Consider the following 69,550-nt stretch of genomic DNA (forward strand, 5'->3'; position numbering starts at 1 on the left):
CCTGCGCGCTGCATTCCGACCGGCGCCTTCCGAAAGTCCGCCGTACACGTACTTCTTTCCAGAGCGTATCCATTTCCTGAGACTTTTCGAGAAACTCGTTATTCTTCCTTAGACTGTCCCAGACGGCTTACTGGGCCGCAACTCTATATCAGGCCACCAGCGTTGTTTCCTCATAATTCATAATTGCCGAGGTTTCTCGTGAATAAACATCCGAGGTGCTGATCGATGCCCGGTGAGATCTAAATTCGTGTTTCCGTCAGAAATTCCCCCTGGCTCGTGACCCTAGTTCAAAATAGCCCGCCTCGCTCGAGCCCTGTGACGGATCCTCGATTCTCGATCAAATGGGAACACATGCATGTGCGCTCACACCGGCACCGCGACCGAAGAAAACACTTCGCTCTCGTCTCCCACGGCACGAGACTCGGGCTCCCTCCGATCATCGCAGACGAAGGCGGGCAAGCGAAAAATGAAAGGATGCCCGAGAAAAAAATGAAGAATGTTTTCAACAAAGTAGAATAATGCCCGAAAAAAATGAAGAAATTCCCCTTTTCCTTCATTATTAGCGATGATTGGCATCTGTTCTCCGCTGGCTCGGAATCGCAGCTTACTTCTCAAATCGTAGGGCTATGCAGATGCATGGGTTGCCGCTCGGCGATGCAGGAAGTTTCCGGGGACGTCACGCGGATCGAGGAACACGCATGTGAGAGGTCCAAGACGCGTAGCGTAGCTGAGTATCTTTTGTCTTATCTCACAATGCAAATTTTTTCAAACGGAGAGTAAGCTGAGCGTGAACTTGACACCTCTAACGAGACATCGCTAGACGTTCCGTCGGACTTGCTTCGCTGAGCCGAGTTTCGCATCGAACTTGTTCATTTAGGATTCGACGGAGAGGATCTGCCGCGCCGGAAACAGCGCATTGTTGGGATCTCTAAGGGAACAAGGACGCGTATCCATGTTTTCAATAGGTAAACATCATTCTTAGAGCCATTGAGCCGTCGTGTTGTTCCTCTGGACCTTCAAACAAAGCACGTTATTCGATGGCGAGAGATGTGGATTTAAAGGTCCTAGAGATAATCTCGCATGCTTGTTTCCTCCCCCTCAGCTCCCGACTCGTTTCCCCGGACCCGTGTAAGCAGGTTCTGTAAGTTGTTGTACTTCGAGCTCCCGTCGCTCCCGCCGAGTCCGGGACACGAGCTCCGGAACATTTATATGGGCTCCGTGGGCAGGCAAAAGTTCCCAAAGACGTAGTCGCGGACCCCAATCTCGCTGTCGCTGCTGCTGTCGTCGCCGCATCAGCAGGTGCAGCCTCTGACTTTGCTCGAACATGCTTCCACGACGCACGTCATGGCGTGGGCGTCGTTGCCGGAGCGCACCTGCGCCCACCTGCAACGAGGGCAACAAGAAGCTTATAGCAACAACATTAGCAACATCGACAGCAAATGTCGATGATTAAATCCCACGGCTGAATCTGCGACAGCTTCGATACGTGTTCGATGGTGGTGGTGGCGGAGGCAGCAGCGTCGTCGGCGGCGGCGGAGGCGGCAGCAGCAGCAGCACCGTGGAGGCCCTTTCCACGTGCGAGCGACCCTCTCTCGAAGCCCTAGCGAGCGGCGAGTTAGTTTGTCCGCTGTTAGCGGATTGTTCGCGTCGTCCGCCGTTGTTTGAAAGCCCACCTGATCTAGGGAGCTCTAGGTACGGGACTTTTATACACAACAGCACACAATATTGAATGGAACGTTGAACTGAAACGTGCGTCTCCCGTTCGACGCCTGCAGCGAGTGTTTAGTGTGCAACCCGAGTGGGGCTTGTGTTCGGTCAGTTTTACGTGTGACTTTGCCGTGAACGTCTGCAATCTCGTCGAGGAAGTCGACATCAACAAACACCGAGGCTTTCGGAGGCTCGGAGGGCATCTCGTCGCTTGCTGGATAGAGGACGCGACAGTTTGCATCGGAGCGTAATATTTTTCTCCTGCCAATTGTCAACCCCGGTGCTTGATGACAATGCTTGCGAGTTGCACTTCTGGCCTCAGTGCATCCACTGCCAGAAGAAAAGGCCGACCGAGTTCCAGCTGCAGCAGGAATCAACTTCATTCGATTGCAGCCTAGTGTCAAGTCTACTCGCGTAGTATGTCGTTGGTTGGTGTTCGGCAACGACGACAACAACAGCAGCAGCAGCAAGCACCGTCACTTTTTCTGTTATCTCCACGAGCACCGTCATCACTGCAACGACAGTACCAGCGATAGCAACAATAGCAAGAAAACTCCCCGCTACAACAACGTTCGACGTCACCGTGTTCTTGGATAAATATGAACGTTGTTGCGATTGCAATCGTCATCACTGAGCAGGCTATGGACCAAACTCACGCTCTCTCTGTAGCCAGCTGATAGCTTCATAAAATACCAAAAATGGTAAGTTTGCTCTGAAGTCTCCTCGACAGCACGCGTAGCTCGCCGGGACGCTTCGGCAGCGCGTATTCCCCGATTTCTGGCCTCCGGTCGTTGCCGCGGTCTGGAAGCTCACTCAGTCAATTTCAATGTTGTTTTTCTCTGGATCGCAACGTGACAGAAGTCGGATGACAACTTGTGCACCTGTGCAAACTCTCCGACGCGATAGTGCAAACGCGAAGACGATCTTCGCGAACGAGTGTGTCGAAGAATTCCGCAACGAGTGTCGAGCGAGCGTTCGGGCGAGGAACCGATGAATGAATCAATGCTCGTGCGATTCCAATGCGATACACTAGTTTGTCCGCGCGCTCCCGAGTACAAATTTAGATCAAGGCCCGGGAAGCCCCGGCGCTCCTCGCGGCTCTCCTCCATCGAGATTTCAGGTCGGAATCTCGTTGCTTCGATAGCGATTGAGTTTCGCGGGAGCCGAGGATCCCCGCCGGGATCAGGCGCTCCGCAGATTTCGCGTATTGAGTCGGTTTCTCAGTATCGATTTTCATTCTGCGAGCAGTACCGGAGCGGACGTTTCGCGCGTGCGGTGAAATATTTGAGCGAATGCGATGGATACAGCCGGCTGGGAAGTTGGAATTGCGCGCGCTTCAGGAGACGTCGTGGGTTTCGATCGGGTTGCAATCATTCAGGAGCCGATGAATGGCGGATCGATGATTATGCGTAAGAGCGTGTCGCGCTCGTGGGTGTTCGTGAGATGTAGCAGCTTCATTCTGTTACTCTCTTGCTTGTCGTATCACTCAAAGGAGATCGCTTCGCACCGTTCTCAGCGGATCGGCTGACTGACTGACTGGCCGGCCGGCCGGCGGGCGGTCGGTCAGCAAGGCGGCGGCCAGGCATGCAGGCAGTCAACAGAGATGACGGAGGTGGCGGCGCCTATTCGGCTGACCGCTATCCTCGCCTTGCCCACAGCCGTAGAAAAAGTGTTTCTGTTATATCAACAGCTGATACACGTACGCACGCACGCACGCCGTCAGTCACGTTAAGCAGCGTGCTGTGCGCGTCGTCAACGCCGTACGTTCGCGCATCTTACGGCTACTCCTACTGTCGCTACTACAGCTCGAAGAAGTGCGTGACGGTGCATGTAGCCGCAGTCCTTTTGCGTGGAAGGCGGTGGGTGTCCGTCCGCCGTAGTATTCACTTGGAAAACTCGTCATCGCCGTCATAGGACGGCGTCAGGCGTTCACTCGCTTGTATTGATGGCAGCGACGGTGGCGGCTACGTCGCTCGCCGCCGGCTGCGTAAGCGTTTTACTACGGCGCGCAATCGACAGCGGTACCAGCACCGAGCATCGTGGGCGTCGATTCTGGTTCCATTTTAGGTTGTCGTCCAATTATTCGCCTTCCAACGACGACTTGTGTTTGCGTGCTCGACGCACGGCAAAGTCGGCACCTTGCTCGTCCCGGTCAGGAAACCGACATCGTCGCCAGCGTCCACGCGGACGATGATTTCAACGATGTCGATTAATTACGTGCGTCATCATCATCGTCTTCGTCGTTTATTCGATTCCATTTCTCTTCAGTGGTCGCGACGTATCCCGCCGTTCGCTCACAGTAGAAATTGAGCGGCAACGAGCGAATCGTACGCGAATCCATCGCAGAACGATGGATACGTCCACGTTGGAGAAAGTGCTCCACGTGCAATGATCTCCGAGGGAATCGATAGTACAACAATGCGACCAGCACACTGTCGTTTCGATGGGGTTTTTGACAGCTCAATAAGCAACAGCTGCTCCGTGTCGACATCGATCCGGGACTGCCGACGGACAGCGTTCCCTGCAGATGGCGCGAGAATTCCTTCAGATAGGGTCATTGTTGTTGTCCTCTTCTCGGCACACGCCGCATTCCCCTCCTCCGGCTCCCCGTCACGTTTTTTTCCCCCGTGCCGGTGGCGTAGCTGCGTGTACGGGCCGAATAACGAGCGGGTTCACGTAAGACTAGAATATGCTAATTCGTCGCTATCGTTAGCGAATGGTGACACCACTGTGTTTCCTGTCACCTTCATCTATGAAGATACGAAGGCGGCAACGACGGCTCGAGATCGAGTTACTACCATTCCATTGAGAGACTCATTGTTGTAGCGCAGCACCATTGTTCGACTGCTGCTGCTGCCGCCGCCACCTTCGCTACCACCGCCGTTACCATTGCTGCCACGGTTATACCACCACGCAATACGCGCCAACTCTGTCCCGTTCCTCTTTCCGTTTTCGCTTCGACGTTTTCTCGCTTGTCCCTTACGAGAGTATATATCTAGGATCCGTCCTGGAGCGCTTTTGAGGACGTCGGCGGCGTCGGCGGCCAGCCGACGCGTTGAGAATCGCCGTCGTCTCTGTAATACTACTACGTGCTGAATGGATGTTCTCATTTGTCGTTTAGCCATGCCAGGCTGGCGAGGCAACGAAGCGCCAACTTGTAGCCGCGCGGCGAGAGCCTGTATGCCGTGAAATGTAGCCCAGTACACGAATTACTACCCAGGACGGCAGAATTGCCTGAGACGGGCCTTGAGAGACTTTCAACGCCGGCCGGAGTGCGGACCCTCGGTGCTCGATCTCGATATTCTCGAGACTGCCGATCTCTTGGCTCGACTCTCCAGCTCATACGGCAGAGTGGGATCCCGCGCAATTCGTCTCTCGAGCAGATATTGGCTGATTTTCGACTAGAGGCCTGGATGAATGAGAAATATTCGCATGGAAGGCCTGGGAGCCGGGAAGGCGGTCGATCACGGGGCTCTTTGTGCATATTCAGAGTTTTCTCTCTTGTTGTGAGAGAGCATCGATACGATCTCAGGTGAATTGAATGCGTAAATCGCAATCTTCTGTAGTACACACAAACACACTTGAATTCACTGGGATAATGAATGAGTCGACCAGTCGTCGAGCTTACTCAACTGTGGGATTACTTCGTGATGAATATATATTCCGTTCTGATGATAACGTATGGGGCTTTGTTCCTCACGTTGCGCTCGGTGGTCGCGGCATCTTCTACCGTTTACAACGACCCTTGCTCGATGCAGTGTTCACAGAGACGGATCGTTCAGCTCCAACGGACGGACGGACGGACGGACTGACTGAGAATCGATGAAACACCGAGGATCGACGATTGAAGTGCGAATCGACTTCGTCCGTTGGAAACTTCGTGGAGCTCCAGGCTCCCCTCCAGATTCTGTTTCGCTCTCGGACTCGATTTGAAATCGATCAGCGGAATGGCATTCACGTAAAAACACTTGACAATGCGGACGATTTCCTTGGGATTTCCATGTGGAACAGCATTGCGTCCCTCGGCATAGATAGCGAGCCGCTTGATCGACTACTGGGAGTACGAAGGCGAGTACGAAGCTCATAAGAAGTCCGTTGCAAGCTCGGACGCCGCGCCCGCCAACCAGCCAGCGAGCTCGACGATCTTGGATTGGTATTTTGTTTTGGCAAATTTCGAGCGGATTCCGTCCGTTGCCAGCCGATGCGTCGTCGTTGCTGTCAATTGTTCTCTTTCTCGTTCCGCTCTTTACAGAAGTTGTATCCGTTGTTTTATTCGGTCGAAAGCGAACGGTTGAACGCCCGAATGAGAGCCAACGGACGAGAGCGCCGCGCTGCTCGATCGTCGTCGACGTGTGCCCATATTTGACAATGGCATTAAAATACGCGGCCTGCCAGCATTGCAGACCGAGTACTGTGGCAGCGGGCCCCGTCGACGGAACGAGAGGAAAACGGAAAGAGAGAAGCTCAACGGTCCGATAACGAACTCTTCTCCATCATCGCCCGTGAGAGCCGCCGCCTGCGCGAGAATCGAACCGTTATCGATTATGCAGTGAAATCATCCCTGGTCGGCGAATCACGTTCTGGTTCGACGAATAACGTTACCCACCTGTTCAGAAAACTAGCGACGAACCCCGCCGGCCGGCCGGCGCGGCGAGACAGATTCGACGAGCGATGGAATTTCTGCGGGAAACCCGCAGGAAGCCTCTCAAGAATCATCGCAAGCTCCGAAATCCCGAGTGCGTCAGTCGGGGGAAATTCGAACGTCCTGAATAGGTACGAAAAGTTCTCGAGACAGAAAAAAAAATATAAGAGATGGAATCACAAATCCGAAAAGAGCATTCAAAATCGTTTCTCGATCGCAATAACTTCCCGTCGATTGAATGTATCGGTGAGCGAATGAACAGGCGAAAAGATCATGGATAAAACGGATGTCGTTTCGGTATCGCCAGTAATGTCCCATTCGACAGTCGCGTTAGAGACAGCGCAGGAGAGAGAGAGAGCGCGACTTGCTCTTTTATTCTTTTCGAATCCGATTGGCGACTCGAAAGACAAACAGACTCGTGGACGGACGGACGGACCGATGGATGGAAGGAAGGATCGACCGGCTGGCTAGCTGGCTGGCTCATCGCCGCCGCCGCCACCACCGTCGATATCATAAACATTACTTATCGCTAGCAGTGTTGGCGCGAGTGAGTGCCGTTGACTCTGATGCGAAATTTCTGCGATTGGACAATGATAAGGGAAAAATCCTCCGTTATCTTGTAATAGGTGTATTCTGCGTCGGGTACGATGAGTCTCTTGGTCGTGGCGCTGGCTGGCTGACTGGCTGACCGTTCGTTCGACCGATGGACCTGACGGTGCTGGCGGTAGTGCCGACGCCTCCTTCTACGTGAAGTAGTGGTGAGGCTTTGTACGGCCGAGAACAGTGGCAATGGCAGCAGTGGCATCGACGTCGACTACATGGCCCCAGAAAAAAACCGGCAGAAACGTTGAATATTGAGGGAAGCAAAACGACGACGACGACGACGTCAAAGACCCTCTCAAGCTTCAGCTGCAGCACTGCATTAACCCGTAGGTTGAGAATCGAAGCCATGAAGAGATTCAAAAGCGGTGGATTGAAGTGCCTTGAGGTGCCCCTGCTATATCGCCTCAAGGGCCTCTGGGGTAGTCAATAAGAAAAGACAGCTCCGAGCAGGAGTAGCATCAGCACCACACAACCAGAAAGGTCTTTCGTTCGCTCGTTGGGTCGGTCGCTGGGTCGCTCGGTCTAATGTTGTATTCCCGACTTAGGGGTTATCTGCTTCACGTGTGCCCCTCGTCCAAGAAGGCATTGGCGGCGGCAGCAGCAGCAGCAGCGACAACCGAGCGAGTGAGCGGGCGGGCGGGCAGGCAGGCAGCGAGTGAGCCGAACCGTTCGTAGGGAGTACTCCGATTGCTTCTACGCTCAAGACACAAATCACATCGAGTCGACTCGGAGCGACCCGACGACCTCCGTTACTCATTAAAAATTCGAGCAGCCGCCATAGGGAGCGCTCGTAAGATGCGTTGTCAATTTTTTTGCCGCTCTTCGCCCGCTCTCTCTGTTCTTGAGCGATTCTCGATGGAACGCAGCATCTGCAGTTATTATCTAATAATTCGGAGTACTTGGAGATTATCCGCAAGATCGTCGAACCGGCCGTGGAGATCATCTTTTTCAATGCACGCTTCTCTTCCAAGAAATTCGTCAGCTTAAAGCCGTTCTGCTAGAGAGGTACGAGTTCAGAGTGGAATGTTGCTGCGGCAGAAACTCGTTGCTTCCGGAAACGTGTGACGTTCGGTAAATGGACTGACTTCGAGTTTGCGCTCCGATGTTTACGCTAGTCAACTGAAAGTTCGTGTGAACACAATAGTACTGGGACTCATGGAAAATGAGATCTGCCCCGCTGACAACCTCTCGAGCTTCCACGGAACCAGTATTGGATTCCCTCGGTGTCCGATTACTGGAAATGAGGGATATTATCGATCTGGCAAACAAAGGAAGGAGATATTTCCTTGGAAAAACCGTTCGGAAATCCATGCGCCAGCGTCTCGGATATCGATGGGGCCAGTCAGCTTGATTCGCGAAAACTACGCTCCCTACTGAGCGGTCTTGATTGAGGAACGGTTCAAACTCGCTACAGAATGGTCGCTTTACGCTGTAGTCATTGTGAAAGCGGTCGATCGATGCATTCCCGAAGAACCATGGATGGACGTGTCTCTTTTTTCTTCTCTCTCTGTTGGCTCAGTCGAAAAACCACCACCACCACTAGCGCCGGAGATCGTCGAGTTTCAACTCGGGGGCTTCTGTCTCACTCACCGCTGGCTCGTTTGATGGGTCTCGGAATGTGGCTGGGCGAGCTCACGGCTCATGAGGGCAGTGGACGTCGACGCTAGTTCTGAATGCTCGGGTTGCCAGGGACTGTCGGGCTCTTCCTCGAATCCATCGGACGATCGTCATGGACCAGGGAAACTGAAGCGAATCTGAGAGGTATTAGCGTCTTTGCGCTCTCGGGGTCTGTGGTCGCCATACTGACTCTTGAGAGCCTTGGAATTTCATCCGTTCCAAAGAAACCGAGCGCTCGACACATCAAGAGGAGCGTCGGGTTTCATGCGCATCTTGTACGGAAGCGTTTTCCTTCTGCTCGCACTATGTACGTCTATCCAAAGAATTCGGTGGAGCCTACCGATGACTGATTGATCCTAGTGTTGGAGCCGGTCACCGAATTCCTCGACGGAATATTCAACACAGCAGCTGACCGCTCGCTCCCTGTGATTTTTCCCCGACACAACGACCTTTTACTCTATCTTCACCTTTTGGTACGAGCTTTCGGAGATCGTCTATTTAGCTTCATGGAGCTCAAGCCTAACTCCATCGGTTCCGAGCTGCTCGGTGACTCGTTAGGGCGTCGGCATCCTCTCGCGATATTGTGATCCACATTCAAGAAAAAAAACAGATGTAGGCGAGCGGGCACTTTGAGACGAATCGTGTACAGACCGTCGAACTAGTGTGCGTGAGCGTACGCGCTTGATTTCCGCTACGAAAGCAGTGATGGCGCATTCTTGGAAGAAGTTCTTGTGGCCTTACTATGGGCCGTTGGTTTTCTAGCCGAGCCAGCAACGTCCCAAGCCAGTAACCAGCGACAGGCGAAGCGGGCTTCTGCTGCAGGCAGTGGGTTCTCCAACGCTTTTTCTTTTTTTTCGATGAGCTGCTCTTCGACGTCGACGGCGATGATGATGGTTGGTATGCTAGCTGTTCATTTCGGTATCCAACACGGCAGCACAGCGTCTGGATCATTGGCTGCCTTTCTCTTCGTCGTTTTTTTCTGGCTGATGCGCTCGCTCGTCGACTCGCTCATTGGCCCGTTCTCTTGACCGCTATAGGCGGACAACTATTTGCCTGTAGTTTCAATTATGACACAAATCAAGGCGAGCGAAGGCTTTCAATGAACAAAATCGTAATATCAGAATTATTAATCGGGCTATGATTAAAAATCGGTCAATCATACGGCATCGTTCGGAGGGGACAAATTTTCCACCGGGAGGAAGCATGAATGGATGTTTTTGAGTCGAACTACAAGAATGGTTGATGACGAGAAGCAGGGATTCCCCGACGGATTTATTTGTGCGGCTGGATTCGATCGCTGGAGTGAATAACAGGAAATTCGTTCGAAAGCGTCGACGGAGACGCTCGGAAAACTCCTGTACGCGATTTCTAATCTACGCTCGTCGGCGCGCGATCGGGGACGGGACCACGCCGGCTAAATCGGGAAGGATCACCTGAGCGAATTTCTAAACATCTGTGAGTCAGTGGAGCCTCGGATTGGCTGTAGGATCGGAGGATCACGAATCGGCCGGTAATCAGCGAGGTGTCATTCGGAATACCTCTCTCGACAATGTATCGTGCCCGTTCGCTCGTCATCGGGGGTGTCGGGAGACATTCGGACCCGGTCGTTCTCTTCCCACGAAAAACGAGAACGACCTAGCCCTAAGTACCGGAATGAAGTGCCAGTCGATTGATGAGGTCGTCGTCGCCGTCACCGCTGGCATCCTGCGCTGGCTGCGTGAGTCAGCTGGAGCCCATGCTTTCAACGGCACACGAATTGTTCATCGAAGGCGCCGTGCGCCGTTCATAAGATAGTTAGAGGTCCAGCTCGGCCTGGCCAGGTCTGGTCAGCCAATGGCGGTAGCTGTTAAAATCTGGCACGTTTCCATCCAGAACGACATTCTGCGAGCTAGTAGTCCTTTCTACCGTGGCCGCTACCGCTGCTCCCGGTGCCGCTGGCGGTCTTCAATTGGCGTGTGTTAGTTGTGATGGTCTCCGTCGCCGTTTTCGTGAAGGCAGGCTTACCGATACCGCTTACCCGTTTGTCCATAATTTTGACTCGGACTGACCAAAGTAAACGAGATAGCGGCGCCGAGCTGTCGAAGAAGAAGACTATGAACGCGTCGAAATGCCGGAATGGGGTTTTCTCCGAAATCACAAACGAACTTTTCATGCTGATAACGTGTTGAGAGGAAACTTCATCGTGTCTATCGGCCGGTAGCACCGGCGTAGCGGTGTGAATTGGCAGTGGACCATGGCATTTGATTTCGGCTCGAGGTTGGAGATCCGCTCTCACACGCGAGCAGCGAATATCAACTACATCTACTACGTCGGATGTCGTAGTCACTTCTACGCGCTGTCGCGACTCTCGGAAGCAGGCAATGTCATTACCACGGTAATCATCGATTGAGTTGCGGATCCGTGAGACTCCTCTACCAGCGCTCTCCGTCGGTTCCTGTCACGCAGCTCAGAGCTCCCTCAAAATCTGAACGAAGTATGATCGACTCGGTCAGAAGGACGTCGATCGCGAGCGAGCGCATCACTTTCCAAGCTGCGGATTGATGGGTGGCGCCAAGTTGGCTGAAAGCGCGCGCGAGTCGATCGCTGCCTGTTAGGACAGCGGCCGGCTTAGGGTCGGACTCTGTCTGACTGAGAGGGCGGCGTGTTTTTCTCTGGTGATATTCAAAATCGAGTCGGAGGCATACAGAGACTCTACATCTTCATTCAGCTCAATGAAGATTCCGAATCATTCTGTCGGGCGACGATGTTGCCCATCAGCCAGCGGAGTCCGATGGTGATCCGCATGGGTCGAACGCGGCAGTCCTCATGCCCATATCCTGCATGAATGACCATAGATCCTCAACGACGGCGGCGGCAGGCGGTAGCGGCGATTCTAGAAGAGAAGTTTATCGACGATGATCAAATGAATAGATGGAGAGTAAAGGCTACGATGAAGCCATTGCCGCCGAAGATGCCAACGTCATAACTCTCGAGCAGCGAAAAAGCTGATCTCAGAATCACGACCATGACAACGACGACCACGACGACGTTGTAGAAAACGGCCTCCTATTTTTCTTCTTCTTTCTCTATCTCTCTTCTCTCATCTATCTCGGAGAGTTCGGAGCAGGTGTCTAGATTCGTGTTGGTTGGAGACGCGAACGCCTTTCGAAAACCGGTTTCTTTCACGGGTTGCTTCTCCTTCTATTTCGCCTTCTTCTGTTCGAATGTCGACGACGACGACGACGACATCACCACCAGTGGCAGAAGCAGCAGTGGCAGAAGCAACGAGACAGTCTACTAGCCATATAGCCGTTAGCAGAGCGGCAAACGAGCAACAACCGAGCGGGCGAGCGACCGAACGAACGAACGAAAGGACGACCGACCGACCGACTGACTTTGATTCGCTAATGCCCACCAGTCGTTTTCATCATCGTCGTCGTCGTCTCGGTCGGCTCTCGCTTCTGACGGTGTTTCTGCGGCTTCGGCGGTGGTGGCATCATCGTCTTCATCGAAGTCACCTAGAGCAGCAAGCCAGAAACAAACTAACAAACCAATCAAGCAAGCAACAAAAACAAACCAGCCGGCCATTCGGTCCGTCGACCGGACGGTCACTTCGACCGACTGTCCGTCCCATCCGCCACCCTGCGCTTCGTCCGGCGGCCTAGCGAGCGAACGTACGTCCTATGAGCGACCGAGCCCAATAAATGTGGAGCGGCGCACCCAGACTGCTGTTGACAGCTTTCCGCAGCGCTTCAGAAGATTACGATGATCTCGTCCGGCGCCGACAATCATCAAAATCATCACGAAAGCAATCCGTCAGCCCTCGTTTGCAATCTATTGATGTCTATGCACAGAATCAGATGTTCCGAGGCGCTGGGAGATTGCCCCGATCTCCGCGCGGATCTTGCGGATTCAAGCTCGTGCTCTCGGCGGCCACGTGTAGATCGTTGTCCGGCGTCCACAAGCTCACGATCAGAATCAGTGATCAGTCAGGAGGACTCTGTTTTTTTTAACTGCGAGAACTCATTTATCGATTCATTCAAGTCCATGATTGGAGTCGTCTATCCGTCATCTTGGACGCCTAGCGAGCTTCCGGAGCATAGAACGATTTCGAGAATCATGTACTTCATCGAGCCAGATGCGATTGATCGCTCTCGAGCCTCCGCGATATAAATACATCATTATCAGCCTACGGTATCACTGCGGAGCGAGACCCGCGGACAGACAGCTCTCGAGATGTCTTCCGGAACAAAGTTCCACAATACGAGGATATTCATTCCGTGCTCCTCGGTCCTTATCAGTAGAACGACTTATCCACTGATGGTTGTCCCAAACACGGTGACAATTCAATTGGATCTGTGTAATTTTTTTCCCGCCTGGGCATGCCATAAATTGATCCAATAAATTATGCATCTGGTCGGCGGAGACTTGGACATGCCGACCCCAATGGTATCGGCTCGTGTGTCGATCCCTCGCTTGATATATTCGCCTTGAAGTGGCTCGAACACCCGAACGAAAACGAGAACAGGATCGTATCGGAAAGGAGCGATCGCCGTCTTCCTACCGTGGAACTTTCTCTGCGCGTGCGGTTTCCTCTGCAGAGCGCAGATAACCTTTGGATATAACGCAACCTCCAGCAGGCTACGGTAGCGGCCCCGAACATCATAAGGAATCCATCGACGTGCTTCCTTCTCCGGACGAAGTCTCGTCGAACGATCGGCGACCTGCTAATTCGACCTCGTAGAATGATCGACGCCGAATCATCGAGTTAGTTCCGTCGAACGTTGGCCAATGTCTTCATTCCGCTCGCTCACGTGAGCCGCGGCGGCGCCAGACGTAACAAAAAAATAATCGTCGAGCGAGCGTAAGCTCCATGATCTCTCACACGCGCATTCAGTCACTCAAGGAAAGAACCGACCTAGTCACCGTTCATACTGTTCTCGATCGACGTGACGCTCGTAGATCCGCCGTTCTCCCATAAGTCGAACGGGACATTAGTGGTCGGTTGCCGCAGGCGATCCGGAGGTGATTGCGAGAGAAATGCAACCGTTGAGAACGGAGGAATTCGAGACGGCTTGGAAAATTTCGCTCGTACATTGGATGGCCGGTCGGGACGGTGTCGACGTCCGTTGTTCACTCAGGGCGTCATTGACACCCATCTGTATCAGCGACTTAATTCGCGTTTACAGCGTTTGAGAAGCTAGCAAGAACTAGCTCACTCTTTACGGAGTGCTCCGGCTGGTTGACGATTGTCAACAATCATGACAGACGCGATCCACGGAAGCCTAATCCCTCGAAACTTTTCCCTTTGTTGCAATCGCCGCGGATCTTTGTGCCGATTGAAATGTATTCGAAACAAATCGCTGCGATCAGCGTCCCGAGAGCTTAAAGATGCCTTGCATTTTCTTCTTCTTGGATCGTATCGTGTATCTGGTTTTTGACCTTTCGACCATAGATCCGCCCGTACAGCTCCGCGGAGCGTTCCTGTCGGTGGGGTCCGAATCGAAACCTCACGGAATTATATTTTTGGAGAAATTAGCACTGCAGGGGAATCATGATAATTGCTGACCGAAAAAAGAAAAACAGAAGTTCCGGCAGAGCCTTAGAGCTTGTTGCCGACCCACGGAACTACGTCAATAGATGCTCTCTTCCTCCGATGACATGGACGTATGTCGGGGATACGGCTTCCTCCAGCATAAATCTCGAGGGACGGTTTTTTCCTCGAGTCCATTCGTGTGAGCTCACGGTGTGCTTCGACGCTGAGAGCATTGCGTCCGAGCTCGAATGGACGAGTGACACTAGCAGCTTATCGAGAGGCCAGGTTATGTCATGCCCAAAGCGATAAATGCCACCGGGCGCGCTCTTGAAAGTCGAGTGGCATTGCTCCGTCGCTGGCTCGTGTTATTCCGCCGCTGATACTCAGCGAATTTTCAGTAGTGAAGTCGGTTGAAAACCGGACGTTACGCACCACCCCTCTTCGACTCCTCGAATTCTCAGAATGTCTGACGCATCTCGTCGGTAACACCCGAAGACAAGTGCGTCGAATTCAAGCGTGAGTCACCAAATGCTGCTGCTCAATAATTGTAAGAAGAGTTTTAGTGCTGCCTTCGGAACCGAGGCGTCGAGAGAAACTGCAAGGGCGGCGAAGACGTTTCCGAGCGAGCAGCTATGAGTATGATAGTTTGGTTGGAGGTCGAGTTTCGTATGCTGAGTGATTATGAGTGTCGGTCGCGCGCTCCGTCGCTCGACCTCTGCTGAGGTTTGAAGTTTTCATTCGAACTTGCGGAATCCGATCCCCTGAAGGGAAGACCCCCGCCCCGATGGCTGACTGGGAGCTAGAGCCCTTAGAGCGTTCCGGGGGTCGGAACCTCGTGTCCATCGAGCAGCTCGGGGGGTTTCCGACGCAGGGCTGCCAAAGTACCGCCGAGACGATGCAAAACGAGTTCCCCCGATTGTGTCCCCCGCATGAAGGCCGACGAGAAAGCGTCGGGAGCGCGAAGCTCCTCAGCGACTGAAATTAACCGCCATATTTATTTCAGTTAACGACACAGGCTCCCCATCAGGTTGTTCAGACGCCGACCCTGTACGCTTCTTCACCGACGGCATCAGTGGAGGAGAAGTCGGTGAGTATCTGTCGAGTTTAATTCCTGATGAAAACAAACCGCTCCAGTCGGTACTCTCGGAGCTCTAACGAGCACCATCCCCAAAGATTGAACTCCGGACGCGATACACTCGGGGTTACGGATCCGAGCAGATGAAAATGACTTAAGATCAACGGACCCTAATGGGGATTCTTCCGAGAGCGACAATACGGCTTGATGCTCGATGATTTGTCATGCGCTGAAAATCATCGACGCCGCCGCACCGTCGTCATAGTCGTGGTCGAAATGCGATTCTCTCGGTTTATAACCGTAGAGTTTTGGTGCTTTGAAGATAATCTCTGTCAGTCAGCTCGCGGATCCCAATATTGCAGTTGAACTGTGCCCTCAGCGGTGTCGGGCTCTTTGATCCGTACTGATTCTTCTCGTGAACATTTTAGTACTCCTTCGGCTAGTACTCTCTCGAGAGATAGCAGCAGCTAGTGACGACAGTGTGAACGTCTCGGAAGAAGCGTCGCTTTGAGTAGGTCGCATCCCTGGCTCCCGTTCCGGATTCTGCGGATGCCTCAGTGATCCAAGCGCGAGAGTTCTCCCCAGTGAATGAAATTTTCCCCAATCGGCACCACCATCAATTCAATGAAACGTTATCCCTTTTCCTATAAAGTCATCCTCCTCTACCTTGTCTTGTTTACGGATGGTGTGCCGCTCTTGTTTGTGTGTCCTCTTTCGTCGTATTGGAGAATGCTGAGAAGAAGGAGGGAGAAGCCTGGAGGAATTGCGCCCGCAGGAGCTTTCGGAACGCGGGAAAATTCCACATGCAATTCAGATGAATATCTTTTCACAGGTCTGCATGCTTCCGAAAAAGCGAAAATTTCCATCGCCGAAAGGGGGGGACGATGTCGGAAGCCTGAACGTCGTGAGCGGACTCGGTGATCCGGGTCTCGAGATGATGGGAGTCGATGAGGTCACCGAAACAACCGAAGTGAATTTAGCTGATTGGCGAGGTCATCGAGTGCTCGTGAAGAAAGACGATACCCTACGATATTTCCCAGCCACGATTAAGAACGTCACGAATACGCCTTCCGATCTCATTGTACAGGTATGTTCTAAGAAGTATGCGCGGGCGGGCTGGCTGGTTGGCCAGCTCGAGTGGCGCTACTCATTGATAGATAAATCGTCGAGTTTATACTAGAAATTTATGGAAAGCCCAAGGCCGCCCGGTCGAGCTGCCATGGCAGCGGCTGCCGCATCTATCAGCTGGTCGGCGGGACTGCGTGACTAGACCTCGGGCCGCAAGCCGGTCCGAATGTCGGACCTGCAGACGCTTCTGGCTGCTGGAAAACTCGAATGTATCCACGTATCATCATCTATCTTGTTCCCCATGGAGGATCCCGCCGTTGAGCGAGACTCATGTGCCGTGCATTGATGTATCGCTCCGTCGCAAGCTCAGATATTCTGGTTTCTCTGTCTGCTCGCTCTCGGTGAACCTTCGATAGCAGTCTATGCATGCACATATAAGTAGTGTGCATGTAGAGTGCCGCGAGCAGACGATGTACACGATCCGCCGATGTCACCTGTCGTCGGCTGGCTTACGTACTTGTCACAGAAGCGACGAGATTCTCGCTGGATGCTCTACCCTGGCTGTACGATATCGATTCCTATGAGTCGTTACGATTTTTTAGTTCGTAATTCCGATCGTGGGTGGCTCATGGAGGGAAGTCAGTGCGGCGGCTCGTCGGTTCGGCCGGAGGAACGGACGCTGAGCCGGTCGATCTACATACGAGAGCGTCTTCTGACCTCGGCTCATACGAAATGTTGTTTCTCCGAGTCGCGTAAACTATTTATGAGCGACTTGAGTATCTGGCCGCTCGGCCGGTTTTCCTCCCCGATCGACGTAACAGAGAACCGGACGTTTCCGACCGCTACCGATTCTAGACGGTGATGCTCTGGTTCGAGGTTGGGCATCCGGGGTTTTTCGTAGCTCTCAACGGATGTCGATGAGTCCATCGAATGTCCGCGGAGGGAGCTCCGAATTCTCTTATACCCATACATGCATCCGATGATTTTCGCGCGTAAGAACCCCTCGAGCGGACAATGGAAACACGTCGACGGTACGAATTACGATTACGAGTCGCGTACGCTCAGGACGACGGGGAGCCTCATCGGGAAACTATCTAGGGTCGGTAACTGGCCTCAGTACTCGGACCGAATGGAGTGAAGTCTTATAAGCCGATCGCGAAGACACGCTCCGTGCATACTCTGTTGTTTGCGGATTACTGGGTGAAATTGCTACAGCTAGATTGTTCATGTGCTTCATTCACGTGACATTCACAAACCCACTCTAGCGTTGCATAAAACCACGAACGAGTAAGTAAGTACGCGCCGTACGCGCACCTGTATTCAAGCAGAGTTTACTCCGATTTCAGTTGGATAGCGAAGACCGACGTGATATGGTGGTCCTCAACGTGTTCTCAACGACAGCGTGTCCTATCATTTCCGACCATAGTCCTTCACCAATTCATTTATCCGTGATCGGAACTCCAGTTTGTGTTAGACTGTCGACCGAGCAAGCATTTTACGTCGAAGGAATCCTCCAGGCTGTGCGCTCGAAGCCAACGCAGTACGCCGTGAAGGTGCCCTCGGAACTCGTTCAGATGTACACCGGGATCCAGCCAGGGTAAGGTCAACATTCCACAATTTCCTGGTCCTTTCGTGATGATTCTTCATCGAACTCGGTGGAATATGTCTCGAGGGAAATTTGTCATGATAATTTCTAGGAAGGATCGAAAAAAATATATCGAGTTCAAACAGATATCACAGACTGTGGCTAAGTTTCGTTTTTCTTTTTTTCTGTGATTCCAGGAGCGTCACAACGACCGAGGAGGGAGGAAGCATTGTGTGGGTTTCGCGGGCCGTAATTCGACTTCGTCAGCCCCCTTGGTGGGAAGACAGTGCAGCCTCGACTCCCGTCAGCGTGATCATAAGCCCTACCCCGAAAACGCCGGATCAGCACACACCGCGCACCCCTTCAACGCCCCAGGGTCTGTCGGGTGGATGTGGCGGTCAAACGCAGACTCCTACCGGAAGCTCGACCCCGCATTCAAATTCTCATAGTCCAGCAGGCTTTCTGGACGATGACATTTCAAATGTTCGATCGCCAAAAATCGCGCTTCTCCAGCCCTCGATGCAGCCGGTGAGTGATCGTCAAGAGCAACAACAGGGATTCGGGTAGCGGTGTGCGTGATCTTCGAATGTAGGAGAACGTTTCCAAAATCGTGACCGGAATCGTGCCGTCGTCGACAGTGCATCGGCACGTCACAGCTGCGTGCCGGCAAGCTTCATTCTCGATTCGCAGCTAATTCGATTCAAGGACTCCTTGCTCTCTGGCCTTGATAAGTAGAGCTGGTCACTCACTATGTCTGTGAGAGTTTCGCCGCCGTCGCTGCCGACGTCGAGAGCGGCCCTGTCTGAGTGAGGATGGGTGAAGGGTTGCCGCTGCTGCTGCTGCCGCCGCCTCTGCTGCCGTAGGAACTGATGACGTTCTTGAGTCTACACCGTGCTAACGAAGACCAGCCTTACCAGCAGCATGTCTGCTACGTCTACCACGATCTACCGATGCGAGTAGCGGGCGCTAGTATTTTACGGAGAGCTGGCAAGATGAATGAGATGCGTCTCCTTGGGCTGGCGGCTTGGTTCGCTCGTTCGGTCTCTCCGTTGGTAGTTTGTGAACTCGTTCGCCTTAATTTCTTGCCTCTTGCCCGCATCCGCTGGTCGACGGCCGCTTACTCCGTTCGGCTGCCGTGAACTGTAGCATCGACCAGACGGTGGCGGCGGCGGCGCATCAAGGGCTCATTACTACTACCCAACTACTCCCTCACCGACAGCAAGACCAACTTGATAGATTCGTGGTCGTTCGGGCTCGGTGTCCCTCATTAGCTCAGGCTTCGACTGCAGCTTTTAGCGCAAACTCATTGCAGGGGCTGCTCCCTCGTACGGAGCAGCTCGAGAGGAAAAATTATTGTCGATGTAAGCCCCGTGAAAGTCTTCCGAGACATTCGTTCTGATCCCGGATCGGGGAAAGTCGAAGCTCCGAATTCGTTCATGGGCATTTCCCCGCAGGCTGTGAAGGATCGGCCTATGGGATCCTTAAGTCTTTATCTTCCTTCTCTTGTAACTGAGCGTATTCCACTGATACGCAGTGGTTTCAGGCGAGTGCTGCAGCGGCTGCGATGAGCTCTCTGGGTGGACAGAGTTGTTCCTCACCTACGCCACCCCATGGAGCGGGAAGCAGCAGCAACGGTGGATCTCCGCTTGTAAATTCGGGAGGACCGACATACGATGACGATATGGTCGCAGTGGATCTCAGCAAACCTGCAGCAACGTCCTCAATGTCGTCATCGCTGACGAGTCCCCCTCCGTTGATGAGTACGCTCAACAGCCTCAGTGGGAACAACCTCAACAACAATAACAACAACAACAACACGACTAACAACAACAATCTCTACAAACTGCCGGCTGTGGGCAGCCCGCAGTCCATCATTCAGCCCGCATTCTCTATGGCCGCGCAGAATCTTCTGCCCTCTTCGCAGCCAGAAGTGAGTATTTTATATCTTGCGACTCTTCCTTGTCCCCGGGGCTCAGATCAGAGTCCCCGTCGGAGGAGCTTCCTTTTCGATTCGCTGTCTCCGACGATCCACACGTCGTCTCAGTCTTCGATCCATCGAGGGTGGTTCCTGAGAGCTGGGCGATCTGCCGGAATTTTCCCCGTACATTTTCCCGCACTGAACGGGAAATTAGCGGCGCAAATTTCCATTTGTCATGCTCCGAGTCGAATGCCACAGAATCGCTCAGACAGATTGCTTTACGCTCGATGTGTTCGGTAATAAAGCGTTTCGTCGTCAGTGGGTTTTCTAACCTTCTTCTCGACTAGAACGCGAACCTAGTCGACAGTGAATAGCAGAGCACTGACTGACAGAAAGGCAAGCAAGCGGACGAGCGAGTGATTGAGCCAGATAAATAGAATTCCTAAGCTAGCTAAGTGGTGTTTCTGAAGTTTATCTGGTTAGGTATTTCAAATAGCAACGGTGCGTTCGGCGGCATTCCAACAAGAACTTTTGCGAGCAATATCGACACGACAGAGACCTTGAACTGCAGTAACGATAATGGTTCGTCCGCCCGCCACCTCGCTAGACAGTCAATCAGTCAGTCAGTCAACGAGTCATGCCGCTTCGCTACGGCTGCTGCTTACGGCGCCTACGGAACGCACAACTACTCGCGCCACGTCTTTTCTCAATGGAGAATTTTCTGTTACGCTTCTAATAACACACTGCAGCAGTGTATTTTGCCATTGACTGGTGCCCGCGCAACTAAGTGACTGCTCGCCTGCACGCCCGCCCGCCTTCTTGCCTGAATGAAAGACTGAATCTCTGGACTGCCAGCCACACACGACCGACTGGCTATCTAGATTGGCGTGACGCCTCCTCACGACACTCGACGACTTCCGATTGCAGAATCGTCAAGGGCTGCCGTTGACCACCCGAAAATACGGATAGCCATCAATGCTAAGCGCGCTAATTCGTCCATTCAAATGTTTTCGTAGCGATGATTGTAACGCGCTCGCCGCTCATTCCCCGATTCTAGCGAATTTCTATAATGCAATATCGGTTAGTCGAGGAGAATTCAGCTGTCGTGCGTGGGAACCTCTCGTTGTGCCTTCGCACAAACGATTTCGAGTTTCGTCGACGCGCCGGCCGCTTCGATTTTTTCCGGGAGAGCTGTGCTCCACGAAGGAGCGGTTTTGCGAGGTAGTTCTTTTAAAATTTCAGCAGACGTAGTCGCGGTGAACAGTTGCGAGGGATAGGTAGCCGCTCGTTCCGGTCGCACTCCAGCGTCCGATGTTTCGCGTGACTGAGAACGAGATTCTTACTGTAGCTCGTACAATTTTCTGAATTTTGCATCGATCGGCCTACACGGAAAAATTCTCTCGCATCGGTCTAGACCAGTACAGTCTTCTTCAGTCGACAGTAAAAATCCTAGATGTCCGTGGAAGTCACGAAGATATGCTCCGGGAGAAAAATAACACCTTCAGCGTATTCTGAGCCGGCCGAAGGAACCACATCCTGCGGTACGGGCACGGTTGAGGGTGGGAGGCAGACCGATGAGGCGCTTCAAAAAGAGAACATACTGCTTCCGAAAACGATAAATGTTTGCAGAATGTTGTAGATTGAATCGCCGTTGCGGAGCGGGAAAAGTCATTAAGGACGCCACGTAGTATAGTAGGTAATAGTGGTGATCGTCGTCGTCGTCTTCGTAGTAGAAGATTACGCGCGTCACCTTGGTCAGCGGCAGCATGCGGAAAGTCAAGGTTGTCTCGAAACGGCGGGTATGGATCACCGACTTGAATGTTCCGTTGTTGATGCTGTTCGAAAGAGTCTTTCAAAATTCAATTACGACTTCCAATTGGCGCTTCCTGCGGCAATCGCCATAGTAGCGCTTAACGAGCACGATGACTCGCGGGATTCCGCATCGGTCGATCGAGCGAGCGTACATGTGTGTAGAACGTGATTATCCATGATTCCGGATCATTCCAGATTATCTGATACATTTGAATCTCTTTCCAGGAGCACAAGTTCAAGAAGGGTGATATTGTTCATGCTCCGAACGGCATCCGAAAAAAGTTCAATGGAAAGCAATGGAGACGATTGTGCAGTCGAGACGGCTGCACTAAAGAATCTCAACGGAGAGGTTACTGTTCGAGACATCTCTCGCTTAAAGGTGAGAACCTAATCGAGGCCGTCGATCGGTCGACGTATCAATTCGGCGGGAGGGCTGCTTCGAGGTGGGCACCAGTCCATCGATGGGGTCCATGTTGTGATTCGCTCCGATCCGGATCTCTTCTCCGCCGGGAGGGCGGCTCTCCCGAGAGATATCATTTCTTTTTTCTCTGGGATGCCCTTGGCCCTCTCAGATGTATTTGCATGCTGTGGAATGCACTCCGGCCCGAGACCGGCAGCCGCAACTCTGATGTGGAGTGATTGACGCTCTGGAATTCGATAGTCGTCCTCGGAGCAGTTGCCGTACAATTTATCAGTCGACGAGCCGGCCAACGCGAAGAGACACTTGTTCGGAGCTCGTTGCTACGTTGGTTGCAACCTTGAGTTTAGAGCTTGTTTTGGTGAAACCAGCAGCAGGCTCGCACCGTCCGCCGCGGACGGACACTTTCGTGTCATCATCAGGCCGGGTAGAATCGTCCGACAGCAGGCTTTGTGTTCGATTTGCTAACCGATCGGTCTCGTTGAGAAACTCTGCCGCCGAAGTCGTTAGACAAATGGTTAAACAGCTAGTGGGCTCGGAGGTCTCGACTCCATTCGAGCGCGTGGGCCGCTCGCTGAGTAGGGTTCGCACCTCGATGGACCGACTCCGTCGACGTCATCGTCGGCGAAGACAGCACCAATCTCGGCGAGGGCGATAACAAAAGCAAATTTCTCCTTCGAAATGACGGGATGTCATTCTAGTACGCGTATGACGTCAGTTGAACTTTCCGTGTGGAGTACATTGGCATTAGACTCCGTCCGGACCGTCATCAGAGCCGGCAGGCTGCGCTTAGGCTGAGCGAGGATCCGATCTGGAGAAAAATGAGCGAGTCTCGAGACGAGAAGGAGAAAAGCACGCTCACGTTTCATGGGAACTTGGACGAATGTCTCCAATCTTGGCCCAACGGCGCTCAGCTCTCGCGCGTCTGTATGGTGATGCGGTTTGTGCTGAGCATTGCCCTCCACCTACCGGAGCGGTGTTCAGCTCGTCCCGAGAAGGTCGCTTCTGCTCTCCTAGTCCATGACGTCTCACGTGCGTAGGCTACCGGCAAAACAACACCCATGTTATCGTTGCTATGATTATTTTAGTCGAGAATGTTCTTCCGTGCGAAAGTCGTATTCAGGTTTCTCACTGACGTACGATCGAATCCAATTCCTGGACCTGAGCAACTGCATGGAATTGCTTGAAGTTACATGTCGTAGGAAGGAATTCGGCAGATCATGGCACGCTAGCAGAACACGCTTGGTACTTGATACAAGTCCAAATGCGAGGGTATATCGAGCCAATTAGAGAGATTCATAATTGTCAAGAATCCATTCTGACGCTCCTCGTAATCGCGAGCCTCTGAAGAAAGCCTTGATGAAAGGGGGGCAAAGGAGGGACTTCCACCAGATTTCCGTCTACGAAAGTCTCTGGTCAGCGTTCTCGCGCTCCTCGGCGATGAGCTCGTGACAGACGATGAAGTTCTGGAAGCTGACGTTTCTCTCACGTTCCAGGCAAAAGTGGCGAACACCATTCGCTTGGTAGCGATGGTTGTGGGGGAAGTGTCGCCGAAGAGCAGATGGACTATGCCTTTGATGCCCAAGGAGTGCGACAACAACATCACTCGTCGAGTGAGTATCACAGTGCAGGTGTACTTCCATCAGAGTCTACGTCGTGAGCTCAGCCAACGCGGTTGTCAGTCAATGTTGCCGCCGCTAATACTTGTTCTCCGTAATAACTCTATGCGTACCTCGAATCGAGACCGACGGAAAAAATTGTTCCGTCCATCTGAGTGGTCCTCTTTACGGAGCGCACTTAAAACTCGGCTTCCATCCGACTCATTCAACGCGCAGCTGTGCGAGCTCCTCGGTCCTTCTTTGCATTTTCGAGTCGTTCAACGTTATCAGCACACCCTGTAGTCGCTACGACGGGTAACAGGATCGCGGATGGCGCATCCTTCCTGCGGAAGGAAATTGTGTGATCAGATCCATTCCGGGAACATTTAAGCCGTTCCGAATACACATCGCCAAGAATCTGCGGAAGACCTGATGTCAAGAAGGCCACGAATGATCGGAGAGCTCTTCCATCGGCATTAGAATATGCATCACTCTTTTCGGCCGAAAGAGTCCGATTCTGCGTTCGCAGAATGCGTAGCCTTTAAGGTCTGGTTCCGTGTGTTGAATTTTCTCAGTAACCCGATCGTGGTCTGTAGTCCCAGAACGCTGTGTCCCCAGAACAGCGCCAGTACCGGTTTATCTTAGGGCAGCTGACTCAAACAAAAGTTCCGGTTAGAGCACACGAAACGTCGACTCCACGGGCTTTTTTCTCGAATCTAGGCTTCTCCTCTCATTATACATACATATTCCGTTTTCTCTTGGGATTTCCTCGATGTGTTCCTCTGAACACGTCCGGTGATATTTACGGTTCTTGCCTCGAAACGTTCGAGAGAATAATCAATAGGGTCTTGCACGCCGCTTGGAGGGATGGACGCTTCGAGGAACACGAGTCGGTGGAACGATCTCAGAAAATGATTGTTTTTGTAATCTCGCCCAAAACTGGGGAAAACATCATCCCTTCCCGAAAATCCAGCGTGCATAATAAGAGAGAAGACATTAGCTTACGGTTATACAACATTTACGCTGCTTGAGTCCTATTGATCGTACCCGGATATTCTCCCGTTCCACCGCTCGGGATCGGAGAACCTGGGTTGTGGTTTGGATTCCATGCTGGAATTTTCGCGTTTCTCATAGCCTCGTTTCTTTCCAGGTGGAAGTCCTTATCAACTGGTTCCATCGATAGCCACAACTCCCAACGAAAATAACAATCACATACCCGTCTACCCATGGACTTCGTTGGTTCCGTTCCTCGGTGAGTTAGTTGCATCAGTAGGTACCGGAATCGAGCCCCGCTTCGATTAGCGTCTCTCTCATAAGGAAAATCCATGCACGAACAGCGCTAGCGGGCGATTTCGTTTCAAAGAGTCGAGCGAAGTCAAAAGCCTCAGAACAACTCGTCGGTCCCAGTAGACATGTGATTTTCCATCAATATCCCGAAAGTGAGATTAGAGGACTCCTCGAGTTCGAATTCAAAGCTGGTCTTACAACATATGCGAACGAGAAAGAATCAAAGTATGTGGCCCTCCTCGACGGGGCACAGCTAGCTATTGGGCCTTTGCGTAACGACAATGTCTTTTTCGTTTCTTTGCCAACGCCTGACGCCGAACCACGTTCCATCCAACGTGACTCGATACGGCGTAGGTCTCCGTATGCTGGTCTCGAGCGTGGGAGACACGGCCACGTTGGGGAGCCTGTTGTCCGTAGAAATGCCATCATGCATGTTTATGCACTCATTTTTACTCATGCAGTCGGGGCCGGAATTCATGGCATAGATGTCTGAAGTTCGGTCGAGTTCGCGAACATTCCCGCGTTTCGTTTTTCTCTTTCGCCCACCCTGGAGCGGCGTTTCTCAATTTCCCTCAATTTCAGGAGCAGCGAGCGGAGGGGGTAGTTCGGGCATGAACTTCTCTAGGAATTATTCCACACCCTACGATACTCAGATGGAGGAAGGTGGCAGCGAAAACGACCAGGAAGATCTGGATGAAGTATTTGTGAGCGATAATGGACCCGCCAGTGCTGAAGACAAACTTGGGGTACCCGGAGTCGTCCTTAGTGGCGTGAGCGGAGGCGCACGGAAGAAGAGCGGGAGCACTTCGAGCAAGGATGGGCGGGATAGCAGCGGCGCCTTGACAGGCAGCCACATCCGACGTCCGATGAACGCGTTCATGATCTTCAGCAAACGTCACCGAGCGCTCGTTCATCAGCGTCATCCTAACCAGGACAACCGGACGGTATCGAAAATCCTCGGAGAGTGGTGGTACGCCCTGAAGCCACATGAGAAGCAACAGTATCACGACATGGCATTCAAGGTCAAGGAGGAACACTTCAAGAAGCATCCCGAATGGAAATGGTGCAGTCGCGAGCGCAAGAAAAGCGAAAACGCGCCGGGTGGCTCGGGAAGACGAGAAGATGGCGACGACAATAGCGATCAAGAAGAACAGCCTGGAGCTCTCAGTTGTGGAAATCTCCTTGGCCTGCCGCACGGCACTTCACCTTCGACCTCAATGTGAGTTGTTTTTCTCGTCTTCATCAATTTCGTTATCCCTTTCGGTTCGGAATATCCATTTACCGGAGTTCGTTTCGCGACATAACAGCGATGGAATGTCGGAGAAAATTCAAACGGAATCGAGTACTGATCCCCTCTCTCCTTCTAGTTCCAGTCCGTTGCCTCATTCGCCTTTGACGTATCGCGAACCTCCTCAATCGGCACCACCCTTCGAAGTTTCCCTCATGGAAGAGAAGGTGCAGGCCCTCTCGGTGCACACGCCGTTATCCCCTTCGGTCAACAGGGCATCTGCGCTTGGTCTTTTGGAGCCGCCATCGGTTATTGTTAGCACTCCGTTCGTTTTGGCTCCAACTCCAGCGCAGTTGGGACTTGCGCCTGGTCAGAAGAAACTTCACCATCCGCACATGCCGCCCGAAATTTCGGCTCCCATCCCTGGTACGAGGAATGACGGTAGTCCTTCTGCCTTCCAAATGCCCAAAAGTAAGTTATAATAAAAGCATTCGAATTGAATATCCAGACTTCCCTCTGGGAGACAAACGTCTTTCAAGGGAGCTCCGAGGACGGAGGCGTAATTTTGAATTCTTTCCCTGCAGAACACGAGCTCGCGGCTCCCCTAAGCGCTCCGGTCGTGATTAATGGCGCCTCCTCGAACGGTGTTAACCAAGGGAGTGAACCCAGCACCAGCGGTTGCTCCAGCGCGGCACAAACACCGAAGCTGGAAGGGAATACCTTTTTCGGGCCCTCGTTCAGTGTCCAGGTACCATATGAATTCCTCGCTTAACTTGAACTTTTTTCCCGGTCGGGGATTGTCCCATCGAATTTCGTTCATCCATACAGTCATGTACTCGACCCATGACTGATCCTCGATCTCTTTCGATAGGAGGCCGCAGCTGCCGCGTCGAGCGGGTCCGTAGGCGACGCGTGCGATACCAGCGGTGGTGATTCTCCGGGAGTCACCCCAATGACTCCGAGGACTCCTGAGAATTCTTTCCCCCTCCGGAGAGTATTGGAACAGAGGCGTCAGCTTGTTATGCAGCTATTCCACGACGAAGGTAGGTTTCGGATCTGAATGGGTCAGACCTTTCCAAGAATGGGAGAACCTTTCTGGACCGAATATGATAATCATCGAACCGCATGTTACCAATATGATTGAATCTCGGGATAGGATCTGACCGACTTCCTCTAAATTCAGGTTGGTTCCCGACGGCGCCTGCTACGGCTGCCTTCCAACAAAAGCACAAAGACGTGTTCCCTAATAAGCAGACGCTGCAGCTCAAAATTCGCGAGGTGCGCCAGAAGCAGAAGGCGAGCTCGCCTCATCCGACCCAACAGCAGCAAACACCCCAACAACAGCAGCAACAACACCAGCAGCAACAACAACAGCAACAGCAGCTGCAAGCTCAACAGGCAGGGATGGTTTCCCAGGGGGGACACCAGGAAAACCTAGTTGAGTGAAAAGAGACCCACATTATGTAAATGCATTAGTTGTTCCCAAAAATTCTCGGACTACCATAACTACTTGTTGATCGGGTTTGTCTACGACATTTGTACAAAAGTCAACAACAGAATATTTTCTTACGGTATTCATCGTGGTCCGATAGTCGCGGTAGAAGAGAGTGGCGAAAGGAGGTATGCGTTGACGCCGGTTTTCCACCACCGCTTAAACTCCCGTGATTCATCTATTGGACGAGTCAGTCGGCTCGATTTCAAACTCAACATCGCGCTATCAAGATATTCGTTGCGGGCTCATCTTGTTATTTCTCGAGACTGGAGATTGTTATCGAGGGAATCAATTGTCTAGCCATAGCAGCTGAATCTTCTTCCAGAAAGGACAAGTATCGTTGCAATATAGGTCCCGAAGTGTTTGGAAGTCGTACGCCTCGCCCAAGTGTTAAACAATGGCGAACTACGCAGCAAGTCATCGTGCATGCCTTCACGCGATGTATCGACGTCACGCTAGGGTACGATATAGGGTACGATCGATACAGACGGATTTGGAAGACGCAGGAGAAAATTCGGATGTAATTCACACACATTCATTCCCCCCCTCTCCGGGTGTAGGACAGTGAGGTGTGGTTAAGGGTCACTCAGGTCCCCGTGGTCGTTCTCACGTTGTTGGGCTTATTCGCAGTTTCTGTTCCAAAAAATCTCGATCAAACCTCGGATCGTGAATTAATCGGTGGTTCCAAGTCAGTTTCTGAAAATAATCGAGTCATGATCGCAGCACGTGGACTCGACCATTCTCCCTTCATCCATGTGAAGTCGGTGCGAGTCGTTGTTCATCATTGTTGTTCGAAATCGTTTCCTCGATGCGATCGACAGATGAATCTCTGGCTGTCATTGGATGCGGCTTCAACGGATTGAAATCCTGATCTATGGAAATTTCTCTTCCAATCCGACTCAGAATTCTTCGCTTACTTGCTTTCCGCTGCCATCGAAGCGAGCAAAAGAAGGAATCTTTCAAGAGAGCCACCCTCCGAACGATTCGATGAGCTACCCACCACAACCACCACTCAGCGAAATCCCACATATCAGACGACCCGGTCCGAATTCATTATGGCCAGTGTTCGCGTGTAGCGTTGTCCAGGAACTTTGGGAATAGCTTTCATTCTCGACGCGATTCTTCGCCAGAACGGTCGGTATTATTCTCAATGGCGTTCTACTCATGTTAGCACGATAAGTTTGTTGCCTGCCGGCGCGTGCAAGTCTTCTGAAGTACAACAAAATGCGTGAGAACAGAAGCAAGTCCAAACATGTTCGGAACACGGAAGTTAGCAGTTATTGTTCCGCGTCACCAGCGGCCGGAGACTTCCCTCGGTTCATAGGAGCATTGATGCCGGACGACGTTGGCGTAGGTTTACCTAGTTGAGGTTCTGCCACGAAAAAAAATTGTTCGTCGTTTGTATAATGTTACAGTAGACGAATGACGGTTTCTAGGGTGCGACGAAGGAGAAATTCCAAGACGGAATCAGCTTAGCGATGTACATAACTACTTATAGAAAGACATTTTCAATGACGCCAGGAAATACATTATTGAGGTCATCGAGACGCTCATCGGATGCTGTGTGCGAAAAGTAGGAAATGTTGTTGAGATCGCAGAGCGATCCCTGCTCCTGACGAGAACGGTTTCGGATTCAGATCTAGAGGAGCGAGCGAGAGTTTTCGAGAACGAAAATGAGGATCAAGCTTATTTTGGAATCGCTTGCCGTGAAATATCCAACCGTCAGGTCTCGATCAGACTCCGACGGATACGGAATGTCCGGGAGGAGAGTTTCCGGACGAGATGTCTTGATGACTTTGAAGAAGATTGCCTTTAGGTATGTTCTAGGACATTGAAGAGATCGCGACCGCGACGAATCGCCGTGTAGATAAGCGACAAATGCTTGGAAGTTCAGCGGGAATGTTCCCGATGGAAGTTTGCGAGAGATGCCACTCTTTCAGAGCAATCATTCAAAGATCAGTTGTTGTTCGACGTGCGTGCACCACTGAGGTATTTTTTCTGTGACCAATTTTTGTTGTACAAAGTATTTCGAAAGAAAATGTGACAGAATCGAGGAGAAGAGTCTGTTAGATAGATATCGAGCTAGTTGGCCGGCAGCGGCCTCTATCGTTCGTTCATGAATACATATGATGTGCCGGACGCTATGATATTGTTGTTCGATGCCTTTGTGGAATAGATCGTTATTAGGAAGGATATACCTTAGCATTTGTTATGTGACAAAAACGGCTAGATCCGACAACCTGATAAAGATCCGTAAATATATATATATATACATCTACATGACGATATGTATTTGTCATTAGACTTCTAGATTCGGGTTCGGACCATGTTGAACTGTGGGAAGATGAGTTTCGAAGAAACGAAAACCATCGCTCTCTTTTAGCGCGCTATACGACGAGATGCTTGAGGAAACAATCCTGTTCAGAGGAGACGGTTACGTAAGTCTTGTGTAAACAAATGGAATGATTATTCAATGTCATCAGAGCGGCGCGCGAAAGTAATTCCTCCGTCAGAACACAAGGATAAGACGCTTAGGAAGAGGTGCAAAACGATAATAAAGAAAGGACAGTCGTGAATCGACAGGTCCTCTCAGTGTCTCAGATGTCTCCGTCGTCCATTGATCCCCTAGCTCAGGGGTGCCCAGAAGAGGGTCCCGGGACCCGTGGCCCATTGAGGCTTCCGGATCACGCCCCCAGAGGTCCCGAAAGTCGGTGGAGATGAGTCTGATAAGATGTTATGATCCCATGGGAAAATATATTCGATATAGCTCGCAAAAACTTCGACCAGCCATACTGCGACAGAATTTCTTGCTATGCTGAGTGAGAGGGCTCATTCAACGAAACACAGGGAAATATTCTCCCTCTGGCCGAGCCAACGACTAGTAAGCACTTTCGGAATGACGTCGCAAGGGGTCCTCGGCACTGACGAGAACTTCGGAGAGGGTCCCGCGCTAGAAAGAATCCGGGCGCCGCTCCCTCAGTTTCTGAGTCGAAGTTCATTCAAAAAGCTCGGCAGACCATCAATATTCCCTGAAAGGAGCACAAGCAGGGGCTCCTAGAGTACGGTGCCTGAGAATAGATACAAACATTACTTCTGCTGGAACTCGAAACTTCAAGCGTTTCAACAAAGACTGGCCTTGCTGCTGCATGGTGTGGGATTATTCGACCTCTCATCGGGGGCTCGAAAAGGCGATGGAGATCTAAAATGATTCGAAATTCCGATCTCGCAGAAGCCATGGAGCCAGCACTCCTTCCACCGCAACATGCATGATTTTCCCTCAATCCACGAAGTCACAGTCAAGGAAAGCCCGAATGCAGAAAGCCTGGAGGTAAAATATGGGAATATTCAAGGACAATCCGTTCTTCACTATGAAGCCCCGGACTCTTCGGCTCCTCTCGGATCGCAATTAATGATCACCGGAGTGAAACTCACATCCCGAGGAGCTCGTCACGTTCACCTCTCCTGCTCATGCCCACTACTCAGTGATTGTGGGGAGTTCCAGGACGCTCTCATTGCTTATCTACCGCTACGGACCTCAAAACATTCCTCCCCTTCAGGTTGCGTTGTCAGTTTCCACTCGGGGACTCCGCCCTGAGTTCACGACCCGGCAATGCAGATTAGGCGACCCGAGAGTCTGCGATCTCCGTGAAGTGGAAAGTCGAACGAAAATCGATGACGATCGCGATCGGCAGTATGCACCGCGCCGAGACCGCTTTCTCGATGAATTCCGACTTCCATCTCCAAACCAATCTGACGTTGTCCTCGATGGAGAGCTCGCTTCCTATACCATTTTTCCCGGAGTCTGCGGAGAACCTCCAGAAATGAATACATCAGCGAGAGCCAAGCCCCGACGATCGTCTGCGCTGAGTTTTCACCGTGAGAGGATGACCAACATGGCCCATGTTGAGCTGAGAGTTCAAGCATTTCGTCATTTTCGCCTACATTCGACGTTCTCGCGCGCCCCTTGACTGATTCCGCGTATTTTAGTTCCAATATGCCAAGAATGCCCTCTTGGTCTTGATCAACATGGATTTCCAAGGAAGATGCCGAGAACTTCGAGCCTTGAGCTCTAAGCTGCTTATTCGAATACACGGCTTGGTCGATATACGCGTGCTTTTGGAAGAATCATGAGGTTCGAGAACGTGCTCACGCGACTTCCCCGAACGAGAGTTCCCCCGCGGGAGGCGGTTATTAGTCCCTCACAACTGGATTGAGCTCTTAGTGTAGGATAACCAGAATCGGAGCGAATAGGGGTCATTATGAGGGTAGTTCACCGGTCTTCCCCGCCTGTTTTTAGAGCCTTCCTCGGTGTTTTCTCAGACTTTTACTCGAATTTGTGGTGCCTTCACTTCGCAGCTCTAGATGAGGTAGTATGTACAATTTCGACGAGCCGTCCTCTGCGCTACAGCAACAGATTACCCAGTGGATGCGGCCGCCGGCGGCCGAGTGCGGAGGGAGGCTTCAAGATGGCATCGCGAATCGCGACCTGACGAGAACGCGAATGAGTAGCGAATTTAAGGGTCGAACGGAGGTCTCCACACTTTTTCGGGCTGTTCCACACAGCCAAGGTTTAACGTCCCGGGTACTGTTATTCACATTGCTTCCGAGGACGGATCCATAGGGCAAATGTACCCAGGAGGATCAAGGCCGAGTACCTGCATATTCTTCCGGCAGCAGGGATCGAACCCACACCGCCTCCCGCGCGAGCGGCGTCGTTGCGGCTATGCACGTGAACGGAGGTCTCCAGAGAACCCTCTGGGGACCTCCGTACAGGGGGGGATCCCTCCAACAAGCAAAGATCACTATCATTATCGAGCTGGGTCTATGTCTATTCAAACGTAGACAACCTGCTCCCGACTCGACTCATGGAGTCAACTCGTCCAGCTAACTTCCTCTCAGGGGCATTCTGTGGTCTAGCTCTTCTGGGCATTCAGAGATCTTCTCTCGAGTCGAATTCGAGTTCGCGGTCTATGACCGGAGGGCTCGTTTCGGAGGCGCACTGAGAGCCCAGACAGGGCCCTGTTGCGGAGGGTGTATCCGTTTTTCGAAGCACGTGTTGGATCGCGGAACAAAACAAGAGAACCTGCGTTCGTTCGGAGGATCCATTCGATAGCCTTAGAGGACTCACTGGACTCGAAATAGTTAGTTGGTTGTGTGTCTGGACAGTGATTGCCGTACACGGTCAGTCATGACCGCTGTGGCGAGAGTGGATCGTCCCAAGACGAGGAAGGGCTCCAGGATTGTCAAAGCTCGCGAACCCCTGACCATCGAGAATCCGAAGAAGACATCCTTTGTGAAGGCCGCGAATATCAATCAGAGGACTGCACAAATTTTGAAGGATCTCTACACACTCAAGAAGACGGAATCTGTCTTCTACCAGAAGAAGAATGACATCAGACCATTCGAGGATGTCTCCCACCTCGAGAAGCTTATGGCCAAGAAAGACACTTCACTGTTCGCCTTCGGTAGTCACAACAAGAAACGCCCGCAGAATATTGTGCTAGGACGAACCTTCGATAGAATGGTTTCTGACCAATTTGAGTTCGGTGTCGAGAATTACAAAGCACTCGACGAATTCAAAGTTGCCAAGATCGGTATAATGGTGAAACCCGTTCTCATATTCGCCGGGGAGGCCTGGCAGCAAACTAACGAAATGAAGCGGCTGAAGAACTTCCTGATCGACTTCTTCAGAGGAGAACCCAGGGAATATTTGGGAGTGTCGGGCCTGGAGCATGCAATCTCGTTCACCGCCATGGGCTCGTCAACTATTCTCCTGCGCAGTTATAAGGTAGGTTACGACTACTACCCCGTTTGAGTCAAGGCCTAGAATTTCGATGAAGCTCTCGCCTGGGATCTTCGGAACTGGGATCGGGCACGATGAGTTCGCTCCTGATACGACCATCGTCTATCTCCTTCTGTAGATTCACTTGAAAAGGAGCGGCCAAAAGACGCCCCGCGCCGAAGTTGAGGAAATCGGCCCTCGGATGGACCTCAAACTCAGACGACATAAAATAGCTTCCGACGACCTCTTCAAGCAGGTGAGGGATCGTCATCTTTGTCATGGATGAAGTCCTCGTGGGATTATAATATTTGAGGACGGGTGAATTTCCGTGGCTGCTTCTGAAATAATTCCATCTTCCAGGCACTGCGGCAACCCAAGGGTCTCAAGGTGAAGAAGAAGAAGAACTTGGAGCAGGATGATCTCGGAACATCGCTTGGACGGGTTCACATGGAGAGGCAGGACTTTGGCAGACTACAAACGCGAAAGATGAAGGGTCTGAAGAAGAAGAAAGGACAGGCTGCCAGCGGTGGTGGTGAAGAAAGCGGTGGCGATGCTGCCGAGGCCGAGCCTATGGAAGCTGACGAAGTGTAAATAAAATAATTCTCGTTCACCGTATAGAGAGTGCTTATCGATCGAAACAAGGGGGGAATCAGGTGCAGAGCTTCTGATGAAAAACTCGATGCGACCGTAAGGGCTTCGAGGAAGTCTTCGACCGCGGAATCCACGAGGGATCCCCGTCATCGTGACTGCGTATGAATTCTCGCGGTAGGTCGGGTCTTCGGATCAGAATACTTATTGGAATGAGAAAGCAAGGTCGAGTCAAGGACTTGACTCGCATGCACATTTAGAGGTATCGAGTGAGATCTCCAATGCATGGTTCATCTGAGCAATTCACCATTTTACATGAGCATCTCTCTCCCCTTCCCCGCTCCGAGTCCAGATCTGTGATCGATTCGATACTTTCCGGATTACCCGCTCAATAAAAGATTTTCTCGAATCGTCACGTAACTGATCTATTATGGCATCGTATGCTATCGTACTACTCTATGAAAACAAGCCGCACTTTTGGAAATGACCGCAGAGGTCATCTGATTTATTCGAATCCATTGATCGGTTAGTAAAATCCTCAGGATATTGATGTATATGTTTGTATATCTAGCCTATCGTTAGTACTCGTGGGTTTTCTGTGGGGTCACCGATATTGTCGGTAGAGGTTTCTATTTTTGGTTGGTTTTCCATTGAAGAATTTCTTCGTTCACCAGTTAGACCACCGCAAGCCGGACGGTAGCAATAATGATATAGTGTACAGGGCGGCTCATGAGAAAATTGTATGTTGTAATGTGATGAGAAGGGTACCAGATCTTCGGGTGCCCCCGCCAGCGAGAATGAACTCAGCAAGCTCTCATTTTTTCGCCTATGAATTTCTGCAGAGAAGGAGTGATTGACTCCCTCTCCGCTCGGGGGGAAGAAGTACGAATAATGGTCAATATATCAGAATAAGTAGATACGACAAGATTAGACCTGAGCATTACGAATGGTTTCTCTCGAAGTCTAAGTATCGTAAGTCTAATCTAAGGGTTAAGATTTGCCATATGCTCCAGCTTACAAAGATTCTGTGATTACAAAGATTGGGTTCATGTTTAAGCAATAATTCTGATGATTCGCGGTTCACATGTTGCATTCTGGTTTTCGCCGAATCGTTTTCTATTTTGGTTTTTCGCGCGGTTGATGGAGTATGAGGGATTTCGTGCTCGTCATCCACCCCCACTCCGGAGCGGATGGAATCGTATATTATTATGAGATGTATTTAGAGTAGACGATAGACTTAAGCGCGTTCACCACGGATCCTACGGGCGAGTTGGATATCCTTGGGCATAATTGTGACACGCTTGGCGTGGATGGCGCACAAGTTTGTGTCTTCGAAGAGACCGACCAGGTAGGCCTCGGAAGCTTCTTGCAGAGCACCGATGGCAGCGCTCTGGAAACGGAGATCGGTTTTGAAATCCTGCGCGATCTCACGGACGAGACGCTGGAAGGGGAGCTTGCGGATCAGGAGCTCAGTGGATTTCTGGTAACGACGGATCTCACGAAGAGCGACGGTTCCTGAAATTTTCAATACGTCAGATAGTTTCCCATCCTCGGCGCAAAAGATAAGAGAGAGCACCCACGAGAATGCACGTTGCGGTAACACGTCTTAGCGGAACCCTTTCCGCGGATCAACAATGCGCAGTTGAAACCGAACCGCTGTTGACACCGTGTAATGAGTTCATCTATCGAAACTATGACCATAGCGATGTCGATACCGACGAGAGGAGCTGGTGGGATTCGGTATCGATTGCAAGATAACAGAGACGAGCTACTTTGAATTGTTGATGAAACGATTTCTGTCTTACCTGGCCTGTATCTGTGGGGCTTCTTGACACCTCCGGTGGAAGGCGCCGATTTCCTGGCAGCCTTGGTGGCAAGCTGCTTACGGGGAGCTTTTCCTCCGGTAGACTTACGGGCAGTTTGCTTTGTACGAGCCATTGCTCACTCGATAGCTTGATTGCTTAAAAAACTGCAAGTTCGAACAGAGCGGATTCAGTTTTCGATTTTGGCCCTTTTCGAACCCGGGGGCTTAGTTTTCGGAACGGAATGGGAAAACGAACAGGATTTGTCTTGCTCCTCCATCTTGGCGAACCTTTCGCTCGAGTTCAACAACCCCTCAGTGCCTCTATGGCACAACGGGAAATCCGACCTGCCTTCCCCCTGTTCGACACGTTTCCCGGATCTGAATGGACCTCCATCAGAGGAGAATTCGACGAAGGCTGGAAGTCCATCCCAAAGTGGATCTCAAGGCTACCAAATACGAGTCTTCGGACAGTAAGCAAAGAGCTGAAGCGTTGCTACACGCCAAGCAGAAATGAGGCCAACGTCTGAGCCAACATCACACGGACAACGGGCGAAGTCGGGAGCTACCTTATGGTATCAAAATCAGCCTTCACGCTCTCGAATCCTTCCCGGAAACGCTCTCGAGCGGAAGTGGAGCTCATCTCCAGGGATCAATTGAATAAGTTTGGACATTTTGCCGCGTTTTCTCTGAAATGCTTACCGTAGTAGGCACACCACACACAGACTCCTGTACCGTTCGCTGCAGAATGATGCGATGCGCGCGCACGTTGAAAAAGACGAAGTTAATGCTCTGCTACTACCGCCGCCGCGACTGCTCCTCGCCGCCGTGGTCGCCGCTGCCGCCGCCAACCTCATGGCGAGCCCCGAGTTAGTAGCCGTCGTCGTCGTCGACTCGCGTCTCGTCAAGAGACAGGAGGCTAGCCCAGAGGAGGAGGAGGGAGTAGCCGAGTATTGAACTGAACCACAGCGGAGAGACACCACACTCGTCGCAGACGGTGTCCCTTACAGATGCTAGAGTGACTCTAGCTCTAGAGCCTCGTGGAGAGAACGCGGAGAACTTTTGGCGCGCGATTCGAATTTCGCGCGAGCGCACTCCAGGACCGAAATTCCGGACGAAGCTTGCAAATATTGTGAGCTCGACTTATCGTCTTGCCATGAGATCACGCGGGTGGTAAGAGTTGCCCTCCTTCCGAGGATACTTATCGTGTTGCCTTTGACTTCACGATGAGCCTCTCCCGCGACCTGAGCACGTCCCTGGAAGACGCTTGAGCATCTTTCTCAAGATCCGACCCGAGTCTCACCTTCCTGCCGTTCCGCTCCGCTCATGATCGGAATCATGTTAGGGAATCCCTTCTTAGGAGGAAACGAGGGGATAATGAAGGGAAATTCCCTTTCAGAACGATTCCTGCAGAATTAACTCAGAAGCTCATTGTTTGCTCATTGCAATTGCTCATCTCTCATTTCCGGCGTCGCCTGTCGACTTGGTCGGTAATCATTCGACTTCTCAGCTTCTCAGCCCAGAAGCCCAGTTTAATGAAAGAGCATCGGACTGGTCTGTGAAGTGGAGTCGGTGCAGCGAGCACAAAAAAACGGAAGGAACACAAATGGGATCAGTGAGTCGATCCCGCCGCATCTGCTGTAGGTCATGGGGAACATTCTTCAGACTGCGTCGTTACGGCCGGCAGTCCTCAGGTCCACACGGCGTTCTAGAAGAAGGACATTTTTGCGTCGCTGAGATCACCCGATCGCACCATAAAAAGCGTTCCCTTGCACTCGGGACTCCACCGGAACCGCGCAAGTGACAGCGCCTTGGAGGAGGCTGCTGGGAAAGCGCGCCAGGGAACTTTGCGATAATGGCAATCTCGAGAATGTCCTCTGAAGCCACCCGAATCTGATGGTAGTCCGCGCCGCGGGCACAGCGACCATCGGTGATAACACAGCACTGAGGTTGTGCATACCCATCGACTCGAACAGCGATTCCCGCTCCCTTTTCAGGGCGGGGCGCCCTTCCGAAGTTCTCGACTGTGCTAGGGATCCATCACTGATGTCATTCGAGAAGTACTAGTCGGTGGCTTCGCCAGACAAGGAATATTTTCCAGTTTTCCATAGAAGGGGCACTCTCACTCAGTCAGTCAGCACAGTAAGCGATTCTGACGCGTTCAAGCTGGTCGATATTCTCGCAAGCTATGTCGAATGCATGTTTTTCTCCGAAGGACCATAACATGAATTATTATTATTGTCACCTGTCAGAATTTGTGATTCCAAGCTTTTTGTGCCCTAGTCAGGAGCTGGCACTGATCGAGAGTAGAGGTTCAGACCGCACGAGAAGAATTGATGAAATACACAGGGATTGATGGTAGGATACAGGATAGCGGACCGTAGTTTATTCTTAGTCTACAAGTTCTTATATACGTATTTCTGGAGTAAGGGTTTTAGGAGAGTACCTATGCTTGAGGTTGACCGTATCTATCGAGTTCTGAGATGTGGGGTGCTAATGATTCTAGGAAGCGGATTCGGAGTGCGTATACGAAGCGGGAGATGTGGACGAGGGATTAGATGTACTCGGGGTTCTTAGAAGACGAGGGTCCGGATGAGACGAGGATCCGGATGAGACGAGGATCCGGAGTTACGAATAGACGAGGATAGATGCTTCTTTGATTAATGAGGGTGAAGTGTCGATTGATGTGGGGTCGAACTGAGACGGGGACTGAGATTCACCATCTTCACTGTCGTTCATTTCAACATCACCGACCTTCGGGACTCCCGAGAACGGCAGCCCCCCATTAGGACCCCTTTTTCTGGAACCCTGATCTGGAACAAAGAGGCTCCCCGAACAAGTTTTCAAATTCGGGGAGCCACTTACGTCTAGTCAAATCACGGAAAATCTATCGTGAGGGCCGCAAACGTTTTCGTCGCTCGCTTCGTTCAAGGCATGGGAATGTGCGACGACCTCGCTCCGCAGACGATGGAGAAATTATGTTCATCGAGCTCGTCGAACGATGCTTCCAATACGTGCCCAACCTGATCTGTCGCGGCACTATTATCGATTCTTCCCCGAATTTTCGCTTTCGTTGCTATTCAGTTTCTCGCACTGATTGAAGGAGCGTAAATCCTTATCGCCCATTTTTCTGTACGTAGGCATTGGCGCACTCTTATACAGGGGGAATTCTTTACGACATCGATTCTCCTCCTCTTTTCTGTCGATAGCAATGCGTTCGCCAGTGTCCGCTCATCGCTCCTGCATTGCCGGGGGTAAGACCCTTGGTCTTGCGGATTCCCTCTCGTTCGAAATGCGACGGTTCTCTCCAGCATGCTCTTCCCGGTGTCGGAGAGTCTGGGACTCCTCGACTGACTCGATGTCCAGCATCTTCCACAAATCGTGAACTTCCTAACATAGAGCGGAATACAATACATATCGTAAAATCCTCGAATCATACATCGCGTTCAGCAGAGATCATCATCATCATCAACGTCTGACAAGCATTCGTCTGCTGCTGACCGAAGTAGCCCTTCCGCGTACTTCATACTTCGTTCTGTTGGCTTCCAACGCTCTCGTCGACGATCCTGACGGGACGAGCTCGAACTGCAGACCCTCTGACTCGAAGAAAACTCAAATTATAACCGAGCGCGAAGCAAGAGACATACCGGGTTCACTAGCCGATTCAGCGCGCGTTTCTGTTCGCGGGAAACTGAACGGAGAATGGATTGGAACTGTCGCATACTTGCTTTTCGACTCACTCTGGCCCGCAGTATGAGCCTGGTCCACGACGGGTTCCTGAGCCCGTATCCGATCAGTGGAGAGAGCCCGGCTCTCGCGTTCTCCCAGGCGGGATTTCGAACTCGCGCGCCGTTCACAAAGGTTGCATGCGTTCATCTTGTGCTTGTAAGGTGCTCTTGGCTTGCCCGATCCTGGAGGAGTAGTAGAGAGCGCCAGTGGTGTGTCCTGTAACGGAGTGGGTGACCGTGTGGTTGGCGAATTAAGCATGTGGACTTTTAAACTTCTCATCTAGGGTACGTCTACGTATATTGTATCGCTAGGTGTCGATCCGACGATACTGACTGCGGATCCGCGCACTGTATCCTCTCCAGAGTTCTCGCGAGTGCTCTCGCCTCGGCGGCGAGTAATGCATCAACTTGGGTCTCCAAGGAGGTAACCTTCGCTGCGCTCCGACTAGAGCTGGCCGACCGGAAACTCTCTTCAATGTCAATATGTCGCGGTCTGGAAAGAAATCGTCTCCCGTACAAATACAGCAACGTGCTAAAGAGTTCTCTCAAAATCGTTCCCGACAGAATACGAGACGATCTCAGTCCCTATCGGGCAGGAGGAGGGAGCTGAGAGCCCCGGAGAGCGCGTAGCCCCCGTTTCGGTTCGCGGTCTGACGCAAACGGTGACGTTCGGGATCTCTGGCCTCGATTCCCGCGGGAATCCATGTGATGACCACTTGGCAAGGCAGCGACCGAGCTGCTCCGCGCACTGTTTCTACCGCGGATATCCTCGGTGAGATGGATCATCGGTACCCCTGTCTGCTGGCTGGCTGGCTCGTTTTCTTTCTTTCTCTCGCACTCTCTCTCTCTCTCTCTCAGTCTCGGCAGGAAAGTCCACGAACAGTCGCAACACGATTCAGAATTTGAGAAGTGTCAGTCGGAGAAGCTTCCGCCGTCCGCTCCTTTCGCTGCTCGCCTGACTCTGGTCACGTACGCCGGGCAGCCTCTCGGAGCGATCGGGCCAGCCACCGCTCAGGAGTCGGCGCCAGAATATGCTCGAGACGTAACCGTGAAATTTTGCGTCCGCCGCCTGATCGGAACGCTTGGAGCGTTGACTCTTTGACAGCTCCGGTGACTAGGTAGTCGCGAGATGGGAATAGAAACCGGAAGCCCATTCGCGGATGATTGGACTCGATCACGATGAATATCCAGGGATAGTGTCAATACATGTCCTATGTATGTCCTTTTTGGACCAAGGAGAACTGATTGCGAATTTCGCCAGCTGATCAGCCGATCGGTGACCGCCTGACCGATTTCCAGTGTCTTTCGTCTCAATTGACGTTAAGAGAGAGAACGACTGGTCTCGTTAGACACTAAACCAGGACCTGAGAAGATGAGCACGATGGACCCAGCCCTCTTGCAGGCGAGGTCGGAAGCTCTTTCCGGATACAATCGCAGGCCAGAATGCATGGGCCTTTGAGGAGAGGCGCGGAGTTGAGCAAAATCGCGAGTCGCTCCGCAGCACGCAGAACGGATTGCGTAACTCGCCGGCTCCGAGGGGTAGCTGCCCGTCGGTGCTCGATCCATGACGGTGTTCCGGGAAGATACGGAGTCTTCGACAGAAACCTGTGCACGATTTAGGGAGGCGAGATTCTCGCCCGAATCGCGCTTTCAAGCTCCCAGCAATTACGGGCTTTGGAGACGACGCCCCGGGGTACGCCGAACTTCTACGAACACTGACGGCTCTTTCCCGAACGTGAGGGCATCATTGTGAGACATTGCCACAACGCCGACTCCCATCTGAATGGGTGCTGAGTGGGTGGTGGGAGGATAGTTCCTCATTTCGGTCCCGGAAAGAATTCTCAGCCCGGTACGCGACCGGGATACTCATGACTTGACTTATACGTATGACGATGCGTGGCCAGATTAGCGGACTATTACGATCAGGGGAAATCGGGAGTGCGGTCCCATAAGTAGGTCTCACGAGTAAGTTTCGCCTGGCGGTCGGCGGCGGGGTCCCATGAGGGTTCGGGACACGGATTTTCAGTCGAGAACGATCCCACCAGCTCGGTCGCTATTTGAAACGCATTGCGGAGGCACGTCGCTGCTTCTCTCGCTCGCTCTCCTCGGAGCCCTCGAAATGGTGAAAATTCGATTTTCCGATGCAGTATCGCTGCAGCGGTGCGCGAGGTGTCGCGTCGCTGGTGCCGGGGATCGTATTACGACAAAGGTCTAGACAAGAGGGTCTATTTTTATCTGAGGTTTTGAATGATCACCGAACGTGCACTGAGGCAATCTGTTACCTCATGGAGCACAGCGATCAGGGGAAGTTTCCGCTTAGGCGATTCATTGAACGAGTCGTTTTTCCCTCTTGTTCCGTTCCGTACCCCTCTGAGGAATCCAATTTAGAACAGAGGAACAACATCAGACGGGCGGATTGGCCGACGGGCTCAGTGGCGGCATGCCTGCGTATTGTCTTATGTTTTTATGCCTAGCGTCCAATTCCTTCGTGAGCGGGATTTCGGAGATCTCAAACCCGCTGCGCGAGCGGGCGGTTGGCGTCCGACCCACTGAGCGACGAGGGAGGTGCAGCGAAGGAAGTCAACCTTACTTCTCCTTCCGGGCTCCCCCTCCGTTGCGCTACTCCCAGTCTTGGAGCAGCTTTCTCAACTTTGAACAAGGGAGCCGGAAAGAAGGGAGAAAACTTTTTGTGCGGCCGCAATTTCTCTGAACGGAACGCCAACTTTGCTCGGGATAATCCCCGTCGCATTCCGTCGGTCTCGACGTCGTCCACGCCATCGGCTCTCCATTGGTCCTATGCCCGGAATGTATTTCATGGAGAATGGCTCCAATCCGAAGCGATTCGGCTAAACACTCGGAGCCTTCATCGACTGATCGTACTCGGGGCTGGAGGAATCGGTAGAAGTTCCCGATGCGGCAAGTTATGCTGGCTCGGTATGGCGCCTCCGTCGTCGGGAGGATGACGGAAGCGTTTGTATTGAGGAGCGCCGTCCCGAGCTCCGGTCGGGGGAAGTTTTTCATTATCCTCGTATTGACACCATCCCTCGATCGGAGGGGAGACGCCGGAGAATCGGATGATTTTGGGAAGAGAAAGGAAAAGAAACCTTGACTCGTAGTAGACGAGGCCCGAAATGTTAGGAAAGATAAAAGAGCTAGGAATCCACGCACCGCATACATTGCGATCCGCCAGTGTGGAGAGGCGCTAACTTCCAAACGCCGACTCCGACTTCGTAAGTCTCCTCAGTGGGACGAACGCTTCTTGGGAAGAGGCTCCGACTCTCTCCCGGAACCCCGCATCAAAACTGTGGATTTGGTTCGCGCCGTTCTCGGCGCGCTATCGGACTTCTCTATAGAGGAAAGCCCGCGACGGATATTGCTGGAATGAGGTCGAACCTTTATCGCAAGAATGAGGAACCGTCGACGAAATCGTACGCCGTCTTCATCTTACGGCCGGACTCGATTCAATTAAAATGAGTTGTGCGCGATCGAGGGAGGATAGTTCTTCAGCGATCGTCAAGGAGCATTCAGTTTCTCTCTCCCGGACGTTCATCGCTCCAGATCTCTCTCGAATTCCCGTTGATCTGTGGAAAAGGTCCGAGGACTCGGGTTTGCAAGGAGAGGGCTAGCTTAGCACGCTGGAGATTGAGACTGATCGGCGAGGGGCAACAGAGATCCGCGAGACCTACTCCGCTCAAAATCAAGACCGGGGCGTTTTTCAGTGGCGCCCGCATGACGTTGAACAACGCGCGACATGGAAACGATGCGAGGCTCTCTTCGAGAGCTGCGAATGCGCTTGAAACGCAATGGAGTCCTTAAATTTCGAGTGGGTCCTCATGAAAGAAGTGAGCTCTTCAAAGACGATGAGTCAGTGGTCAACAGAGTCGTACACGATGACGCGTGTTGTTCACAAATGGAATAACGTGGACATCGGAAAATCGCCATTTAGATCGTGATGAGACTTCGAGAATCACATTGGCTCACCCCCGGTTCCCGCTTACACGAATTTCTTTTGTATGGCCATTCTATCGGATTTCGTCAGATTTGACTGGCTCCTCCGAGCCGAGGCCCAATTCTCGCAAATAAGCCGATCGAGCTCCGAGTCTCTTGCATCGGGGCTCAATCCGCGGGACGGATGGAACATGATTCAATGCTAGCCTCCTTAACAAGGCGGCCACTACGTATCGCGTATCCCATCATCGAATTTGTCTTTTCGTCTGAAGACGCTCAAAAGCGACCAGTCGCAATTTGAAATATTTTCGCGGCAGTGCAATCATCGTCTTCGGAAGGAAGGGAAATTGTTTCTCCCCCGCGCATTCGATTCTCCCCGTCCCTCTGGCAGGGGACATCCAGTGAAAGTCCAAGGATCCGAATTCGGGTCGGCGACGGCTCGACCTCACGAATTCGTCAGATTCGGACTGACGAAACTCGCGTTTCCCCCGAGCTATTGCGGTGACTCCACGCTTCGGCAACGCACGTGTTCCCTGTCAAGCGGCGAGTCCTCGGCCAGATATAGACGGAAAAACCCTCCCCGACGGTAGATCCATGACTCCTCTCCCAAGTGGCCGACGAGCCGGCAAATCAGTCAGTTCGCTCGTTTTTTCCGTCCGCCAGCCGGTGAAATCGAGCAATTGGATCGAAAGTGTTTGAACGCAGTGGACAGACGTGAGCCGGTACGCTGCTAAGTGAGTTTTGTTGCAGATGTGACGCGGTGTATCTCGAAAAAAGTCGGCGTCGAGGTCGGGATGAAGATCGCATTTCTGAAGGCCGCTGTTCCACTACTAGCGGCAATCCTCGGATTCTCAGCCGCTCAGCATGATGAGCCAGGTGAGTGGACTAAATTTCCGAACCAATCAACTTCCCATCACCCGTTCCGCCTTTCCGGTTGAATTCCTTGAGTCCAGAGAGATTCAGAGATAGAGCGCGACCCCCGCCAGACGAAATCAGCTGATTGTTCGAATGCGATTCCCGCATGTCCAGGAGACGATGAGCGGTCTCGCGAACGTGTTTGTTTAGGCGGTTCGCGGCCTGCCTGTTCGCTAGTGCGTTTCGACGACGAGACGGAATTCGAGTGACACAAAATCACTGCGATGGTATGAATTCCGCTTTTAAAAGAAGCGTTGGATGTTGCGATCCGTGCTGTCTCGTGAGTTCGCTGATCGGATGCTTTGGAGGCGAGGGAGAAGTCTCGCGGATGCCTCGGGCTTATCTCGAGGGAGCATGCTGGGCTCTTTTGAAGTCATTGAGGTCAGCTGACGGGTAGGCACCGTACTTTCTCGCCATTTTCAGTGTAAGTAAGTGACTTCGCCATTAAGTTCGTCCCGTCTTGAGCCTCCCTCCTTCATAGAGGATTCCTCTCGCGAGTGTTTCAAACGCATTTCTTTTCGGGAGCCGCGGAACTCGAGGCCTTGTTCGCGCTTATTTCTGATGACAGAGGAGGCCGAGTTCGTCTTCTCTTTGAAATATAATCATATAAGGAGGCTTTCCGTTTTCCGACTGAGCTCGTCAACGGAGACGACGACATAGCTCTTTATTTGCGTAGCCGTAGGACCCAAAGGAACCGTCTTGCTCGAGGACAACTCTCGGAGTTTCTACTAACTGAGAGGGAGCAGGAATGCTCTGACGTTTCTCTCGCGTGTCAGAGATGCTCCGTGAGACCCGGCATAGGTCACGACTTCATACTCGCCCGTTTTCCACGCCGTGTCGTCCGGAGTGCTGATATCGAAGAATCATGAGGATCGTAGTCTCTGTCGATGGCAATTCATGAGTTTGAAACTAATATTTATTTGACTGCGATGCCAAGACATCCCTCTCGATTCGTTCCTCGGAGAGAACTCTGGCCGTGTCGGTGTCTTTTGGAAAAACGCCGACTCGGAGTCAAGCGAGGGAAGAAGTTTGGAGGAGCCGCACTCTCTGGACAGACTGGGGGACACCTATTCCGGGACTCCCTAGGCCGGACCGCCGGTTCCTGCCATCTGACCCTTGATCCGGGTGGCGGGAGAGTAGCTCTCCATTCTTTTCGGCCAGCACGAAAAGAGATTCAACCCCCCCATGGAGTTGTTTTCAAATTCTTCGAAGAGCTTCTTGGAGTGAGGAATCCTCCGTTCGCAGCGCGAGCTAATTTGACCGGGGTCGTCAAACTCACTCTGATACGCACAAGGGGGTGGAGACCTTCGACGCGTTGTATACTTTCGGCTGAGAGATTTTTTTTCTTCGATCGGCGACTGCTCGCCGCTCGAGGCAAGAAGGAAAAGAGAATGTGCTCCGATCCCTGTATCGGCGCGCGAAACTTCCTCTGGGAGGTTCTCTGCTTGGAAATCGGTTGCTCGAGTGAAGGCCGGCGCAGACTTCTCATCCCGGAAACTCGCTCGGACCATGCAGCGATCCCGAGAGGTACCATGGAGAGTGCGAATTTGGAGTGTCTCACGATCCGAGCCCGAATAATGCTCTTGGCAGGAATTTCCTCCGAAGGCTTGCGCGGGATACCTTCAATGCTGAGCTCGTTGTACGTACAAAATTGGAGGAGCCGGAGCTGCGGGAACCGGAACTTGCCCCCGCTGTTGGAGCAGCCCTCCGTGGGAAACGTCTTGTCGCTTACCATCATTTGCAGCGACAGGCTGTGACAAATCGCTCCGCTTGCCAAGCTCGGGATCGGTATGCCGATGCCTCACTCGCTCTATGAGCAGGATGCCCCCCCCCCTCCAAAGGAGTAGGAGAGCAATGGAGCCACAGAGAATAGATATCGACTTTGATTGCTAAGCGGCCGAGATCTGATCCTGAACTGGCTCCAGATGTCGTGTATTTTGATTAGCGTGAGCGAAACCCCGAGAACTAAGACTCCCATTCTGTGAGCTGCTTGACAACCGAGCGATCATTCGGATGGTCGAGACGAGACCGAACGCGATACCACCGGGGACGGCAAGATGGACCGGGGAAATTCCCATTATTGTAGACATGCAAAGATTATTACTCTAATTTAGATATACCCATCCCGTAGAAGTAGCGGTGCCCTCCACGGGATGTCGAAAATTCGACCACGCCACGAGACATATTTGGTCCCCAGGTCGATCGCTTCATTGACTGCGTGACGGTCAAGTATCCGGACTTTTTTGGAAACGTGTTTATGCTGGTCATAGGTCTATTGCGTCTTGTAAAATAGTAATCACATAGTTTCAATGGTCAATCACGCACCTTAAATGGCATATACGTACGTTTTTAAGCCATCAATAGTGATCGTCCGGGAGAGACATACCTCGTTCAGTGTTTTCGACGCAGTGTCGCCCGTCTAAAATAAGAAACAGGAATGTTCTCATGGAAAGACTCCCGGAGAACTGTGTCGAGGAGAGAGGCTGTTGCATGAAGCGGGTCCTGACTTGAAATCCGGGAAAAGAATCGATGACGATACCGGGGCGCCTGAGGTTCGCCCTCTCGAGCGGTTTAGCCAAAACTAGTCTGCTCTATCGAAGCTTCGGGGCCATCATTGGGGATCGCAATCTCCCTGAAACTCCGAGAAAGGAGAACGGAAGATGGGGGTCAGAGATCTTGTCGACTGATAGTTTCAACTTTAAAAGGCCGGATTGATTGTCCGGCCCCGGATGTAGGCTCGGAATCGCTCCAAGACTTCATGACACAGGCCAACACCAAGTGCTGGACGTCTTGCGGGACCGAAAAGCGAAGCGAGCGAGGAATGTACCTCTGCGGAAGCGACGTTTTTCGGGAAAGTTCCATTTCAAAACGGAACGTATTCACTCTCCACGCTCACTCCGAGTATTAGGGTCACATTCATTGTCAACCACTGTGGCCGACGACCGCAAATGATGAAGAAGGATAAAAAAAGTCACCGCAAGAGGGGAGACGTCAGCTACGCCATGGAGTTGGCTACGTGCTCTCGAGCGTATTCGAAACACGCGACCTGCAGCCGCTCAAGGGCTCCGCGCGCATTGAGAGACAAATGTCTCGCAGGTGTCGGGTGTCGAAAACTTGACGTCTGTCTGCCTCATCGTACGTTAGGCAGTCTGTCATCCGCTCAGCTGTTAAGGTCTCCCGATTAGGGCTCTGTTCCGCGATAGATCGAATGATCTGTGTGATTGGTTCGCCGAATATTCGTGAACAATCTCGAGGAGAGATGTCAGCAGAGCAATCCGGACTTTCGGGCCGGCACCCTGGAATCTCCACTGCATCGGGCTACAATAGAAGCGAATCTCTCTCCTCCGGCATACGACCATGACGGTCGCACGAGCGGAGGAGATAAGTTCGGGATTCAGGATCCGAAGGTTTCAATGCGTTCAGAATCGGAGAAATCAAAATCATAGGGTAAGGGAACCCATTCCGATGCGTTTCTCGAGCGTCTCTGTGCGCTGACAACACACTCTCCCTCCGTGAGGTCGACGATCAGACTCTTCGCTTCAATAGGCCCCGTAGCAGCTCAATCCTCCTCGACATTGACCCAGAACAGACCTTGGGATCGGGAAGCGCATTTCCAGCGAAAACACCGAGAATCGGATTGATCAGATGAAGATCGACCTGTTCGCTCCATCGATTGATCTCTGTGAGGCCGAAGCTCCTCGATCTCTCGTGAGCCCACGATCGCGCGCTCGATAACGACGGCGCCAGCGATCGCGATTCTTATCAAGAGCATGATCTGGCTGCGCTTTGCTTGCGCTGTTCCTGATTCCGTTACGACGGCTGTTGTCAACGGGAAGGGTCAATGTGTGAGCGGTCGGCTGTTATGCTTTTGATGATGGATCCGATGTTTGACGCCGTCGGGTCCACACAACGGGAGAAAGTTGCGAAGAATCTCTCGAAGCCACAATCGTCATCTTCAGAGGCGAATGATCTGTGGATGTGTCCACGACTCGATATGCGCATCATGGTGCCAATTATTCGGAGATCTTTCTCTCCAGATCTTTCTGGATGCACCGAGAGCTTCGTCTGAAAACTCCCGCAGACTAGACATCCTCTCTGTGGATTCATTCATGATGCTCGCGTCATATATGTTGCTACAACTATGCTCTTGTCAATATGACTGTATTGCATATGCTACACGGACCTGATATAATACGCAGGCTGACCATTTTACGGAAAACGGTCTCGCGACGAGCCCCTCCTCTGAGTGAGAAGCGAATGAAGGCGTTCACCCAAGGCATAGAACCGGATCATTGTGTTTCCTTCTAGCATGGAGGTAGACTTAGGGCTCGACTTTCGTCGCGAATCGGGACCGCGATTTTTTGTCGCGTTGCGGAACGTTCCCCCACAGAAAGTCTGTTGGAGCCTGAAAATTCCGCGAATTTCCGGCTGAAAAGCCGCGACGGAAGCCAAGCTCTGGGTAGAGTCCATGCCGACGCAGTTTTTGAGTGTATGGAGCTCGCCGGCAGTCGCACCATATTTCTGAACGGGGAACGGGAATACTCAAGAGGAGTTTATTTTTCAGCGTTCCTGATCGCTGGTGTCTCGTCGGGCCTCGTCCGACTTCCTACCGATGGAGATCCGGTCCGCTATCCCGGAAAGCACAACGAAGAGGTGGTCAAGATATTTAATTCGACAACGGGCGCGGTCATCACTGTCGATACGGTGTATAAAGATGACGGTCTCTGGGTATATTGGAGCTCGTTACGAAGCATTCAGAGAGGAAAACTAGTCGAAGAAGGTGGCCAATCGGTGATAGTCGACGCCACAGTTCTTGTACATAGCTATCTCGAGTCGGTGGAGGGCTTGCGCATCGACTGGATCAACGACAACCTCTATTGGGTTGAATCAAAGAAGCGACATATTGAAGTTGCGCGACTCGATGGCTCCATGAGGAGCTCACTTCTGGGACCGCTCGGCAAACCTCGCGGTCTCGCGCTCGATCCCCGATCCGATGTGCTGTTCTGGTCCGACTGGAACGACCGTCAGCCTTGCATCGAGCGGAGTTCACTCGCTGGGAAGAAGCGGAAGATCATCGTCAACGTTACCGATTACAACGGTGGCCTTCCCAACGGTCTGACGCTAGACCTCGCCACCAAACGCGTCTTCTGGATCGATGCGTTGTCTAAAGCCGTGAGTTCCTGGATAACGTGGAGATATTACGAATGGGGGAATTCCAATCATTTGAAAACGACTAAGCTTTGAAATCATATGGTCCTTCGCTTCCACAGATCCATTCCGCGTCGTACGAAGGTACGGATCATTCGATGGTCCTTTCCATAAGGGAAAACGCGGTGCGGCCGTTTTCCATAGACATTCTGCACAAACCCCCGGACGAACAGGTCATCATCTGGACCGACTTCAGCACCCACAAAGCGTTCCGCGGATCGAAGGAAATTTTCTCGTCGAGGACGGATCGCATTTTCCACGCTACGGTCGTGCATCGGAGTAAGAAACCCAACGGTGAGTGTGGAATTTCATTTCTTGCTCAGTGAGTCATTCCGGGGTCCCGAAACTTGGACCCGCCACGATTTCAAAGGAATCGGAAGTAGTATGAGACTGGTGCTCCATACGATGCTCCGCCGTCCGCCAGCCGTGTCGTGTTCCATTGATTACGAACAGCCCGAGAGATGAAGCTGATTAACGCTGTCTCTGTTTGTCTCCGCAGATGTGGTAAAGGGTCCGTGTCGTAAGAACAACGGCGATTGCAGTCATCTTTGCTCGACGTCGTGCCTTTGTCCATATGGCACGATCCACGATCCTTCCAATGCACGCTCGTGCATTCCACACAAAGACACGTTCCTTTACGCCACCGAAGTCAAGTCACAGGCTCTGCGCGTTTATATCAGCGACAATAAAATGCAGAAATTCGTTTTTCCGCCGCTGCGTCTCAACGTTTCCTCTACCCAAGTGGTTTTCGACGCCACCCACGATCGCCTCTATTGGTTCGAGACGCACCTCGTCATGGTTCACTACTACAAAAACCAATCGACGGAGAAGTTCCTGAATTTCGGTACCAGATACCGAATAAAAGCTCTGACCATAGATCGTCATACTATCTACATCGCTTTCCAAGTGCTGGTCAACGGTCAGCACCGACAGGAAGTGGTCGCCTGTAACATTCTGAATAAAATGTGTGCATGCGTCGTCGGCAATCGGAACGGTGAAGTCGTTGCCCTGGCCGTCGACCGTGACAAACTATTCTGGGTGGAACGCGATCGATACGCATATGAGTACGACCGGATCTCGGTGAAACAGTCCGTGCTCAACGGTTCCAATGAGATAACATTGCACGCAGGCAACATCATCAGGAACAACCAGCCTGTCCGTAAGTGCTGGGACCCCTCATGCTATGATTCCGAACTCCTCATCTTATGCCGATCCCTCGCGTGCCGGGTATGATTCCATGGGTCACAGTTATAAATTCCTTCATTCCGTATCCGCAGGTATGAAAGTCATGGAGAACGAAGTGTGCTTCACGGAAGCGGTGAACTCAACGATTTTCTGTGTGACGCAAAACGTTCCGTACGTGACAAACGACACCTCTCATCTCAAGGAACGCTCGACAGTCGGCGATCCCAAGGACAGTATCGAATTCGCGGTCACCAGCGATCGCAAATCAATTTCTTACGCGCGCAAATTCCTCATCCATCTCGCTGGCGAGTCCGAGCCACGTAACGTGACCGACCAGGTCGTCGCGATGGACTATTTCTCCAAAGAAGCCCACGGATCCCACCGGTCCCGCCCGGACGATTGTGCGTGCCCACGAGGGGTCTGCCTCGGAGGACGCTGTGCTCCGTCCGGGGGCTCGGATACTCTCTTATACTTTTTACTGTCGCACAAGGTAGCTGGATTCCCGCTGACGCAGAACCTATCTCTGGCTCCGATGGTGATTCACTCAGAACTGAGCGACCGAAATGTCGGTGAGTATTCCGTGACGGGTCCCGAAGAGGGGCCCGGGGTTACAACCCACCTATTCGATCGATAGGTGGCATGTGAGCTCACGTTCCCCACGCTTTTCTTCCAGACGCCCTCCACGTGACCAACAACGGTCACGTGTTCGTGACGATCGGTCCCGATCTCTTCGAGTCCCGGCTTGACGGCTTGAGCTTGAAACACATCCTACGACTTCAGCCACCCGTCGTCGGAAAAGTGAGCGCCATAGCCTCGGACCTTCTCGCTGGTCGTTTGTACTTCTCCACTTGCTGCGCGGTGTTCTCGACGAAGCTCGACGGCACCGATTTGCAAGTAGTCGTCAACGGGACCTACCGCGTGATGGGACTCGCGGTCCACCCGGTCAAGAAGCTGCTGTTCTGGAGCGACGCCGGTGGATATTCTCCGAAGATCGAGAGGGTCAGCCTCAAAGATCCAAAAAACACACGCCGAACCATCGTCACTGAGGATCTCATCAGACTGAACGGCATAACGATCGAAGGCGATCATCTCTATTGGTGTGACAGCGGGACCGGAATGATCGGACGCTCGGATCTCGAAGGCCGACGTCGCGCGATCATCGTGCAGAGGTCGGCGCTCTGGCATCTCTCGCCCATGGCCGTCGCTGTTTATCATTCCGTAGTGTTTTGGATAGACAGCACGTACTCTGGAGGAGCTCTCATGTTCCTCCAGAGGGGTGGGGGGCCAGCACCCTCGACCTGGAGTCGATATCTCGGTCCCAATGTTTCACACCTCCAACTCTATGATAAAAGCGTTCTGCAAGGTTACAATAACAGTGCGGCTCTAGAGGGCAACAAGGAACGCTTGAGCGTGTTCGATCTTGTTGTTTCGTGTCAGAACTTCTGTCTGAACGGTGGCACCTGCGAGCTGCCGCCGAGCGACGCTCCGTTCATCGTGGGCGCAGGACCGCAGTGCAAATGTCCTGCAAACTACACCGGCCTGCGATGCCAATATCTCGCATCGTATCACTACGATGGGCCCGATCTACCTGAACTACGGCGAGACGAAGGAAGTGAGTATCCGGATGGGAGTCGACAATCTCCACCATCGGCATCCCGAGCCGTTCGTATTGACTAGAGCGAATCACTTGTCTCGTGCTGCTCGCTCTCCTACCGAGTTGCATGATCAGTTTGGAAGAAAAACTAAATATCGTCTTCTGTTCTCTAAACCCACAGTTGACCTCAAAGTAATCCTTCTCCCGATATCAGTGGGTGTCGTCCTTATTCCGTTCTTGTGTCTGTTGTCTTGGTGGCGGACACGAAGAGTGTGGCGGGACGCTATGCAATCTCGGTGTTCCCTGTCATCGAATAGAGACCACAACCTCGAGGCTCTTCCAATCGACACGCAATACGAAACATCCTTTGCCCAAGACGCGGATAACATCGTAAGTGCCAATCTTCGCTTTCGCAATGATGAAGCACTGAGATTACCGAGTTTAATCACCTGATCGGTGTACGATAGCTTGCTTCGCTTCGTCTGAGTCCGAGACTGATGACTCTGGTAGAGAGTGAGAACACACACTGATGTTGCGCTCCTTCCGGAATCAGATGTTCTTAGAGAGCTTATTGAAGTAGAAAGAAAAGTATGAGAGACTTGAGGTGGGTGATTCGGAACTTCAATTAACCGGTGTGACTGTTTCTCTGCACGCTGCACAGAGCTGGGACGGTAAGTCTGGTGTAGAGGAGATTTCATGCACTTGGACCTCACCTTCAAGCTTAAGATTTAGTTCCACGACTGTGTCTCTCGACGAACTCCTCCTCCCCCCACCCCCCGTCCCTCTTTCTTCTAGCGAGCCCGATCTCGATCATAGCTGTCTCCGATTCTTACCTCAGGCAGCCTAGAATCAAATCTCGCGAAGTCTCGAAATCAGATAATTCCTCCTCTGAATCGCGGGGACTTCTCTGATCTTGACACAGGCACCGACGTGAGTACTTGGCTCACGATGGATTCTAATAGCACGTCTTTATTTTTTCAGTTGTTGATGCCGACTAGCTGTCGTTACAAGGCAAAATGTATTTATCCTCACTGCCTTACGCGATGTTCGCTCAAGCAAGGAGCGCGCTGTGTTATGGATAGTCTTCGAGGAGATGGAGGAGACGAAATATTCTGAGTGTGTGTGTCCAGAAATATCGCCGGACGAAATTTTCTACGGATGTAAGGTGGACTGGCTGTCGACGGTTAGTTCCGTTAGATGGCATTCCTCGATTAGATTTGAATGGGCTCATAGTGGTGATTAATACCTGAGTGAAAGGTGCAGAGAGACCCGAAGAAATCCAGGAGCTTTGTACTCGTCAACAAAGACGGACATCGATTCCGGACTACAATCGAGATCCTTGCAGTCGACAGATCTCTTATGTAATATATGAAACAGAGAGGGCAACTTATCACTGGTCGTCTCGGATTCGATCCACCTAAGGGTCTTCGAACGACTTCGAACTATGTCCGCTCCCTATCAGGAAAGGCCTCTAAGGTCTTAATCTGCAACTCTTCGGTCATGGACTCGCGCCCTGGTCGGAACTCTCGAGATTTCTAGCAGGGAGCAGCCCTGGAATGGAAGAGGCGAACCCGGACGAGAGCGGACAGTGTTCTTTATTTCCAAGCGCGAGCCAACTGTCAATCGGGTGCGAGAGGGACGAATGACTTAAATAAGCCGTTGATCTAATTAATGCCAAATATATGCGTTCCGTAGGAAGCGGAAGAGGTCAGAACACCGAATGAGGAGCGATGAAGCCCTCTCGGAATAATACCAAATTTTTGACCATTGTACGGATGTTGAGACAAATTTTCACCGGAAAGGACTGCTACGCGAAGCTTGTTCGCAGATCTTTTTCCGTAAGTTGTCTGCGATCATTACGTACATCCTGGACATTGCGGAGGATGCGATAACCCGCAACTCCCTTCCTTGGTCTCGGTGAGGAATTAGCCTTCTTCGTCCCTCCTCCTTATGAATTACGTTCCGGAGGACGCGTCAGAAGCGAGGACATCTCTAGCAAAAAATCGTAGCGTGTTCTAGATAATTGATTTTGGTGAGAGATTATGTTCGATTGTTAGTAGCCGAATAGTCCTCAATTTTACGTTTATCCGAACCCAACGACCGCATTGTATCTCCTCGTCAAACTTGCTCGTCTCCGCAACTGCCGTGGACGAGGAATTCTGTATAGTCTCTCGCTGGAGCGAAGCCAATATTTCTCTCTCGAGGGACGTGCTCTGTGTACTTATTCCCTAAGGATTCCTCGATTTCTAACTTCGGGAAAACATCCAAGTCGGGTTCATGAATAACGCGCATACCGTCAACAGACGACTCTGACGTGCCGCAGCCGCAGAAAACACCAATTTTACATCAAATAAATATTTTCTCCGCACCGACAATCGTTCGACATCATCGATACTCGTTTCGAGAAGAAACAGTGGCTTTAAGACGATGTCGAACGCTTGTCCGAGAGTATCTGAGGCGGATGACCCAGGCTCGTTCATCCGAACGTAAGCTCGCTCGTCCGCCTCTGTACATTCTAAGAATTAGCTCATTGTCGAAGCGTGATTGGAAATGATTGATTGACGAGTGAATGATTGATGGGTGCATGGATGAATGTGAAGATGGAGGTTGTTCCTCGAGCGCGTCTGCACGGCAATGACGAGCGTGTGTGCGCAAAAGGATTTGAGTCAAGAGTGAATAATATAGTTTTATTTTTTTCTTCTTCTTAACCTTAGGCTTTGAGTCGAACAGATTGTCAGTTTCTCCCATTTCGTCCTCGTTTATAATGTGGGTGGTGACGAAGGAACAAAGGAAGACACTAGGCCTAATCATTGAATCGATGTGACGTGCTGTTCCTTGGATGAGGTGTTAGTTAGACCGTGCAGGAGTGTACAGGAAAGCAGGTATTCGTAGATTACGTCTCGATTGTCGAATGAATCAACATTCTTAGCGACACGAAATCCAGGAGCCGGAAAGGATCACGAACAGATGGAAGAGGTGTCGGGAGACAGTAATGACAGAACATTTATTCAATAAAAGCGAAGACTGAAGTTGTAAATTTTATCTGATGGAATTCTCTCGTTCTTCTTGCGCTTCGCATATCGTCGATTCCGGATACGAACGTGAACCGTTTACTCGATGACCGACTCTCTGCGGAGCCGGTGCTCCTTCGAGATTCTGGGCGGTGTTATGTGAGCGCGAGACCCGCACTCTCTGTCTCTACCGGAAGCATTCGTCATTCTAGTGAGACGAACCCGGGTCGCGGAGCTGAATACCGATATCTCTAGAACTCTCGTAGAGAATCGGCGCATTCACTCAGGGGGTAGTTAGAAAATCGCCCCTCGCGAGCTGAACATGCAAACGCGGTGATGGAATTTCGGAATTCAGACCTTCCAGCTAATAAGCTCCATCCCCGCGACGAACATCGAACATCACGCACATCGTCGCTTCCAACAAGCGATTCACAATCCTTCGAAGATGTACTACATTTCGTGGAAAATGAAGCATTCGTCAACAGAAAATAATCATATCTCACTCGTCTGGGTTTCCAAAATTCTTCCGCGATCTTCTAGCAGCAAAAAGGGAAAAAATACATGAGCGACTTCAATTGCACGCCCGTGGAGCCACGGTCCGAAGTCCGCGATGGGCATCACTGGACTATCGTGACTGTGAAAAAAGCCAGGAAGATGCAGGAGCTCCCATTCACGTATCGCGTCATGGGCCCCATTGGCAAAGGCACTTTCGGAACGGTGCAGAAAATCTGTACTCCTGACGGTGAACACTACGCAATGAAACAGGTGGACTTCGACCCCAGATACAAGAATCGAGAGGTTTCGATCATGCGAATCTTGGACCACCCAAACTGTGTCCGACTACATTACTATTATCTGGATAGGGATCCGTACATGGAATTATCCGTGAGGCTCATCATGGACTTGTTCCCGACCAGTCTATCGGCTGTTATCGTACAGAATCGGCGTAAGAGAGAAGACATCCCAGAGTTCTATATCCGCCTGTATTTGTACCAGCTACTGCGAGGTGTCGCTTACATGCATTCGGAGGAGATTGCTCATCGGTATGAATTTCCCTAGGTAATCTCTGCTTCTTCATTTACCTCCGAGCTCGTGTGGAATTCAGTGATTTTCATCTCGTTCCCAGAGATATAAAGCCCCAGAATATCTTGATTGACCCGGCAAGAGGTCGTCTGAAGCTCTGTGATTTCGGCTCGGCGAAACAGCTCAAGGAAGGCGAGATCAACATTGCCTACATCTGTTCCCGCTTCTATCGTGCACCGGAACTCATCTTGGGGAATGTCAAGTACGACTGTTCGATTGACACCTGGGCCGTTGGATGCGTTTTCGCGGAAATGTTCCTCTTGAGACCGATATTCCTCGGCGAGTCTAGTCTGGAACAATTCACCGAAATAATCCGGATACTTGGGACGCCAACTCCTGAGCAGATGGAGAAACTCCATCCGATGTTCCCGAAGGACTTGAAAAAGCGGAGTCCCATAAGCCTGCATAAACATCTGCGGAGAACGAACTGCCAATCGCTATCTCTGCTGATCAAGTTACTTCAATACGCTCCCGACAAGCGCATTCGATGCTGGGACGCGATGGCTGAGCCGTATCTGGATGAGCTTAGGAAGCCGGGTCTGAGGCTCCCCGATGGCGGTGATTTGCCGCCGCTTTTCGACTTCACAGTACGCGAACTCGACCAAAATCCAGTTCTCAATCAACTCCTGATTCCACGAGAGAGGAATAGCCCTCGGAGAGGCTCAGCGTCGAGAAGAGGATCCGCGAAAAAGCATGAAAAAAAACGAGCATAGACTAGAAGGAAACTCGATGGAAGGATCGAGACTCCGATGCGCACGTAGGATTTCTTCCGAGGCGCATTAAGCGGCACGCCGGACGCAAAATGGTACCCCACAAGAAAGGTGCCAATTGGACCCATTCCGTGAGCGCCTGTCTCGATCGACAACCGCAGTCCCGAAACAAAGGGTGGCAGCTTAGCCGGAGGATTCGATATTCTTGTCGTAAAGGTTCTCCGGTTCCTGACTGAAGCGAAACGTGTACTTCATTGCCATAAAAATTGCTTGGAAAGATTGGCCTTCATGGCAGTATTTGTTGGCTATCCCTGTCTCCAATAATTACAAGCAGGGGCCCAATCAAAATGATTGAAGTCGGACTACGCAGCATTGCGAAAGAGACGAATTGAACCAGTTTCCTCACAACGTGCGCGGAGAAGGACCCGCGAGACTTCCCTCGGGTACCCGTGAGGATATTCGACCACAGCCGCCGGAAGAGATGTGATAGGTACTCCTTCCCCACCTGGGTAGGAGGCCCTACCCGGCCTTGATCCTCCTGGGTACATTTGCTCTATGGATCCGTCCTCGGAAGCAATGTGAATAACAGTACCCGGGACGTTAAACCTTGGCTGTGTATATCAGCCCGAAAAAGTTTTTTTTAGGTACTCCTTCCCTCATGGATTCCCCGCAGGAAAGATCACGAAGGGAATGTGAGGCCGTCGATCGATGAGCCACTCGAGTCCCTCGATACCGATTCACACGTAACAGAACTTCTTGTTCGAAAAATCGACAGCGGTGCCTTCCCGAGGACCGGCGCCCGGCCTCGACAATAGACTCACTGTGCAACCAATCGCACCGTTAGATGCTACGAATACAGGAGACGACCCTCTTTCGGACCGTCGAACCCATCGTGAACACCGGATATGAAGACATTCAATTTCTCGGGTACTAAATGAGGGATATCTGTGTGCTGATCTCAATAGATCGACGAATCAACAGGTCAATAGATGAACATTATAAAAATGCGTTCATGTCTGCGGTTGAAATTCGTTGGCATACCCCATCCACAGCTGAATTCGGTCACCGTATACCGGTCTCTTATCCGTCTCCGATGAACGGAGGTTGTTAGATTCGATGAGAAAACAAAATTCATTCCTCACTCCGATAGGGATATTCCGTCCCGTACTGAGTGACTGAGTAGGATTACTGAACGAATGAACGAGGACGGGCTCTGAAAAGCGAGGGCGATTCGAGAGACGACGTGAATCAGGATCCCGGTGGCGTCGCTAGCCGGAGGTCGAACTAAGGTGCAAAAATTTCCACAAAGCATCTCCCCCCTCTATTGAATTCTAGGTAACAGGTTCGAGCGTTTTCCGAGTGCTACCAGTGGAGCGAAACCGCAATTCCGGCACGAGATCCCAGCTCTCTAGAGATCAGATTGGACTATTCGTTTGTCGGGGAATCGAATTGATGACTCCCGATTAGAATAATATCTGAGGACTGTCAGGGACTGATTCCCGGGGAGGAGATCTCTGGGTGGGCACTTGCCCTATCCGATGGAGTCTGAGCCCCGAGAACACGTGGAGCCTCTACCCCGCCCGATGTTCTGAAGAAGAACAGAATCCACAGGACGTGGTATCCCGAATACGATACAGTGGGTGTCCCGTAGACCCAGCTGCGATATCGGCTTCATGATATGAATTTCTGTCTTGCCAGAGACGGGAGAATCCCGACACCTCATGCTCAGCGTATCTGGCAGCCCAAGACAGAATCCGGAGATTACCGCGAGCTTCGTAACCTCTTCCATCTGGTCTACATGAAGTGCCCAGTTCCCCCGTCCGTTCCTTCTCGGATCGGTCAAGCCACACACCGACCAGCTTGCGTCAAGGACAAGAGTCCCACCTCTCAAGACTGCTGAATCGTAGGACTGCTCTCATTTCGAGAAAAAAAACTTCTTCATTATCCCCGACGCTTGGCGCCATGCGAGTCTCTCGGAAGAGGGATTATTTTCTGGCTTCACCAATGCGATAGCTGCATCCTGCATCTTGGAATGATGAACAGTCGGGAAGTTGGATACGAAACGACCAACGTTCTGTGAGGCTGAGTCTCAGTCCGCTGAGCGACCCCTCAGCCGCTAGCCACATGCTGAGCGAGATCATCACTCCTCTGACACTTGTTGCTGCTCCGTGCAGAGCGTCGGCAGTGCGCAGGGTTGTACAGGACAGAGAGGCCTCTATTCGAATCTCTCTGTTGACGACTATCAGAACATCGGGGTTCCATGAAGCGGCGTTCTCAAACCTCTCCAAGCCCCGGCGAGCATCGGCATCCTGGCTGAAACCAGCGAGAACTGAGTTCACGGATGCCCGACGGTGATTCATAGAGTCGGCTGTACTCTTTCGAAGCTGAATTATCTTTTCAGAAAACGATGGCGTTTCTGAGGGCGAGACAACGTGGCTGATTCGACCGAGATGGACGATTGAGTTGATGGCTCTCAGCCTCGGCCTTCCCGGAAATGATTGATGTACGCTGAGGAAACGCATGACCTCTTTGGGGAACGATGACGGGCTTCGGAAGTACGAAGGTTTCGAAGGAGAAGGGAGACTCTGATTCCCGTTATATATATCGTACCCACTCCGCTGGACAAGCTTCTATTTTCTCCTGCTACGGCAGAACTAGAACCTTAGACACGATTCCATGGAACCTTGGAGCTGCGTCGAATTCGAGTCGGTCTTCGCTAAAGATTTTGGAATCGAACCACGGTCGTGAGGAATCGTCGGAAAGTAAGAGCTCAGAAAAAGGATAGCGAGGTTACTGCCGCCGTATCGATCGGTGAGGCGCTCGTGCAAGATCAGATATCGATGACTCTTCTACTGTCCGGCTTCGGAGTCCAAAATCAGCGCTCGCGAGCTGATTTCCGGAAGCGAAGGCTGAAAAGAGCCGCCCGATGCGCTTCATCCCAAATGAGTGGAGTTTCTAAATTTCGGACATTTTCATTTTCCGACTCTCGAATAAGCATAGATCCGATTAAGGCATTCTCATTTTAGCATTTCCCACATCGCCCGGCGGCAGGGAAAATTCATAAGAGGCGAATCCCTCGTCGATGTGATCGTTGGTCTTCGCTCTTGCGGATTGGATAGATATGAAATGTCCGAAATTTAGGAAATCTACAAATGAGTCGATATCAGCAAAGTCATTTGTATTCGAAGTGATGTATTCCCACAGAAGTATGATCCCAGATCAATCGGGGCAATATCTTCATGCGATCTGACCCTCTATCCGTCGAGATCACACGGAAAATCACGACGAAATCGAGTTCGCAGTTTCATGCAGCTCCGAGTATGTGGACATTTTACTGTCAATCGATGACCGCGGACGATCCCTTCGCAGAAGTTCTTCGGGAGCGGCAACGACTTACCGCTACATTTTCCTAATACTCTGTTTGCGGTTGAGTTCAATACCGGTCCCGATATTGAACTTTGATTAGCTATCCGCGGACCGAGCTCAGCTCACGAACCCCGGCATCATCTCATCGCCCCCCACAGAGAGCACCAATTAAGATCGCACCCGTCAGAATAAGTCCAGACAGCAACGGTGCAATAAATTCCTCGGCCGAGAGAAATTGTTCGTAATCGAGCACAGCGCGCGGTGCTTAACCCCCATTCCGAAATCAGGTACCCCGAGCGCACTCCTACCTGTTCTCGGAAGTTCTGTGGAGAGGGGGGTTTTCTTCGCCCTACGAAGTTCGCGAGAGCTGATAGGTCGACCGACGTTGTGTAGATGGCGCCACCGGTATGCTTCGAACGAGAGTTATCATCGCATGCTTGCACCGAACAGAATCATTTCCATGTGAAAATCGGTTGAGAAGAGTCCGGAAATACTCAGAGAAAGTATCCGAGCTCAGTGCGAGACTAGTGTTGAGAAATCTGTGACGATTTCGAGTGAACTCAAGTACATTACAGTGACTCGCTGCTCGTCATCCGACGAACGTGCGACGGTAGCAGAACTGTAGTCTTCTTTGCCAGTGGATAAAGTGGAGACGGGCAAAGATGGCGGCCCTGGTGGAAGGTTGTCGCTATGGATTATCATCAGAGGGCACAAAATCTTCAGATAAAACTTTGGTTTTTGTGAAACTCACAGACTCAGCTCTTCAGGCTGTAGAGGAGTTCGTCAAGTTCAAAGTAAGTTCAAATCCATGCCGTTAGTTTAGGACCGAACAGCTGTTGATCTACGGACCTTGCGTTGTTCGTATGTTCCCAACTTCTATGAAGTATTCGACTAATATAACTAGCCTCGAGACGCTTCGACGGCAATCGAGGATCATTCCAAGATTCTGGACAAGACTCACTTTGTATATTCGGGCGTTTTGGTGTCTCTACCCCAAGCTCGAACAAAGTGGTTATCGAGCAGCCGCAGGTGTTGCTTCGACTCGAGCGGTCGCAGCAGTTGCGATGATTTCCTCCCGGCGTTCTGTCGGTGTTTGCGAGCCCAAACAGCTTACTCGAAGCTCTATCGATCTCTTAGTTCGTTCTCGTGAACGTCGGTTACTCCGATGTCCATTTGATGCTATAGGAAGCATCGTAGTGTCCTTCTAGACTGTCCCTGACGCAGCTTCACGCTAGCCAGCCAGCCAGTCAGTCAGTTTTTCAGTCAGACCTACAACCAGTAGAATCTGTCGTCGTTGTTGTCTTTGTACGACAATTTCAACCAGTTGGAATCGATTGTCTGGATGTAGTTCAAGATCGGCATGCTCGTTCATGTCGAAATTGAATCATTTGGAGATATGGCGTCGCCGGTGCTCGCTGCATCGGAATGTGCGAACGGCTCCCTTGATGTTCCAGATGCCAGTCGAGCATTTTGAACAGTGCTTCCAAGCGACCTGAACGCTCGCTGAGTTTCGGAGGAAAGGAATCTAGCTTAGTGACATGTTGCGTCGTTGCGATTGCACGATGTCCAAGCATATTCGCGTTCTGACAGATTCGAAGCAGTTTGGTGGATTACTGAAGCTCTGCCGCGAATGGCGTCGTCGTTGTTGTTTCGTGTTAGGCGATGCCGGCGAATCACGTACGCACTTTATACGGCTACGTCAACATCATAGTTTCCTTTTTTTACATTCTCTCTAAGACGGTCCGACCGATCGCAACCCTTTTCTGCGACCCGATCGCAACCCTCGAGTCAGTTGTCTGTGTTCGAACTCCGTTCCGTCCGGGCGATCAGATTCAAGAACGATGAAGGGTCGCCCGAACAGAAAGAGAGAGCTCCAGCTTTGTGAGTTGAAATCGGTCTTTCGTTCGACAAAATTCCACGGTTTGTGTCTTTCGTGTGAGAGTCTGTGTCCGAGAGACCAAAAAAAGCTTGCTAGTTGGCTTCTGCCGGCGACCCCGTGCTACCTGGTGTTGGCGGTGATGGTGGTTGTGTTTCTATCTCTCAGCAAGGAGATACCGTAGTCAACCAACCAGGTACTTAGCCAGTCAGCCAGCCGGCCGGCCGACCAGTTCGCTAGTAACAGTCAATCGTAGCCAAGGAGAGAGGAAGACTGAGCAGATCCTCAAGATTTTCGGTTCCTCTAAGTCGGTCACATATCGCTGCTTCTTGAGAAGCCAATCAACGATTATTGCTCTCTATTTTTCTTTGAATGAATCGACGATGAGCACATGAAGCGTTTCGGAGAACTCCCCAATCGAATCTCATCGAAGATAAGTTACTCCTCGGTGTACACTGCGCTATGATGAGGCTGACAGTTCCACGAGGAATTATTCGACGGAAACTTTGGTGGAAACGAAGTTCCGGGACTCAATCATCTGTCCCTCTATGCCATGAGTAGATGGCGATGATGGTAGATAATCATGGAAATTCATTTTGAGCTCCTTCATTCCATCGAAATACGATGGATCCTATGAAGAAGGTCAGCTCTGTTGGATGCACCAGCAGCTCTTCTCTACATGAATGTACCGATAAGACTCTCGGTCGTCGATGCTCGAATGCTCCCCAGCATACAGCTGATCCAGCAGCTTGATTCGTGTTACCGAGAGAAAGCTGTGCGTGTTATTCGGTAACACCAGCAAACTTACGACGAGACGTCGTTCTCGTGTTTGGCCAAGCTTCCTCTATCAGTCAAATGATACGTTACCTCCTCGCCCTTGCATATTTCTTTTTGGAGCGTTGGAAAGTCGAGATCGCTTCCTCGCCTCCGCTCCCCCGGCACACTGAAGCATGGTACAACGAGGTTGCAAGTCTGAGGGAGAAATGGAAAAGAATCACCTTCTTGGACCTTGTTCACTGAGATTATAATGATTCTGAGTAAGTGTTTCATGGAGGAAAACACCTGGAACTTCGATCAGCGATTGCGGCTCCCGTAATTTTTTCTCACCTACATGTGTCCCATTGTTCGCGTCATTAGATTTATAGAGCAACCATATGTGACGTACTCTTATTCCCGCGAGCGCAGAGCTTGGTATCCGATATTGCACGGTCTTCCGAACGTGAGCAGGACCTAGCGGAACTAAGTTCAGAGTTATCCCAGCCAGCTGTCAAAGCATTCGAATTAGAGGTAGCAGGAGCATCGAGACGGTTACGTTGCCGTCGGAGGGCAGAGAAAATCAGGAGAATCAAATCATCATTACGAAATGCTACAATGTCTGTTCGCTGTCATCGTTTGGACAGGTTGCAGTTTTTCCATTGGGACATGTTGGTGGATTTTATCGCGCGGCTCCTCGCCATTCCATGTCGATCGAGATCAAGTCTATCGTTGACCTTGCCAGGCAAACTAGTCGGAACATGTGGCGATTCGAAAAAGACGCCACGGGCATTAACATGTAGTTCGACGGAAAATATTCCAGCCATGTTCAGATCTCTGCGCTCACTTACTACAACTACTTCGTCGTCGGAGTTCTCTTTTATCCGTCCGAATAAATCTGCGCATCCTCCGCCCTGTGCTCTTCTCGATTAATTGTTCGAGGCAGGCTATAGGAGTTCCGTGACAGATCATAACCATCGTGTACTCACTACCTCGGGCGCGAATATCGGTGGCGGAAACCAGTGGTCTCCCGGAATGCTTTTCCGCATGCTTCAATTGGCTTCTTCGATTCTCGGGAAGCGAGCAAACGCGAGCCCACGTGTGAATGAATGGTGACCGCTGCGAATACGACGTTTCCTTTTCCATACTGCGGTTTGAGAAGTACGTTCAATAATCTCCCTGCAATGTCAGCCGGAAGCGTCCCGCAAGAAATTTGTGTCATCGGTACGGCTTCTTCTCGTGCGCGGCACCACCGTGGCACCGTCAATGAAATGCTGCTCGCTGCTCAACGGCAATCTGCCCTCAGAATTGGAATTTTTGTTCACTGAACGAGCCAGTACGTGGAACGGCGACGATTGCCTTTGTTCGATCGGCGCAGTCAAAAATCGATGGGGACCAATTCTTTGTGGGAACCGAGGTTAAGATTCGGTTGTTACGCTGTTGATGATGCGAACCGAGTACGATTGGGTGCGCTGGCTGACTATGGAGGCGAATTCTGAGTCGCCGTCTTCGGGACGACCCCCCGGTCCGCGCAAACGTTCCCCAGCAGCCAGCCCCACGTATAAAGACCTAGAGAGCAATGCGCTCGGTACCTGTCTCTACTTCAAGCTTGATCCGATCTGATTGGATAGGGTGCGGGACGAAGCAGGACGACTGGCTCTCGAACCAGAGAGTCCATCTCATCGCCCCCACCGATGAAATCAGCGGAATCATGCAATTACATTGATCAAGTTCGGCCAGGAGCCACGACACGGAGTATCGTATTCCACTGCTCGAAAAACTCGAGGGAGGTGATAGCTCAAGCTCTAGATGATCGACGACCGATCGATGGATTTATTCATGATTGAGCAGACCTAAGAGAGAGCTGCTTAGTCAAATAATAATCGACAGTCGAGTGACTCCAGCCTTCGAACTTGCGGAATTTGGTCAGTTTTTATTTTTGTCCCAAGGCTGACGTAAAATTATCCGCTTTGTCCGTCCGAGCCCCAGCGCCCATGGTCGGCATCTATGAGAATCTGTGTGTTTTGCTGCCGCTGCGGGAGCGGTGTTCATGATCACGGTCTGGGGGCTGTATTCGAAGTCATCGAAAAGTATCGAGAAAGATAGGCGCCGGAGAAAGAAGCGAGTCAGCTCATTTCAAGCGATTAGTTGCTTCAGTAGGGCGATGCTCGTGGCTGCCATTATTGTTACTATTATTATAATTATTATATAAACTCGAAACGGAACCCTCACTGTACCTCCCGATGGATCGGCAGAAGATTCGGAGCCGAGCGGACAGCTGGAACGAGCTTGTATCGGAATGAGCTCATATGCTGGAAAGCAAGTGCTACCCCGAGTCCTGGTAACGTTCTTTCGGGTGGCGATGAGACGGCGTCGAAGAGATGGACTTGAAATTCGATTTTCGATGAACAAATCAAAGCTCGTTTACGAATTCGCTTTCGGGGTGCAGCGTCGGGCATACAGCCCGAACGCCGCACCGACCGGTCATCAACAATTCTTCCGTTCATTGCGACACTCGCACGCACGCACGCAAACCGGCGTTGTCGGTCAACGGCAGCCGCCGTGGCGGCAGCAGCGGCATCGCTGGCTCCGTCGCAGACAGACTTGTTTGAGAAATACTTCAAGTACCGCCGCGGTTTCGACAGCGGCGGCGGCGTTGGCTGCTGCAGCGGCTACAAACAACAGCTGGAGTAGCGTAAGAGAAAAAAAGCTACGGATTCGCTGAAAACCTGTGGAAAAACCCCGAACTCCCGGTCTCGACCCCCTGGCCGCGGAGCTATTTCTCTCATGGCGATACGAACAGTAGAAGTACCTAGAGCGGCCGCAGCCCTGCTCGTAGTAGGAGTTCAAGTTGCGCTGTTCGGGATGAACTTGAATACTATCACTAGCATGTTTTTACGCTGCGCTCGTTCTGAACGCTACTCGTTCGCAAGGTCACTCCGCTTGATCGCGGGATAATTTTCAGGAGAGAAAAAAAAAGAGGGAAGACGGATATCCTAAAAAAAACAGCCAATGTCGTTCACCTTCGACGACTCGAGGCGCATTACTACCGTGATTAAGACAAGCGATCGGGATTTGTCGCGCACTAAATCGGGACGTTGATCCTCCCAGGGAAACCCTTGAGGAGATCCTTCATTCCCTCAGAAGCGCATCCATCATGGCGTTCTTCCACGAACCAGAGGCGGGGAAAAGGGAGTAATGGGGGAAGGTCGGAGCTCCCGTTGCGAGGGTGTGAAGTTTCTGGCAAATCGCGCTTGCATGATTTGGAACAAACTCGGCTCGAAGCGCCGGACTTTCTCGATTGTTCGAATTCGATGCGGAGATTACGGCAGGTTCAAGGTAGACCGTTCTCGGTGTTTGTTGACAGCACCACCGACGAACGTCTTCCAAAAGTGCAGACGACATTTTCTGTCATGCCCTAGAGACAGACGGATGTGGGCTACAGCCGATTCTATTCCAAGCGGCGAAACACGTCGTTCACTGTTGCCGCCGCTGCCGGCGCGACTCTCGGCGAGCCAGTCGACAAATCAAATGCTTCCGCGGCTTGTTTTGCTGGAATTTCCGAAGAGTCGGACGAGGGGATGGAAACGAGAATCATTGTGACGAACCGGAAAGGAACCGGGAACCCGAGTTGGAATGGTCCGACCTTGGGCCTTCGGCGAAGATGTTCCAGTAGGAGTAGCGAGTGGCGGACGATAACAACGGAGTTGCGAAAAAAAAATATTCCATGCGCGAGGATAGTGGATGGGCGGATAGTCGAAACGGAGTCACTCTACTCAGTGTCTTCTATAGTCTATTCCTTCATGCCGCAGCCGCCGAGAGGGAAAATTAATTCTCGGGGACGGAGTACGGAGACGATTATGCGGCCGCTGCTGATCGTCCCACATTCAAGCGCGGCGTGTTCTTCGGGGAGCAAAACATCCATTCGTCAGAAAGACTGCGTTCGCATGAGGAAGTCGCTGTGCAGGATATAAATATTCACGAATTACACGTCGTCGTCGACGTCATCTGACGGTTTGACAATCAATTCCGGCCGCGAGTCAACGAGCCACCCTTAAAGAGCCCGAGCATAGCTCAATATTGAGCCTCGGCGGAGGGTGTTCTTTTCGCTGCAGCCTCCTATCTGCACATGAATACGGCTTATCGATTTGCAACTCATGTGACCTTGTATCTCACAGAGACAGACAAAGTCGATCGTTCGTTCGTTCGTCGTGCCGCGGGAGTTCCGCTGCCCCGAGCCGCTGAAAGCGCTTCAAAGAGAAGAGAGTATTGTTTACTTCCGAGTGAATCTTCGGGTTTAACCGACTGACCGGCAGATGAACTGACCGACGACCGACTGGCGGGCGGGCGGTCGGCCTGCCTGCCTGCCGGGGCATGCCATTAGCACCGTAACTTCGAGCGGCGGCGCCGCCAAATTGTAAGGCCACCAAAGGCATCATCGACCGTTGACTCTCACTTGGCAGCAATGCGATCGGAATGCACTTATTTATCCCGTCGGAATATCACTGCGAACTCTGCGAGGGATCCCCTCTCGAAATCTCTGGGGAAACTCGAGCTTGCGTGAGACTCAGTAACGGCGGGCCCTGTAGCCCTGAGACGATTGTGGGGGTAATTTCGGCGGAATTAGACGAGAAACTAAGGCGGAAGGTGAACGGGAAGCTGACCTCCAGTCCGACTCTGGGCCCCGTTGAACGGAGCGTTGGTCAAGAGTCATCCGAGAGTGTGTCAAGATCGATGAGATCGCGCCTCAAAGGAAACTGATGATTTGATATTGTGATATCACCGAGCACTGGTAGGAAGTACTTTTTCTCTCTTTTCCTAACGATTTTCTGGCGTACGTCGTCTTGGCTCATTCGGTGGCTCGCTCCCGCTTCTGGCCGGGTCCCGCTCGCTACCTTCCTGCTCACGGCTCAGAAACTCCTCCACGTTCCTTCCCGGAGCTCATCAGTCTTACATTCTCGTAGATACATTCCGAGAACCGAGGTCTTGGATCTTCTTCCAGAGACTCTCGTCGCCTAATTTGTCCGGGGTCGTGGGGACACGGGGTATCGACCCAGTCCGACCGGACGCGATTCCGCTGCGCGACATCGCAGCGCTCTTGCGCTTGATGCGAGGCGTACGAATGGACCTCGGAAAGCGGAAAAACGCGGTCACTGTGACCTCCAAGGTCTGAGGGAGGTAACAGAAACCCCTTTTTCCAAGCGTGCAGAAATTCCAGTGCAGAAACGCCGTCTGACCTTGCTCCTGCGTTCGCGGAATGAGGAACAAGTTCTGTGACTCAGTTGTTCCCTTCGGAGGTGTTCACTCGCTTGTTTCATCGGGAGTCGGGGTTTCTAATAGCGCGACGTGATCGCTCTGAATGCGGTTGACAGAAAAACGAAGCGGGGTATGATACATCGGAACGAGCTAATTACTTTCGAATTAATCGGCTGTCCTCGTTTCGAAGTGGAATTCTACCCAAATCGTTGTGATGGACAAACGTGTCCGCGCTCGAAGGCAACGGGAGCTTCTTCTTCTGCCCAAGGATGGAGGTTTGCTCCTGCTCGAGTTTGGACTCCTATTCTCCGGTCGAAGAAAACGCGAACAGTCTTCTCGGACGAATGTCGATCGTTACTTCGTAACTGCGCGGTCAGCTGGACGTGGACAATCGTTCTCTATCGCAACGCCAGCGTATAGTTCATTGGGTCTCTTCCGCCGGCTTTCGTCGCTCCTGGAGCAACTTCACTGGCGACGACCGTGCGGCGGACGGTGTCGATCATAACGTCGCTGCGCCAAGAAACAGCGTCGTTCACGACGTTCTTTGAGGTTCCGGTCGATTTCGAAAATCTCGTTGGGCCGGCTTCCAACATTGTGAGTGCCGACCGCAGACCGGATCGACGATGTTTCTGGCCTTAGTGTTTGCTAATTGTTTTGATACGGTTTCAACGAATGAACGAGTCGTCGCGTGCGACGCGTATACGCTCGAGTCACGTTCGCCATTCTACGTGGCTGGCACGCCGCAGGAGTGAGCTGACGAGGAACGGTGCTTGGATGTCAGTCATCGATGAGCGACTAATTCATCTCCATGGGACCGACCGGCCGACCGAACCATAGGCTGACCGAGCGGCGATGCGTGGGCGGAGGGGTCCCCAACTGTTTTTTGTTTGTTTCTTCGAGTGTCTCTCCGACGGCGCGTGCAACCGCCTGCGGGTCTGCGTGACTTCACCATCCCGCATTGTTTCCTCTCGTTTTTCAATTACGCTCTCGGCCAGTACATTCCATCGCGGATTCATCGGAGCGCTCCACATATTGATCGATCGAAACGACTGCTCACCAGACCGACTACGCGTACGGAGCGGTTTGACGTTTTTTTTCGGCGAGACGTCCCGGATGGACTTTGATAGTTTTCCTTTCACTATTTCATTCACGGACGGCCTTGCCAAGATGAACGTCGCCGT

General features: G+C 51.8%; 6 protein-coding genes across 6 annotated transcripts in view; 5 read left to right on the plus strand and 1 right to left on the minus strand.

The window, feature by feature from the left end:
- Nucleotides 1-13,939: 13,939 nt before the first annotated feature.
- Nucleotides 13,940-28,089, plus strand: LOC100909327 (protein capicua homolog). Its single transcript, XM_029112871.1, has 15 exons — nt 13,940-14,038; nt 15,088-15,171; nt 15,992-16,246; nt 17,574-17,824; nt 18,010-18,340; nt 19,356-19,742; nt 21,768-21,921; nt 23,457-23,591; nt 24,709-24,810; nt 25,431-26,064; nt 26,213-26,544; nt 26,658-26,821; nt 26,945-27,116; nt 27,257-27,419; nt 27,891-28,089. Exons 1-15 carry the CDS (start codon nt 13,940-13,942, stop codon nt 28,087-28,089), a joined length of 3,462 nt encoding a protein of 1,153 aa, XP_028968704.1.
- A 4,557-nt stretch (nt 28,090-32,646) lies between these two features.
- On the plus strand, nt 32,647-33,938 carry Non3 (Ribosome production factor 2-like protein Non3). The gene is made up of 3 exons (XM_018641389.1): nt 32,647-33,353; nt 33,487-33,603; nt 33,708-33,938. Exons 1-3 carry the CDS (start codon nt 32,754-32,756, stop codon nt 33,936-33,938), a joined length of 948 nt encoding a protein of 315 aa, XP_018496905.1. The 5' UTR covers nt 32,647-32,753.
- A 472-nt stretch (nt 33,939-34,410) lies between these two features.
- Nucleotides 34,411-36,562, minus strand: LOC100908854 (histone H3.3). Its single transcript, XM_003748323.1, has 3 exons — nt 36,439-36,562; nt 35,741-35,904; nt 34,411-35,450 (listed from the first exon to the last, which is right to left on the minus strand). The coding sequence occupies exons 2-3, from the start codon at nt 35,871-35,873 to the stop codon at nt 35,173-35,175; spliced, it is 411 nt and encodes a 136-aa protein (XP_003748371.1). The 5' UTR covers nt 35,874-35,904; nt 36,439-36,562; the 3' UTR covers nt 34,411-35,172.
- A 7,496-nt stretch (nt 36,563-44,058) lies between these two features.
- Nucleotides 44,059-53,430, plus strand: LOC100897364 (low-density lipoprotein receptor-related protein 1). The gene is made up of 8 exons (XM_029112874.1): nt 44,059-44,288; nt 48,892-49,499; nt 49,598-49,829; nt 50,035-50,694; nt 50,813-51,289; nt 51,394-52,332; nt 52,496-52,704; nt 53,296-53,430. The coding sequence occupies exons 1-8, from the start codon at nt 44,207-44,209 to the stop codon at nt 53,428-53,430; spliced, it is 3,342 nt and encodes a 1,113-aa protein (XP_028968707.1). The 5' UTR covers nt 44,059-44,206.
- A 2,453-nt stretch (nt 53,431-55,883) lies between these two features.
- LOC100897507 (glycogen synthase kinase-3 beta-like) lies at nt 55,884-57,121 on the plus strand. Its single transcript, XM_003748415.2, has 2 exons — nt 55,884-56,368; nt 56,452-57,121. The coding sequence occupies exons 1-2, from the start codon at nt 55,887-55,889 to the stop codon at nt 57,119-57,121; spliced, it is 1,152 nt and encodes a 383-aa protein (XP_003748463.1). The 5' UTR covers nt 55,884-55,886.
- A 4,025-nt stretch (nt 57,122-61,146) lies between these two features.
- Su(Tpl) (Suppressor of Triplolethal) overlaps nt 61,147-69,550 on the plus strand; it is a 25,773-nt gene continuing 17,369 nt past the window's right edge. Inside the window, 4 exon segments of the mRNA XM_029112876.1 lie at nt 61,147-61,301; nt 64,818-64,843; nt 67,154-67,174; nt 67,372-67,379. Coding sequence (XP_028968709.1) covers nt 61,147-61,301; nt 64,818-64,843; nt 67,154-67,174; nt 67,372-67,379 — 210 coding nt within the window.

This window comes from Galendromus occidentalis, unplaced genomic scaffold, assembly GCF_000255335.2.
Source record: "Galendromus occidentalis unplaced genomic scaffold, Mocc_1.1 scf7180000077530, whole genome shotgun sequence".
NCBI lineage: Eukaryota > Metazoa > Arthropoda > Arachnida > Mesostigmata > Phytoseiidae > Galendromus > Galendromus occidentalis.

Coding starts and splice junctions, on each gene's coding strand:
- LOC100909327 (XM_029112871.1), top strand. CDS start 13,940: ATGCCTTGCATTTTCTTCTTCTTGGATCGTATCGTGTATCTGGTTTTT. Junction 14,039..15,087: donor TCCGCGGAGCGTTCCTGTCG/GTGGGGTCCGAA, acceptor TATTTATTTCAG/TTAACGACACAGGCTCCCCA. Junction 17,825..18,009: donor TACACCGGGATCCAGCCAGG/GTAAGGTCAACA, acceptor CTGTGATTCCAG/GAGCGTCACAACGACCGAGG.
- Non3 (XM_018641389.1), top strand. CDS start 32,754: ATGACCGCTGTGGCGAGAGTGGATCGTCCCAAGACGAGGAAGGGCTCC. Junction 33,354..33,486: donor TTCTCCTGCGCAGTTATAAG/GTAGGTTACGAC, acceptor CTCCTTCTGTAG/ATTCACTTGAAAAGGAGCGG. Junction 33,604..33,707: donor CCGACGACCTCTTCAAGCAG/GTGAGGGATCGT, acceptor TCCATCTTCCAG/GCACTGCGGCAACCCAAGGG.
- LOC100908854 (XM_003748323.1), bottom strand. CDS start 35,873: ATGGCTCGTACAAAGCAAACTGCCCGTAAGTCTACCGGAGGAAAAGCT. Junction 35,451..35,740: donor GCCCCACAGATACAGGCCAG/GTAAGACAGAAA, acceptor TGAAAATTTCAG/GAACCGTCGCTCTTCGTGAG.
- LOC100897364 (XM_029112874.1), top strand. CDS start 44,207: ATGAAGATCGCATTTCTGAAGGCCGCTGTTCCACTACTAGCGGCAATC. Junction 52,333..52,495: donor ACTACGGCGAGACGAAGGAA/GTGAGTATCCGG, acceptor CTAAACCCACAG/TTGACCTCAAAGTAATCCTT. Junction 52,705..53,295: donor CCCAAGACGCGGATAACATC/GTAAGTGCCAAT, acceptor TTATTTTTTCAG/TTGTTGATGCCGACTAGCTG.
- LOC100897507 (XM_003748415.2), top strand. CDS start 55,887: ATGAGCGACTTCAATTGCACGCCCGTGGAGCCACGGTCCGAAGTCCGC. Junction 56,369..56,451: donor TCGGAGGAGATTGCTCATCG/GTATGAATTTCC, acceptor TCTCGTTCCCAG/AGATATAAAGCCCCAGAATA.